Source organism: Lactuca sativa, chromosome 7 (assembly GCF_002870075.4).
Source record: "Lactuca sativa cultivar Salinas chromosome 7, Lsat_Salinas_v11, whole genome shotgun sequence".
Classification (NCBI taxonomy): domain Eukaryota; kingdom Viridiplantae; phylum Streptophyta; class Magnoliopsida; order Asterales; family Asteraceae; genus Lactuca; species Lactuca sativa.
In genome coordinates, this window is record NC_056629.2 from 160,436,994 (window position 1) to 160,509,082 (window position 72,089).

The window sequence follows — 72,089 nt, forward strand, 5'->3', positions numbered from 1 at the left end:
ATAAAGTGGACAAGATTCTAGCAGCTGTCACAACCCCTCAACTGCAACAAACTGAAGTTCTTGGGTCGCAGTCCATCGAAGAGCAGGTTGAACGTCTTGAAACAAGAGAAAGATTAGTTGCTGAACGGATTTCCTTGAAGGTGGAAATGGGCCTTCGAGCTCTTGACAACAACCGAACTACTAATCACAAAGAGTTCCTCGCAACTGTTGAACACCTGATTCAAGAAGTATCGGCAATCAAATCTGAACTCCAATCTACAATTGCGGATCAAGCAGTCCAATCAAAGAATCTTTTGAGGAAACTCACAACGCTTATGAATCCACAATTGAGATACTTCAATCCACCATCAACAACCTAAGGCTCTCCCTAACCGCAAGCTTCTATGGTCAAGAAATATTGAAGCTCATAAAATACATTCATCAACTCCTTTTCAACACCAAGATTCCAGACAATCAGCAACTCATTGATATTCTCAAATCCCAATTCAACAATGTCTTCTTGAATATTGATGGCCTCAGACAATGGTTTGAGGAGCAACACGTTACTTCCTCAAAAGGGGGAGTGAACATTCAAACCCGCAACAACATCGATCTCCTATAGCGGTCCCTATACCAAACTACGGTCCATCACACTTTGTTTCTCAAAAGCCAAGGATCAAAACTCATCAATCTCCTCCAATTACAACTGCAGATTAATCTCATCAGCCTCCTCATTCACCGCATGAAGAACAATAACACTCACCAATTCTAGAAATCTATCATTCCCCACCTCGTCAAGAAACTTCACCATATTTTAAACATCTGGAGCCAACCATGCCATCTGAACATTCCAGTGACTCCCCCATAACTACTGGAAAGAAGCAAAGGAACAAATACTAGAAAGCAACAAAATTTGCTGAAATGTTATGGAAAGAACATGGCTTTGATATGACGATGGATGAAACGCTGAGCAACGCATGGGTGAATCCTACAAGAACATAACTTGATGAAGACTACAGGCCAATCTTGACGTATGCTGAACCACCTTTGGATGGATATTGGGATATTCCAAATATCACCCAATGCTAAATTCTTCACTGTCTTTTTCCCAGTCGACCATAGTCTACCTGATCAACAAAGACTGCACCTTGAATTTGAATGACTTATTAGTTTTCACGCCAAGCATGGATCAACATTTGAAAGCATTTGGTCTCACAATAGACCCTCCGGAGTCACGAACTATAAGATCAGAAGATTCATGAAGTCGGACTTTATCCAGTACACACTGACAAGAAGAGGTGATGAGTATATCCAAACTCAAGCAGACTTTCCCTAGATGAATCCGGATGAAGTATTCTTAATTGCTAGGGTGTTTCAGATCAAGTCTGAAAAACATCCCAAAATGAAGATTGAGTATGAAAAAGCTTGTGAATACCTGAAATGCATAATTTGCGAGTTCACCGAGATTGATGTTGATATTCATCCAGCCCTTTCTCAAAATTTCAACCTCCCCGCACTTGATCCAGCTTATTTCTTCACTGAAGGATATCGAGATCGATCCTTAGGTGCAACCAACTTTCCAGAATTAGAAGTTGTGTTCAAAAAATCAACAGCAATGTAAAATACTTCATCCCCATGACATCCATGCACTGCCTAATCCGCATGAAAATGGAAGTCACCTTGACTTCGGTTCATAGGATGAAGCATACAACTGATGAAGTAAAATTTGAAATCACATGGAGGGTCACATGGCTGGGTGAAGTAAGAAAGTTTTGGTGGTTACTGATCAAGTTCCTGAAACTCAACAAATGAAGAAGTTAAGAGGTCACTTAGGGGGAATTGTTAAAACATGAAAGTGACCCTCCTTAGCTTATTAATCCGAAGTTTCCTGAGCTCCGCAATGATCACCTAACCGCAATCAGTCTCTATCATCCGCAGTGTCATCAGCAACAAAGACTTAGCATTTTAACTTTTTCTGTTTACATTGTATTGTCCAGTGTACCCTGCATGGACACTTCTATCATAATCTGTCTTTTTTTTTTTTTTATTTCTCATGTAATTTCTCAGAACTCTGTAAATAGAGTACTCCGCTTCTGAATGAAATACCCTCTTATCTCTATTCTCTATCTGAATTTCTCTCTACTTTTACCTTTTAAGATTTATGTGAACTCAAATTCATATATTAAGATCGAACTCTCAATCTCTCCTTCAGAGCAAGTCCTCGTGACTTCATTCACTTCAAGTTGATCACATATAATAACTTGGTTTGAATGCAAACCTTGTTAATAATCGACTTAGTGTTTACTTGATATAACTTGTTGTCATTTACAATTCCTTTACTTTTCATAATTACATTGCCGCATCTAACACCTCTAACTTATTATTGTTGAGCTTTATGATCCTTTGAGATTAACTTCATTCAACAATATATAAGTTGTACTAATGTTTGTTCAAAAGTTTTTCTCTCAACACATAACCATAAGATAACCAAGATAACATTATAAAGGGCCGACCTTGGTGCCTTAGACCCTTGAGTCTTGCGGACAAAACCCTAGTTGTTGGATGACGGATTGCCAAACTGTTAATATAAAAATAACACCCAATTAATAATTGGGTTCCAACACATAACCATAAGCCCATGCTTGAGGTAAAATAATACTTTACCCCTAACCTAGCTTGATTTAAGCCCAAGGCCCAAACTCACACTCCAAAAGCCCAAAAGTCAACCACTAAACCAAAGCCCAACATATGGCCCGATTTTCCAAATTGGGACCAAAACCCTTACATGGGCCTTACCTTCAAGCCATCCAAATATTCTAGTCCATATACTTGTTCTTGGATGGACCATCAATAGCCCAATAGAAAGGCCCAACTCAATGCCCAAGCAAAAGTAGGGTTTTCAAATAAAATGACGATAAGGGTTAAGTGTTCTTACTTAACCCATTAAGAACTTAATCTATCGAGTCCATCACTCTATTAGGTCCAAACATACAATGTGGTTGGGATTAATTTATAATTCCAATCCAATGGTCCAAACATGCGGGTCCCGACAATTCCAAATTAGCATATCCAAAATTAGGGTTTTCTAAACCCAAATTAGGTTTTCCAACCCAATCGTGTTCCAATTAGTCCATTTGTTATGTTTTTTGGTTAAATAATTGTTATTTAAGTCGGGCACCACCCACTACCATCTCGGGTAGTGGTGGTCAACGGCGACTCTCGGCGGCGGCCACCACCTCACGGTTGTGGTGACGGATTTTATTAATTATTCCGGCTAAAACACAATTGTACAACATAATATACAAACCAGCACACACACGAAATAACACACACACACACACACTCAGCCACCCTTGTGGCGACAGGCGGTGGTTGGAGGCGATGGCCACCACCTCACGGTGGTAGTGATGGCTTTTTCTTGTGATGTCCGGCTAAGCAATGGTACACTCGACACATATTTTCCCAGAATATGACACAACCACCCACTCGGTGGCGTATGGAGATGGCAGTAGCCTGAGATGGCGACAACAACAACGGTTAACGACGATAACCACCATGGTTAGTGGCCATGGTGGTTATTCTCGGGTTTTTCTGTCCAGCGAGGACCTATATTACGATCAACAACGCAAGACACACACATACTTGAAACACACACAACATCCTCCATCAGAGTGACGGATGTTGATCGGAGCAGAAGAAGGATTGCACAAGCGGCGGCGACGGACGAGCTAGGACGTGGCATCGACGAACCACAAGGAAACAGAAGAAGAAGATAACGGGGCAGGGGTGGCAGTGGACGTTCGCAGTTTCGTCGGCGGTCTTCAATGGCTCCTTCCAGGTGGTCCCCGTTATCGCCAGCAGTTGAGCTTAACGGTGCTTTGCCACTTCGACAACAGGGGGTAGCGGTGCCGGCGAGAGATAGCGGATGTGAGGATGACGGCTGGAAGATGCCACTAGGGTTAGGGTTGACACTTCCAGTCCCCTTCCATTCATAATCTTTTCAAAATAAATCCATTAATTACCATTCAGCCCTCAGTACTCCGAAATCCTTTCAATTTAAGTCCAATATTTACAAAACACCCCCTGACTTCTAAAAATCTTTACAAAACATATCCTGGAAATACACTTTAAACCCTGAAGATTCAAATCATATAATTTGGCTCCCCGAAACCATCAGCCCACTAAATATTATTGATTTTGGCTACAATAATATAAAATAATAATAAAAATTACAACTCAGTGTTTTAGATTTTATTATTTATTTAATTTCAAAAGGAATGTTACAACTCTCCCCCACTTAAATCAGATTTCATCATCGAAATCATTCCTTACCAACCCCGACACACCAAATAGCATGAGCAACATGGCCACAGTCTCGAGCATACCATAGCCTTCCCAAGGCAACCAAAACCAAACCACGTAGGGCTCTCTAATCTATAGATGAACGAACTCCTTGAAAAATGATCACATCTACTCAGTCTGAAATCTGTTGTATCAAGATCGTATATCTCCCTTACAGACCGGCCACACTGAATCATCGCCCAAATTTACTGCGCTTATCTCCCAACCGGCTACTCAACTTCTGATAACTCGTGGTTCCCACTAGAAAACAAAGTCACATACCAAATTTCCCTGCAATACACTTAGACTTGACAGGAAGCTCAAATAATTCTTCGAGTAGGAGACTTATCCCTGCAACGGTTAGACTCAAACGAGAGCTGCGCAACAGGGTCAAATCAACCACTCTGAGATTATTTAATCCAACTGTAAACAACTTAGCATATACCCTGAATATAAGCAACTCCACACATGAATCCTAAATCACTGAACCCACTTCGACTCTTCTTGATACCACTTGCTGCTTTTCAGAGGCAGTTGAGACCCCTCTGATCCCACCTTATCTGTGAACTACTCAAAACACCAGACACCTAACCGATTGTAGACCTAGAAACACATGCTTAGTAGTCCCACATGACTTCCGAAGGATACCTTGCCTAACAATAATGCCCTATCTATACCACCACACATGCTCCTTGAATCCTTTGATCCGTCCAATCATGATCGACTGACGACCTGTCGCCACTGAATCTGACGCAAAAAGGTGAATACTACCAAAATAACTTTAGTCTTACATCATACCCGGTCTCTTTCGACCTACCGTTTCCTGATTCCGATTATGTTGTGACCTAGTCACAACCTTACGAACTGGCTCACCCTGGCCTAACTCATCTAAACAAATCCGTGAATGTTACTGGTCATCCAACAGTGTCACAACACATCCCAAATCAACTGACTACTAGTGAATGCTACTGCTCCCCCATAGTCTTAAAACACTTTCAACTCACCACATTCGCAGCGATATGCCTTACCCTCAATCTATCAATTTAAATACACTGAGAGTCGAGCGCACACTCGACCGAACATCCGAACTGAACTCAATTCATGACTAGAACCCCAACCTAATTCCCCAAATTCTGCTATCAAGCACCAAGAAGACACGATTCACATGATGGGAAGTTTTACTGAACTCCAAACTCACACAACCCTCAAACCAGACAGCCACTTGGCCCGCCTTTCTCCCTGACGTAGATGCGAAACTTATCCCAATTTCAAGACCGCTCCCGCTTCTGCATTCCGGGATGATTCTACCCCACTTTGAATCGACTAAATTCTCAAAGCACACAAGAGTTGAAGGATTCCTATTCCTTCTTACCTTACAACAATTGACCCGCTGACTACCAACGCTTAACCTTGCTAGTGATCTATTACTAGCCAACTTAAAAGACCACACACTCACTGAAGACTAGATGAACCCTTGTCGAATCCCTGAAACAGTGATAATCTTAAACGCTTTGAGATGATTTTACACTTAAATCTTGAAACCCAAATGACAGATGCTCAGACCAAAACCTAGTAATTGACCACTTCCCTTGACGACCCCACATGACAACCTGAGCACAATGATTGAAACCATCGAATCTTGATGATTGTAGATAACCATCCTGTTGAATCCTGACCACAAACCTTCCACGTAATACCTATGAACTATCTCAACCATAAACCATGATGATATTGAACATTCCCCACCCGTAAATAGGGAAATGACCTTTCGTTAACCACCATTAATTCATGGCATGCAAATGGCATATGTCATCACTTGAAGATATAACCCAACACAAGCAGGGTAACAAACCCAGAGACACACTTGCCCAAACCTTGGAATAAAAAACTCAATCGTGCAGCTTCCCGCAAGTGCTGCACTGAATCCGGCCCTGCTGACCTCCCAAAAGTTGATCTGAAATCTTGGGTCTCTTTCGGGACCCCCAATATATACACCTGATCTGGTCCCCTCTTCCCAATGTGCTCCAAACTGATCTCCTACTCTTGGGCTCTAGAAATCATATCATTCAGTGTCTCGCACCCTGGCTTACTCACCAACTCAGTCATCCATAATTGAACTGTAGTAGCTAAAACAACCTCTACCTAAAACCGGGCTACAATCTATTCCCAAGACATAGTCTCCAATACCGAAAGCACAATAGATCGCACCATAAATCCTTGCCGCCCGATACAAGAGATCCAAGGCAAACTGGACCATAGCTCCTATGGGTAGAGACTGTGATCGCGTACGCCTCACAATATACTCATGCCACATCAACCCAACTGCGCTCACCAGCGCCGAAATACCGTCGCCAACCCCTGCTACCAACTGACCCTGGGGTCACAATCCTTCTCACTCCTTCGAACTCGAAAAACTGGAAGGGCACAATCGTTGCCCTCAAAAACAATATCCCAATCAATCAATCAACCATTCTACTTCCAGCTGCAAAACTCAATCTGGTCATAATCATCACTCCGTTCTTGAGTCTCGTGACTCACATCCCGACCTCAAGCAAAGCCCCCGAAGCCTCAAACCAATACTCACTAGGTCTGCACCAAACAACCAAAATTGATAACACCATTGGGCTCACACCAAATACCAGGACGATCCTCATGTCTGAGCAATCACAACCAAAGATTGACATGAATAAAACCACTTTCGCAAACCATGGCATCCAACCATGCTACCTTCCCTGACTAACCCATAGAATCCCCGAGATCTTCCTTGATTCGAGTATGGATCCTATACTTTTAGTAGTACGAGCCCAATACTACCTTCCACACCATCCATCCTTTCCTCAAGAATCATCTCGGGTCCTCTAAGTCCTAGTCATAAAATACTCCCATAACCTACCCAACAGTGAAACAACTACACCAAATGCAATAAAATCAGACATATCCTCCCATGAAATCCTCAATCTAAGACTTCCAGCACCTTGCGTGCATCTTCTCCCTATCCTCACTCTCTCGAGGGTGGATAATCCTTCCTAATGCTGACCCGCTATGAACTATGCTCAACCAACGAAACCACCGCTACCTCATCCAATAACGCTACTAGCCGGCTGACCCCGCACAACTCATCCATGAAACTTCCACCAAGCTATGTTAGTCATACATAATGATGGACCCTATAGACATTCAAATATCTGATACTACCCTAATCCCTTCATCAAACAAGAACGGGAAATAAGGCTAAACCAAACATTCTCAGGCTATATGATCTTAATTATGTACAACCATGATGCATACAATAAGCAACTACAATAATGATGTCAATTTCATATAAGAAAAATCCTAGGCTATCAGACATCATATAATCAGGGAATTCTATCATGCAATTCATGTAGATTGCTAGCCTATCACTAACATGTTGTTCTAACAAATCACAATATCAAATATATGTATGGTATTTTAGGGTCTACTTACTGGCTCTGACTGATCGTACACCATGTATCCTCCTTTAGTATTTTGAAAACCATTTGAAAATCTTTTCCTTAGTTTGAGATTGGATTCACATGAGTGTTCCTCGAATTCACTTAAATCAAGGCTCTGATACCAACTTGCAGCATCCGTAAAAATTCACAAAAATTTAAACTTTTCAAAATCAACCCAAGTTCATAAATTGTTTTCTAAATCATCCAAAACCAGTAATGTTCACAAATTGTTTTTAAAATAAATCAATATCAGAATTATCCTAGAAAATCACAATCATAAAACGAGGAAGTGTACGGTCATGCCTTCGCTTTCCCACGGTTATCGGAAGTACCTGAAACAATAATCCATAAATGTAAGCTCGAAGGCTTTGTGAGTTACCACCAAAATACGCTTACACAACAATACGCTTATAACAAAAAACAACATACTATGGGTCCAATCAATCATCGGGTTGGAATACCCTAGGCCCTCAACCATCGGGTTGGAATGCCAACGCATTATGGGTCCAATCAACCATCGGGTTGGAATACCCCAGACCCTCAACCATCAGGTTAGAATACCAACATACTACGGTTCCAATCAACCATCAGGTTGGAATCCCCTTGGCCCTCAACCATCGGATTGGAATGCCAACATACTACGGGTCTAATCATCCTCGGATGGAATACCCTCGGTCCACAACCATCGGGTTGGAATGCCCACATACTATGAGTCCATTCATCCTTAGGATGGAATACTCTCACTACCTATCAAACATGTGTACCTATATCAGATAATCATATAACAATCTATAGAGAAAAGATACTAGGGTCCAATCATCCTCGGTATGGAATACCATCAACTACCAATTAAACATGTGTACATATAATAGGTAATCACATAACAGTCTATAGACAGTGAAGCAGATCTAGCATATCACTAACCATAGCATCAACCTATCTACCCGGATACGATCTAATAGATCATGATAGTACACAAACATAAGATAACCAGGATAACAATCCAAAGGGCTGGCCTTGGAGCCTTAGACCCTTGAGTATAGTGAGGAGAACTCACCTCACATTGTTGAAGTCCCGCATACAAACCCTTAGTTGCGGGATGACAGAATCTCGAACTATCAACATCAAAACAACACCCAATTAATAATTGGGTTCTAAAACATAACCATAAGCCCGTGCTTGGGGTAAAATACTACTTTACCCCCAACCTAGCTTGATTCAAGCCCAAGGCCCAAACTCACACTCCAAAGGCCCAAAAATCAACCGTTGAACCAAAGCCAAACATTTGGCCCGATTTTCCAAATTAGGCCTAAACCCCTCACATGGGCCTTACCCTAAAGCCCATCCAAATATGTTAGTCCATATACTTGTTCTTGGATGGCCCATCAATAGCCCAATCACCAAAGCCCAACAGAAAGGCCCAACTCAAGGCCCAAGCAAAATTAGGGTTTTGACATAAAATTACGATTAGGGTTAAGTGTTCTTACTTAACCCATTAAGGACTTAATCCATTAAGTCCATCACTTTATTAAGTCAAACATACAATGTAGTCGGGATTAATTCATAATCCCAATCCAATGGTCCAAACATGCGGGTCCCGACAATTCCAAATTAACATATCCAAAATTAGGGTTTTCTACACCTAATTAGGGTTTCCAACCTAATCACGTTCCAATTAGTCCATTTGTTAAGTTTTTAGGTTAATAAAATGTTAATTATGTTAAGCATCACCCACTACCACCTTGGGTTGTGGTGGACAATGGCAGCTCATGGTGGCAGCCACCACCTCATGGTGGTGGTGACAGATTTCCTTAATTGTTCTGGCCAAAATGCAATTGTACAACATAATATACAAACAAACACACACACAAAATAACACACACATAACCACCTTTGTGGCTGCAAGCGGTGGTTGGAGGCAACAGCCACCACCTCATGGTGGTGGTGGTGCTTTTTCTCATGAAGTCTGGCTAAGAAACGATACACTCGATACATCTTTGCCCAAAATATGACACAGCCACCCACCTGGTGGCGTCTGGCGACGACAGTGGCCTGAGATGGCAGCAACAACAGCGGCTATCGGTGGCAGCCACCATGGTTGGTGGCCATGGTGGTTTTTCTCGGGTTTTTCAGCCCAGCGATCAACAACCCAAGAAACACACATACTTGCTACACACGGGCTGAAACACACACAACATCCTCCCTCGGGGTGGCGGATGTTGATCGGAGCAGAAGAAGGATTGCACAGGCAGCGGTGACGGACGAGCTGGGACGTGGCATCGGCAAACCACAACGAAACAAAAGAATAAGATAACGGGGAAGGGGTGGCAATGGACGTTCGCAACTTCATCGGCGGTCTTCAATGGCTCCTTCCCAGTGGTCCTCGTTGTTACTGGCAGTAGGAGCTCAGCGGTGCTTTGCGACTTCGTCAGTAGGCGGTAGCAGCGCCGACTGGAGTTAGCGGATGTGAGGATGACGGCTGGAAGATGCCACCACGGTTAGGGTTTACACACACACACACACACACACACACACACACACACACATATATATATATATATATATATATATATATATATATATATATATATGTGTGTGTGTGTGTGTGTATACGGAGGCTAAATGAGGGTTACAGGTTTAAACTCATATCCTATACAACGTCATACAAATTTGACACTTTCCAGTCCCTCCCACTCATAATCATTTCAAAATAAATCCATAAGTTACCATTCAGCCCCCAACACTCCAAAATCCTTTCAATTTAAGCCCAATATTTGCCAAACACCCCCTGACTTCTGAAAATCGTTACAAAATATATCCCGAAAATACACTTTAACCCTGAAGATCCAAATCATATCATTTGGCTCCCCAAAACCATCACCCTGCTAAATATTATTGATTTTGGTTATAATAATATAAAATAATAATAATAATTACATCTCAGGGTTTTAGAGTTTATTATTTATTAAATTTCAAACGGAATGTTACAACACTGACTTTATAGCAAGTTTCTAGATCCCATAGATAACTCGCTTCCAAAGAGTGGAATCTGCGCTCTTCAGCCACCATACCCATTTGAAAAAAAGAGCCAGATTGATGATCTTTAAAGCGCCAACTCCTAACCTTTGTTATCCTTACTAGCCTGGACCAAATTCCAATTAACACAACATATTTTGTTTTTTCCTCATTACCACCCCATAGAAATCGCATGCGGGTTTTCTCGATATCATTGATAATGGAAATTTGGGCCTTAAAAAGAGAAAAGTAGTAGATAGGTAAACTCCCCAAGACAAATTTAGCCAGCATTTGTCATCCCCCAAAGGAAAGAGACTTGGATTTCCAATTCGAGAGCCTGTTTTTGACCCGCTTAATTATAGATTTCTAATTATGTTTGAGGACCATATTTGCGCCTACTAGGACCCCAGGAAAATAAAAGGGAAAGAGGCAGCTTCGTAACCTAATATGGACGCACAATTAAGAACCTCAAATTCGCCCACACCGATTCAAAACACCCGGGATTTATGGAAGTTTACCTTTAAACCAGACGTCAGATGAAAACATCTGAGGATCCTCGCCATATTTTAGAAGTTGGAATTGGACCAATCTCCAAAAAAAGATTGCATCATCCGCATAAAAGAGATGAGAGATGAAGGTACCATTGTTTGGAATTTGAATACCACGAAAGATGGTGGATTGACAAGCTGATTTCATGGCGGAATTTAAACCCTCCATAGCCAGAAAAAATAGGAATGGGGAAAAAGAGTTTCCTTCATGGACCCTTTAGAAATTTTGAACTCATTGGTCAGGCAAACATTTATAATAATTAAGGCTCTAGAGGAAACAAGATAACCCTGGATCCAAAAACGCCACCGGTTTCCAAACCCCATTTGAGAAAGAAATCAAACCAATTAAGGAAATCATACGCTTTGTCGAAGTAAACTTTGAACAGAAAGGCTCTCTTCTGGTCCTTTTTAGCCTAAGAAAGGATCTCATTGACGATGAGGTGTTCATCCAGAATATTTTGATTTTCAAGGAAACCGGGTTATATATAATCGATAAAAATGCTAAGAACTCATTTTAACTCGATTAGCTAACACCTTGGTGTTGATCTTGTATAAGCACCCGATTAAACTGATACAGCAGTAACCATTAAAGGTGAGGGGATCTTTTAATTTAGGAATGAGAGTGATAAACGAAGAACTACAACCTCTTGCAAAACGACCACTGGCCTCAAAGTATTTGACGAATCTCATCACATCATCTTGCATAACATTACAATATTTATTTATGAATTGGAAGGTGAAAGCATCTAGGCCAGAAGCCGTATCACCTCCACAGTTCCAAATATCATTTTTAATTTCATCTAGGCTAAAATTACCTTTAAGGAAAGCACAATCCACATCAGAAAGGCACTTTAGATTTGGATTTTAGAATGAGGGTCTGACCGTGTGCAACTCTTTGAATTTGTTGATGAAAACATGAAGAGCTTCAAATTTAATAGACTCTATATCAGAAACCCAACTCCCATTCATCATAAGCTCGTGAATGGTATTCTTCATGTTTTTGACTTTTAGGAAATTATGATAGAAGATGATGTTTTCATCCCCATCAAGTGAGCCACTTAACTATCGATTTTTCTGAAGATCAAGCCTCAACATATTTTCAAGTTCAAAAAGTTTCTTTTTACCATCTCTGAGTTCACCCCTTTCCAACTATGAAAGGGTTCTAAATTTAGCAACCCTATCAAGATGCATAACTCTCGATTTGGTGTCGTAAATTGACTTATATTCCTTTTCAAATTCAACGTGCCTCCATTTAGTGATATCACGCCTATCACGTCATGAGGATCATGAGACTCGATTATTTTGTCCCTTGGTGGCTAACGACGTGAGCAATAGATGGTCATGTTGTGAGGGGCGGTTCACAGTTGACTTTCGTTGACTATTGATTTTTTTACCAGTTTGACCTTGGGTCAAACTTGAATGATTTGGGCTGTTAATTAAGATTATTCCATATGTTGTTGCTAGGGGGCTGGTGGGAGCAAGCAATGCTGAAAGGGAAGTGTGTCGCAGTGTTTCTGAGTTCTTCGTTTCGAGTGAGTTTTCCTCATTGTACCTATGAGTCGAAGGCACCAATGCTATCCCAGTAGTTCAGGTTATCGTTTAGTAGAGGGATGCCATGGTGACTGTACATGTTGACATTAGATAGACTGAGGAATATTGATCTAGGTTTCTTGTTTGTTCCTGGTTTAGTTGTAGCTCTAGAGTATAATCACCTATCCGGGTGTCTATCTGATGGGTTTGAGCCATAAGAACATTCCTATATGCACATACAAACCCTAATGCTTGGATCTAGGTTTCTCTAATTGAACATGCAATGTATCCAAGACTTTGATTGATAGATCTAGTGTAAACATTCAAATCATAACATATGAAAAACAGATCTAAAGGATTACCTTGAATTGCTTGCTTGAATCTTCTTGTCCTTGGAGCTTAGAGTCACAACTGTCACTCCTCTAATGGCTTACAAACACCAAATGGCAAGAGGATGACAAGAGAGAGAGAGAGAGAGAGAGAGGAGGGTGAGAAATCGGCCAGGGTTTCTTCAGATGCAAGAGTGCTGATTTCCTCAACCCTATGGGTGTATTTATACTAGTGAGCTTCCTAGGCTTTCAACCTTAAAAACCCTAATTGGATAACTTAGGCCCTAAGACATCCAATCTCCTTAATGATAAGCCTTTGAAAAATTCTAGGCTCTTCCAAACCCTAAAATCATCCACCCCTTATCCATAAGGAATCACAGCCCAAAATACAACTATCATACAACTGACAGTTTATGCCCCTTTATTCAATTAATCTCTTTAAGTCACCAAATAAATCCATAATTAATTTATGACTTATCTTAACCAAATAACAATATTATTATTCCTTATATTATTCTCATAATATATTAATAATATTTCTTCTCTCATTCAAAATCATCCTGTCAAGTTGCTATGGTGAAGGCAACCCAAAAGGACCATGCACAACCGGGTCAAACACTTGCCAAATATAGTTGCAGCCTTAGAGATTATTCCATTAGTCTCCCACTTGGATAAGTCTAGTAACTATATATACAAGCACAATCCGATTCGCAATCGTAGCTCTCAAAGATGCTGTCAAACTCTGATCTTATCAGTCATGTCCTTTAGATAAGGGATCGTATAGTCCTCTGTTCAGAATCACATAGACATAATCATTGTCCAGCATTTAGTTTCTCGATCTCAGATTTATTCGACATAGAACTTAATCGAACACATCAATTTAGTTCTGACCGGGCCCGACACATAAGTCAAATCAAATCATCGAGTGGCCGAGATATCACTTTTACCCTCTTAGGATAAAAGTAACAGATAAACTTCGACTTATATGCATTTACTTATTCACTAACCAATTATACACAACAATGCGTTTTATAACATCAATTTACTGATGCGGTTTCGCGTCATCAATGTACAACTAATTAACAATTAACAAACCATATAGCTAGGTTTTAAGACCATATGATATTATCATCTTGCGATCACTTAATATATATATATATATATATATATATATATATATATTAAAGTGATTCCAGCAAGTGCGGGTTTGTTCCAATGCTCAAAACTAGTTCGTAAGCACTCATGAACGTTGTAGCAACTCTTTGCTATGTCTAATACCATTTAGACAATCTACATACCAATTCATGACAATCTTTATTCATACCTACTTCCAACATATGAACGATTATGGACTGTTTGAATAATTCGATTATTCTAAATAAACTCAATCATTCAGGAAGTCAAAACATGCAAATTGAAACAATAGTTAAACAATTAACATATGACAGTAACTTTACTTATAAATAATACTCCTTTATTTAATCATCAAATGTCAATTACATTTATCTATTACAAGTTTCTAAAACTATCTAATCTAAACTGATATCATCATTCAGCCCAATACTCCTAGCATGCTGCAAATGCTTAACCTTAGTTAATCCCTTTGTAAGCGGATCTGCTGGGTTATCTTCTGATGATATCCTCTTGAGCACGAGGTGTCCTTCTTCTACTCGATGTCTAATAAAGTAGTATTTTCTGTCGATATGTCGAGATCTACCATGATCCCTTGGTTCCTTGGTCAAGGCAACTGCTCCTTCATTATCACAGAAAATTTCCAGAGGCTCCTTTATGGTAGACACAACTCCAAGATCACCAATGAAGTTCTTCAACCATATCGCCTCCTTCGACGCTTCGCTCGCTGCAATGTACTTTGATTCGCACGTTGAATCAGCTACGGTTTCCTGCTTGGAACTTTTCCAAGTTACTGCTCCTTCATTAAGGGTAAAGACCTAGCCCGACTGCGAACGGTAGTTGTCCCTGTCAGTCTGGAAGCTGGCGTCACTATACCCTCGCACCTTTAAGTCATCACTCCCCCCGAGGACTAAAAACCATTCCTTTGTCCTCCGAAGGTACTTAAGGATATTCTTGACTGCAATCCAATGGGCTCTGCCAGGGTTCCCTTGATATCTACTGACCATGCTCAAAGCAAAGGCTACATCAGGGCGAGTACAAGTCATAGCATACATGATTGAGCCAACTGCGGAAGCGTATGGTACTCGGCTCATTTCTGCTATCTCGGCTTTGGTACTCGGACTTTGAGTCTTACTCAACTTAGCATTATTTTGTATCGGTAATTCTCCCTTCTTCGAATTTTCCATACTAAAACGTTTTAGTACTTTTTCTAAGTAAGTGTTCTGACTAAGTCCTATTAGTCTCTTACTTCGTTCTCTCACTATCCTTATTCCCAAAATATAGGAAGCCTCTCCGAGGTCCTTCATAGCGAAGCACTTCCCGAGCCAGGACTTAACCTCCTGCAGTGTCGGGACGTGTTTCCTATGAGTAGTATGTCATCGACATACAAAATGAGGAAGCTAACTATACTCCCATTGGCTTTGACATATACACATGATTCATCTTCGCTTCGTACAAATCCAAACTCTTTGACTTTCTCATTGAAGCAAAGATTCCATCTGTGAGACGCTTGCTTAAGCCCAAAAATGGACTTCTCAAACTTGCACACTCTATTGGGATGCTTCGTATCGATAAAACCCTCTGGCTGAGCCATGTAAACATCCTCAGCTAACTTTCCATTAAGGAAAGCGGTCTTGACATCCATCTGCCATATCTCATAATCATGAAATGCAGCAATGGCTAGCATCACCCTAATAGACTTTATTTTCGCAAGTGGTGAGAAGGTCTCATCATAGTCAACTTCGGGAGTTTGAGTAAAGCCCTTCGCAACCAATCGTGCCTTATATGTGTGTACATTTCCATCCACATCGGTCTTCTTCTTGAAGATCCATTTGCACCCAACGGTCTTACGTCCAGGCACATTATCAACCAAATTCCAAACTTGGTTGTCATACATGGATTGAATCTCGCTGTCCATTGCCTCTTTCCATTTTGCAGACTCCGGGCCTTCCATGGCTTCCTTATAGCTCTTAGGTTCATCTAAATTTATTAGTGTACCATCACTAATATACGTGTCCCCTTCGGTAGTAATATGAAAACCATAAAACTGGGGTTGAAATCTAACTCTTTCGGAACGTCTAAGAGGTAAGGACTCGTCAATTGGTTCAACCGAAGTTTCCTCCTTAGGTTGAGCGCCAGCGGTGGAGGTTCCTTCATCACTCGATTCTTGAATCTCTTGAAGCTCGATCTGCCTCCCACTGTCTCCTTGGCTTATGAGTTCTCGCTCTTGGAAAACCCCTCTCCTCGCAACGAAGACTACGTTGTCATTCGGTCTATAAAAGAGATATCCAAAGGATTTCTGCGGGTATCCGATGAAAATACATCACTCGCTACGAGGTTCGAGCTTGTCGTGAGTATCTCGTCTTACGAAAGCCTCGCAACCCCAAACCTTGATATGTGCTAACGAGGGAGCTTTCGTTGTCCACATTTCGTGAGGTGTTTTGGCAACCTTCTTAGTAGGGACTCGGTTAAGGATATGCACGACAGTCTCTAAGGCATACCCCAGAATGAGATAGGTAGTGAAGCACGACTCATCATAGAACGAACCATGTCTAGAAAGGTTCAATTACGCCTTTCTGCCACACCATTCAACCACGGTGTCCTAGGTGGCGTCAATTGCGAAACTATTCCACATTCTTTGAGATAGTCGTGGAATTCAAAACTTAGGTACTCTCCTCCTCGATCAGATCGAAGCATCTTGATTTTCCTGCCCAATTGCTTCTCCACTTCATTTTTGAATTCTTTGAACTTTTCAAATGTTTCTGACTTGTGCTTGATTAAGTAAATATACCCATATCTACTATAATCATCGGTGAAAGTCACATAGAAGCGGTTTTCATCCTTTGTGGCGGATCTAAAGGGTCCACATAAATCGGTATGTATGAGATCCAACAAACCCTCACCCCTTTCACACGTACCAGTGAAGGGTGACTTGGTCACCTTTCCAAGCAAACAAGACTCACATGTGTCATCTTCCCTAAGGTCGAATGACTCTAACACTCCATCCTTTTAGAGTTGGGCTATGTGCTTCTTGTTGACATGTCCAAGACGACAATGCCACAAACATGTTTTATCCATACTATTGGAAGAATCCATGCATAAAACATCATTTCCTAGGTTATCTACAATCATAACAGTTTCATAAATTCCATTACACGGTATTGCTTCAATATATAAGATACCATTTAGATAAGCATAAATTGAACCATTCTCATTATTAAAAGAAAATCTAAATCCTTGTCTAAACAAACCATGAAATGAAATGATGTTTCTTGCCATATTTGGCGAGTAGCAACAATTATTCAAATCTAAACTTAATCCATTCCTAATCTATAAAGAATACACTCCAATCTTGGTCACAGGCGATGATCTTCTATTTCCCATGATTAGATTTATTCTTCCACGCTCCACATCCTTATTTTTTCTTAGTCCCTGCAATTCAGAACAAATGTGGTAACCACACCCGGTATCGAGGACCCAAGAAATAGCATGAGATGAATCATTATATTTAATTGTGTAAATACTTGAAAAGACGGCTTGATCTTTCCTTCCCTGATGGCTTGCAGGTATTCTGGGCAGCTTCTCTTCCAATGCCCTATTTTGTGGCAATGGTGGCACTCTGCCTCCTTCAAGTTAGGGTTGGGTTTAGTAGGATCAACCTTGGTCCCACTAGAAGAGGAACCATCTCGGGACTTTCCCTTGCGGTGGCTCTTAGACGGAACCTTCCTCTTCTTACCCCTTCCTTGCCCAATATCCAAAACAGGAGCAGCGGGTGGATTGGGAGTTGGTGCAACAGACTTGTCCTTATTGTTGCTCTCAGCAACCCTTAGGAGACCTTGGAGTTTAGTTAGGGTGACCGCTTCCTTGTTCATGTGGTAGGTCATCCTAAATTGGTTGTAAAACGGAGGCAAGGAATGAAGTACCATGTCGATAGCCAAATCTTCCCCAAAGTCGACATTCAACTTGCGAAGACAATCGACATACCTTTTCATCTTTTTCAAGTGTACGGTTAGAGAATCTCCATGTACCATTTTAGTAGTGATCATGTTAGTGAAGATTTCGTAACGTTTCTGCCTCGCATTTTGATGGTATCTCTCCAATAAGTCTTGGTGCATCTCGTACGGATACATGTCCTCATAGGACTTTTGGAATTCGGCGTTCATTGTGGCTATCATGATGCAATGAACCTTCGTTGCATCACATTCATGAGTCTCAAAAGCAGTCATTTCAGTCGGAGTAGCGACTTCTGGATTGATTTTCTCGAGCTTCTCGTCAAGGACATACTCCTTGTCCTCGTAGCGAGCAATCGTGTGAATGTATATTATCCATTCGCTAAAGTTCGTTCCATCGAAAGTCACCTTTTGGAAAAGGCTCGTTAGCGTGAATGAGCTAGCAGCAGCGTTGTTCGCGTTCGACATCTACAAAAGAAAGGACAAAGTTTGATTAGAATTTGAATACCTAATTATCACCCAATATGAAAAATTAGGGCTAGGATCCAACAACATTATTTATACATTAGAAAAGGGATGCCGTAATCCAACATGCAAATAATTTGAAGGTAAGTGAATGACGATTCATTAATTCTTCACCATGAAAACCTAACCTTATGTTCTAAATGAATTGATAATTCCTAGGTTTCGATGAGATTCATTGAACTTTTCAATGGCATGTTTAAATCTTGATATGCCCCTCTCGTTTGTGACTGGGATGCCGAGGATCACAAAGTGGGTGTGAATAACCATGCAAATCTACACGGTGCCTTCATTGTCACAATCACCTATTCGATGTGCCGGTAAACCACACACGCTCCACCGAACTATGATAAACAATGAATCACCCTTTGCCACCTTTACTTAGAACCAATTAGTGTGCCGGTAAACCACACACGCTCCACTAACTTCTTAGCAAGGGTGCAAAGTGTAATTTCCTGGGATTGCATCAATTCACTTTTCCTAAAGTAACTAGGATTGGGAATTTGAAAAACATGTAGTAACTTTGTATTTAATATTATACTTTTAATGAGGAGATAGAGTTGCCCTATCCTACCCGTTCGGCTAACGACCCACCACCGATCAAGCAAGCGGTGGGTGTGAGTGTACACCCATTAAGCGCCATTTTATAGGCCGCAATCTTATACCCACCTTATATACCGGCTTCGTGAATGAGGCCTACTAACGGTAAGACTAGCATTTTAATTATACATATACATACATATATATATATATATATATATATATATATATATATATATATATATATATATACATACATATATATATATATATATATATATATATATATATATTAATCTTATAATATTATATTAGTATAGGGTTGAATTTTAAACTTGTAAAATTTTAGAGTTTGAAATTTAAATTGTCTAAATTAAACTTTTAATCACAAAACATAAATTTCAAAACTTGAGGACAAGTTTTAAACTTTTCAAAACATAAGGGATAAAATAACAAATAATTTAAATTAACCATTTAATCACATAATTATCCATATTTGATTTATTTAATTGTTTCTTACAAAACAATTCACCAATTCAATTAAAATAATCAATCAATTATCACATAAGGAAATTATTACTCAATTAATTGGTAAATATCTTTTATTAGGTCAAGGATATACTTAAATATATGTTAAAATCGGATTTATATTGACCCATAAAGATAAAGGCAAGTTTCCTTAAGATAAACAGCAAGAAATTCTGAAACTAGCTCCTTCTGACGCTCGAACTCGCTGAGTACCATAATGGACTCGCCGAGTTGAGGCCTACTCGCCGAGTACACAATGGTACTTGCCGAGTTCGTCAGGTAGAAGGACAAAAAATGATTTTGCAATCAACAATCAAGCAACCAATGCATCAATTCAATAGAAACCAATCAAGGCTCTGATACCACTGATGGGTTTGAGCCATAAGATCATTCCTATGTGCACATACAAACCCTAATGCTTGGATCTAGGTTTCTTTAATTGAACATGCAATGTATCCAAGACTTTGATTGATAGATCTAGTGTAAACATTCAAATCATACCATATGAAAAACAGATCTAAAGGATTACCTTGAATTGCTTGCTTGAATCTTCTTGTCCTTAGAGCTTAGAGTCACAAATGTCACTCCTCTAATGGCTTACAAACACCAACTAGCAAGAGGATCATAAGAGAGAGAGAGAGAGAGAGAGAAGAGGGTGAGAAATCGGCCAGGGTTTCTTCAGAGGCAAGAGTTCCAATTTCCTCAACCCTATGGGTGTATTTATACTAGTGCGCTTCCTAGGGTTTCACCCTTAAAACCCTAATTGGATAACTTAGGCCCTAAGCAATCCAATCTCCTTAATGATAAGCCTTGGAAGAATTCTAGGCTCTTCCAAACCCTAAAATCGTCCACCCCTTATCCATAAGGAATCACAGCCCAAAATACAACTATCATACAATTGACAGTTTATGCCCATTTATTCAATTAATCTCTTTAAGTCACCAAATTAATCAATAATTAATTTATGACTTATATTAATCAAATAACAATATTATTATTCCTTATATTATTCTCATAATATATTAATAATATTTCTTCTCTCATTATAAATCATCCAGTCAAGTTGCTATGGTGAAGGCAACCCAAAAGGACCATGCATAACTGGGTTAAATACTTGCCAAATATAGTTGCAGCCTTAGACACTATTCAAACACTATCTCACCTCTGGGTATATATGGTTATGCATTCCTTGGAGTGTTGGTTATGTATCTTTGTGTATAGGATTTTGTTGTACTATAGTGATCTTAGACCTAGCAAAACATGACACGACACGAAAACCTGACATGAAATTAGCGGGTTAGGGTCAGAGATATCGACACATTTATGTAAATGGGTTGACATGAAACGACACGATAATTAACCGGGTAGGTTTAGGGTCAAGACTTTCAACTCGAAGATGACTCGTATATGACCCGTTTAGTTATATATTATTTCATATAAATTTCATATTTTTATAAATATATTATATGTTATAGACTTATAGTGGGGAAACTCAAGAATTAGAAGTAATATTCAAATTTTCAAAGTTACTTAATTTTAGTCATCCTCACCACCTATCCCTTTGCTCCCCAACTATAACTCTTTTCATTTTTCCTTCTAAAGTTACTATAAATTTTGTCATTCCATCTCATAACTCTAGTGTTTCACTTTTTCCTTTTTGCCTCCACAACTCCTACTTTCCAACCTTTAAAATATTTCAACCCGACATGACACTACATATTTACAGGGTCTAAACCTTAACCCGACACCCGACACAAAACCGGGACGAAAATAAACAGGTTGACACGACACGACACGATAATTAAACGGATCGGGTTAGGGTCAAGCCCTTTCAACCCGTTTAATGTCTTGACAAGACACGACACGTTTGCTAGGTCTAAGTGATTTGCTATATATATATATATATATATATATATATATATATATATATATATATATATATATATATATATATATATATATATATATATATGTATATATATATATATATATATATATATATATATATATATATATATATATATATATACTCCCTCCATTCCAAATTAATAGGTCATGTTTCCTTTTTTGTTTGTCCTAAAATAATTGTCCACTGCTAAAAATAAATGTAATTTTTACCAGAATATCCTTCATTATTAGTAAAAGTACAATGAAATTAAATGCAACTACCATATAATTAAATGCAACAAGAGGGTATAATTTTCATTTCATTTAATAAAGTTAATGGTAACTAATGTTTCCTTAATATGTGTGTTTTTTTGTCTATGGACAATAATTCTGGGACGGTGGGAGAATATATATATATATATATATATATATATATATATATATATATATATATATATATATATATATATATATATATATATATCCTTGTATGAAAGGATGCAGTAGTAGTAGTAGTGGTATGTTGGTTAGAATACCAATAGGTTGGTTATCGTCTAGTGGAGTGCTCGATGGGTTGTATGAAGTCATGTAGGATATCCTGAGAACTCTTAATCTAAGCTTTCTTGCATGTTCCGTGTTTGGTTGTCGTTACATAGTAGGATCATCTATTTGAGTGGCTATCTCACCTATGGGTACTTATAGCTATGCATTCCATGAAGGTTAGATGGTAGCGGAGAAGTGTGCTGTGAGGAGTCTAGTAGGTGGCACTCAATTGTATGATTGATAATTGCATGTATTATGTGCCTACTTGATCCTTGATTGTTATATGTCAACATATGGTAGCGAATGAGGTTGAGGTGGTCTTGTTGTGTGTTGTAGCTGAAGATACCAGGTACGGGCCGACTGAATGTCGTAGGCACGGACGCTCGGGAAGAGCGGTTAGGTTGAGGCATCAGGACGATATACCCAGAGTAATCCAATCCGATGATTGTGGACCCGATAAGCATGCTAGTATGTTTGCTATATGAGGTATTTTTTGGCAACTCACTAAGCTTTGTGCTTACCTAGGTGTTTTATGTTTTCAAGTTCTATCAGTTATCGAAGGAAGGCCAAGTTATGACAGTACACATTCATCAGCAGCACTAAAGATTTTGTGTTATTATATTACTATGATTTTTACAAATGAAATTTGGAATAAATGGTTCTCTTAATTCAGATTTTATAATATGGAGTTTTACCTGAATAAAACAAAAAATATTGGTTTTAAAAATTGGACGTTTCAAGTTGGTATCACAGCCCTGGTTTGAGGGATTTGGAGGAACACTTGTGTGAATCCGAACTTAAACTAGGATCCGAGAATTTTCATAAAACATTTTTGAAAATGAAATTTATAATAAAAGGGGTGGGTTAGGGCTATGGGCTCGGTCTCTTGTCATGTTCTTGTTTGATTGTTGGTTTAAGATTAGAAACGTGGACTTTTGACTTAACATTGGTTTTTACAGGAGGATGTGGTGTGTACAGTCAGCCGGAGCCCGAACGGGGGAATGGTTTGCAAAATACCCATTCTTGTTATTTCTTATGCCTTGTGGTATAGGGAATTGATTGATATATGCTATTTGATTTTATGAATACTAAGTTTATGTTGTGTTACGTCCCAAATATTTAAACCAAAATTTTCATTTTTATTTATTAAGGATTCAATTTCATCAGAGTATAATGTGGAAAACATGATTGCAAATGTGTATGAGTACATTCAAACATTGGGCTGCTCACGAACCACTAAAGTGCCTGAAAAACATTTATAATGATTGGGTAAGCACTAGGCTTAGTGAGTTCCCCCAATATACCTTATACCACAATACACACACATGCATACAGATAATATACATATTTTGGACTTACCGCCCACACGTTATTTTGTCTTCAAAACGAGTCTATGTGTACTTACGGCCTACATTCCATTTGGTTAACACGTATCAATGTGTACTTACGGCCAACATGCCATTTTGTTAACATGTGGGCGTGTAGGCTCCTGACCTCTTTTTCGTTCCACCATCATCCCCTAACTAAATCGTAATAACTTATACCGGTCGACTGGAATAGTTGAAGGACATTTTGTGAAATTATTTTTTTTTCAATTAATAATTACAAAATGAATTAAGAGCTACTAATCACAAATTTCGGTTTTGATTGCTCAATTAATCGTGCTCTTTAATTTGGCTACTACAATTTGGTGTTAAATACATTAGTTAAGTTTTGTACTATAAATACTACACCTTTGCAACTGATTGAGTTACACCAAATGAATCAGTCTTCTCTTTCTCTATTATGTTTTGACATCTTCTTCCATCTCTTGCTACAACAAAGGTACTTTCCGACCAAGTGATGGTTCAGGAAATCTTGAAGAATCGCTTTCCGTTGTTATATCTTGGAAAACAAATACTCATATAAGGCGAATCTGGTTTAAGAACACTATGTTAAACATATACCACAACAATTTTTTTGATCATTATTCATTCATGTAATTTCCTATTATATTTTTCTAAGAGATAGAAATATCGAAAAGTCTTAATTTCCAGGTTAAGTATTAGTGTCTACATGATTTGGATCTCATGGCCTAATTCTAACCCCTTTTAGGGTGGCAAAATGCAATCTTTCCAAACTAGTTTGCAAATTGACTGATTACAATCGTCAACTTTAAAAAACCATAGAAAATGTAGAAAAATCTTATGAATATGTGATTTATATCCTTTGGTAGTTTACAAGGAGTACTTTGTACCCATCCAGAAGCCCTTCTATGGAAATGCATTGAACATAGGTAGAAAAGGTCTAAAACAGACTGTTAGAGGAAGTATAACTAAAAGAAAATACTAAATAACTATTGTTTAGTATGGATTAAGAGTGTAAACCAGGAAATGACTAGTGGTAATTTGTGTAGGCTGATTATAACCTAGTTACCTCCTAATCCATGTTCCGGTAATGAGTGCAATTATTTTCAAATTAGGTGAGGTTCACTACTCTATCCATGATATTATGTGTTGAATGGTATGTGCTCGTCTGTGTGCGGTTTATGGCCTCGCAAGGGGAAAATTATATAGCTCCATTAGGGTAACAAATTATATCTAGATTAGGGGAAACCGCTTAATACCACCGATGAAAGATCTATACGCCTAAGAGTCATTATAGAAAGATAATTGCTAATGACATATGATCCTATGAGGTTACACATTATAACAAGTTACTACTTCTTGATTATTTATTAGAGTAATTTTATTATTAATAAATAATCAACACTTGAATTTAATTAGAAAATTATTATTTTGTGAAAATAATATTTTAACAACTAATTGGGAATATTTGTTTCTAGGAACTAGTAATTAAAGAGAACAAAATAGATAGTCGTAATTATATTTTATAAATTAATAAGTCATGTACAAATTTTTAGATCTTCTAGTTCGAATCAAATGTAACTAGATTTATTGTAGTTAAGAGCTTGAGTAAAGATCATACAAAGATCCCATCTCCCCTATCCTTACTTGTGAAGAAAGAGTGGGAGGTTGTGTGTTGACTTTATATTTAGCTCCATAATTCCTTACAAGACCATACTGATCCATTAAATAAGGTATGGATTTTCTTTCATGCATTAGGGTATATAAAGGATGCATAGGATGAAGAAAAGGGCTAGTTGTTTCATCTTTTTTCTTCTCTTATTTGGTTCTAAAACAAAAAACAAAAGTGTTCTCTCTCACTTATCTTTATCTTGTTATTTTTTGCATGATTCAAGGTCTCATAAGTTGTTTATCCATAAGACTAATTAAAGCTTAAGAGCAACTTAATACTAGTGAAGACTAGCATTTTGAAGTGGATTACTCTTGCTTGGTGGATACCTCTATAGATCTTTTATTTTGAAGACTTTGCCATCTTTATTAACTTCCAACCTCCTAAGAGGAATTAAAGTCTTCAAAGGTTGCATTGCTTTTTTTTTATTGTCGTTTTAATTTTTTCATGTTTTGCAAAATGATCATTGGTGTGTTAAAATGTTTTTAAGTTTATTCATAATTTTAAAGCTTTTGTTACCATTTATAGTGTTTTTAGAAACCGATTTTTAAATAAAACCCAATAACCTATAGATAAAAATGACTTTGGTGGTGAAGCCTTAATGATTACTTTTGACTGGATTATAAGACTACAAAAATACATAACCCCAAATAAAAGCTATGAAAATAAATTGAGAGTTGTAGGACAAAACCTAATATTGTTCTTTATTTTCAGAATATTTGTAAAGTTCTTTAGGTTAATTTTTTTTTTATTTTGTTAATTCGCAGTATATATATATATATATATATATATATATATATATATATATATATATATATATATATATATATATATATATATATATTATATTAGTGTATGTTATTGTTGTATACCCAATATTTTAATTATTAAGCTTGATACTTTTTTTTTTGATTTACCGGTGTTCAAATCTAAGCCTTAGTAAATTCTTCCTAGTATTCCTTTCTTTTCCTTCTTATGCATGTGGAGTTTATCATATTTTTATAATATAGGGTGCATCTGACTTTAGTAAATGTAGGTGACATCAAAATTAAACCATACACTTCTGTTAGAAGCATAATGTAAATCGAATGTGATGAATGATTTAAATGATAAAAATTATATTTATAAGAAATCCACAAGATTCTTAAGCGTGATCATAAAAAACTTGTAGTCATATAACTTTTTTCTGTTAGATCATAACAATTATTAACTATTAGACAAATAGTAGTCATATAACTATAACAATAAAATATGTATAGTTAGAGGCATATTATATTTGCATGGATATTGTATGCCTAAAGAGACACAAATACAAGTTAATCCTTTTTTATTATGATTCTTTTTTATATTTAATTACATGTTTATTCCATTATCATGACTGTTGGTTACATTAAGTCACACATAAGAAATTTTAGTGTCGCCTAACAATATTCATAGTAACATCTTGTAGTGACAAACTGCAGTTTATTTTATTATTACTATTATTTACTTTGTCACAAATAAAATATTAAATCATGTCAATAACCCTTTGGTCACTCAAATAAATTTTGGTCACTACATAACTAAGCTTTTCGTCACAGTTTTTTCATGTGACAAATTCCAATATCAAATTTAGTCACTTCAACTAAACTTGGTCTTTAAATATCACTTAATAACCTTCATAAGTTAATAACCTTTATAAGATAAAGGTACATATCAAATAGAAAACTAGTTATACATGATGACATTTGGTCATATTTGTCAATAGTGGCGGTACTTGTTACTATTCGTGTGTAAAAATGTTGCTAATTTGTGAATTCTGATTTGCAATGGTATGCATTTTGAGTAAAAAGTGACCAAATAATCTTCGAAATTAGTTTAGGATCTGTAGTGACGAAAAATATGAAAACGACACCATCCTATTTTTAGAAAACTGTCACAAAAAATTTATTTTTGTACTAGTGTGTATATATATATATATATATATATATATATATATATATATATATATATATATATATATATATATATATATATAAAGAGAGAGAGAGAGAGAGAGAGAGAGAGAGAAATGATGATGAGGATGATGATGATTATGGTTTCTTCATTAATGTTTAAATCTAGTTTCATCATGCAATATTGTTTATTCATTTTGAGAGTTGTATGTTGGTAATAAAGTTCATATTTAGATTCTCTTTCAGTCTGTCATTATCTTTGAGAAATTAGTGGTTCAATGTTTAAGAAAAATATATCTATTTTTGTCATGATGGTATATAGTTATGAATGACATTGGATTCTTGTTTTTCTTAGTTGATTTATTTTTTAACTTGGATATCATCTATTAAATCATTCCTTGGTTCTCTATTATTAACACAGTTATATCTCTTGTTTATTAAGGTAGAGTTCCGGTTAAATGAACCCTAATTTTCAAAACTCTATGTTTGTTTTTTTTTCATCTCATATACTCTTGATTTGCTCACACTAAACTTCTCTGTGAAGTAAGGTTCGTCTATTGAACAAACCCTAAATCATCAGTGTTCTATGTGTGTTCTAACGGATTTATAGGATTTTTTTTTTACCAACTATTACATAATGATACTTTTTCCTAGCCTAATTTAAGGTTCTGCTTTCAAAATTAGGATTTCGTATTTTTTATGAACCCTAGGTTGTTGGTAGTATCTTGTGTATATATTATTTTGTAACCGTTATAGTAGCTTTTGTATATTTTGTATACTACTAACCTCCTTGTTGAGCTTGACTTTTTTTTTCGGGATCTTTAAATATTGGGGTTCACCCTTAAATAGTTAATTACTCTATTGAGGGGATTTTTGTTCACTATGCCGAACTTCATGTTGCTTTGAAAATAATCTTCATAAGTGATCTTGTTGGTCTATAATTTATCTTGTTCTCTTTTAATTATTACAGTTGTTTATGCTTAGTTTATGTTCAAGGAAGCTACTATAAATCACACCATAAGCTTATTCACCCTCGCTTCTCTATCGTAAGGGTGGTGAAATGACATGCGTTACTTTCCAGTTACCTAGCCTAATGTAGAGGCTTCTTTTTTGTCTAAGATTGTAGTGCTCTTTTTTTTAATTGTTGATTATGTTATTAAGTTAATATCTATTAGTGTATGTTCAAATAATCTTTTACATATTTATGGGGTTTTAGGCCAGACGGAGTCGGGTGCGGGATGAGCCGCGGGAAGCTTTCTGTTCTGATGAACACCGGACCGGCGGTGCGGGAAGGAGGTGGGGGGTGGGGTTGCCGCATTCTCTCTCCGATGGGGATTGAATATAAATGTTTTTTTTTTTTTAATAACTGTTAAAAAACAATAAAATATGATCTTTTTTCTTTTTTTTTTTTTAATTTGCAACGGCTAAATAGTTTAAAATGTAATTTTTTTTACCATCTAGAATCTCTATAAATACTCATACTCATTTACCTTCAATCAAACCCTTTACAACCTTTATTTTCTTCAAAAAAAAAAATGAATCCCTACAATTAAACCCCAAACTCCGATAGAAGGGAAAAAACTCATGTTTCGAGTTTAAGCACCCCTACTTGAAACATTTTTGCTATCGATTCATCATCACAAGGAGTTTTTCATCCCCAACTTGATGCTCCCAATCAATCTCCACTACAATTTCAATATCAAAATATTAGACATTATTAACTGTTCCAAGTTCCAAATTTTACTTTGGAAATGTTTTCAAAACTTATTGTTTTTCCCAATCAACATTCGCCAAATCAACCATAAACCCAAACTCAACCCCACACCCAACAACAATTCCAACTTGTCGATGAGTTGGATGACTCGGAAGAAGAAGAGATGGTTCCCGAAACTGAACCCACAATGCTAAGGAAAACAAGCGCACAAGGGTGTCGCACAACTAGGAAGACAAAAGCAGATACCATGACTTCTACAAGAAGAGCTAGTTTTGGTAAAATATTGGGTTGACATTTCTAAGGATTCAAAGACGGGAAATGCACAACCGGGATATCATTTTTGGTTTTGCATTTTAGAACGGTTTCGGGAGGAGCAACGAAAAGATGGCGACTACCGTACGAAACACAAAATGAATTCGAAGTTTCAAGAAAAAAACACAGGGGGTTTCAAAAATAAAGGGGTTGTACAACAACCTAAAAACCCAACAAAAAAACAGCCAAGGAGACAAAGAAATACTTCAAGAAGCTTTGCAATTTTACCTTGAGGAAATCGGAAAACCATTCAAGTGGCACGATTGTTGGAAATTATTGATTTGAAGTCCTAGGTGGAAAAGATACGAGCAATATTTTATTTTTGAGGTACAACAATTAAAGCGAACGAAAACAGGCTCTAGTGGTTACACAACTTCTTCTGATGCTTAGGTCGGTCTAGATTTAAATCACGTTGACAAACTCGAGCTAGAAGAAATTGTCCGACCGATGGGTAGTGTGACATCCCCAAAATCACGGCCAGAAAAGACCGATTTTGTTTATGATTTATAAAAACCAGAGTACTTCATTTTATAAAAATGTTGCGGAATTTGTTACCAGAAAAACACGATATATACGTTATTAAAACATTTTCGAAGAAACGTATTTTATTCATTTTAAAACGTTTGGGATGTCATCGTTAATACAGAAACATAAGCATAAACAGAACTTACATTTATTTTTACACTAGTGATCTACATCTCTTTAAATCTCTCAGTGTAATGTGACTTCATATCAACACCTGTGATATAAATAAACTGAGTGGGTCAGGTTGGGAAACCTGGTGAGCACATAGGGTTTTCAAACCATAATAATATAATTATTATTTTTAAACATCAAACAATCAACCCAATTACCCATTCCCGTTATCCTCACATTACGTCCCTAAAACATCTAACACAAGGGACTTAGTCAAAGGACTATCATTGGGATGGAGTGTACCTGGTGAGCACACAGTTCACACAGTTCGAATGAACACACAGTTCAAATAAACACACGGTTCAAATAAACACGCAGTTTGAATAAACACTTACAGGTTGCGAGCCTGCTAGTGTTCCACTGGACTGTCTAGAATAGTCCGTGGTCGTCATCTATACTCCGCTAGATGACTAGATCATCAAGAATAGCTATAACGAGGCCTCTCATTATTTTATTTTGTCACACAGCAACTATTACATCTACCCATGTTTTACCCAACACATTTTGTAGATATCAAATACATATACAGTTTATGTAAGTCCCTAAAATGCCCGTGTATCAGTCAGATCCGTTTGATGGTGCGGAATCCCAATCAAACGGATGATGCAAAATAAAATAGAAGAGAAGAAGAAGAAGAATATGAATCTTGATTGTATTAATGATATGAATTGAATTCCTTACACAAGATTCACACACGATTTCTCTCTCTGGCCGTAAACTCTCTAGTTCATCAAATCTCATCAATCTTTACTCCTCACCCTAACACCTCTATTTATACATGTTGTATATGGGCCGGAAACATATGGGCCGTAAATGAGTTTACGGCCGTAAGGTGTTTACGGCCGTAAACTAGACCGAAAACTCCACAATTATTACATAAAAATACAATGTCCAGAAAAGTAAAGTATAAACCATATTTTTGACCCAACAATCTCCCCCTTGGTTTATAGCTTTCTTTTCTTAATGACCCAACAAGCTCCCCCTAAAAAGTAGTTGGCTCTTCTTGTCAATCTTCAATGGGAGCTTGGCTTCAGCTTTAACCTTCGATTTCTTCACAGCATCAAGATGAACATATGAATCTTCAATAATTGACTTCATCTTGAGCGGTTGGGTTTTTCTTCAGAATTTGGCATTGAACACACATTGGGTGAGGAGGCTTCTTGTACTGATTCTTGAAAAATAGCGCTTTCAGCTTGAGAATCTTCAGAGAGAACATCAGAGAGAACAAATCTTCTAGATCACTTCAGCAGGTTCATAGATAGCAGCAGACTGATTGAGGAGGCTTCAATGTAATCCGTCACATATTCTTCAATTGCAGCTTCACCTTGCTTCTGGGGTTGAAAGATTGAATTTGAAAGAATGATCTTCATTTCTTGCTCCTTCGAATGAGAATTCTTCGATGCTCACGGACGAAGCTTTTGCTCAGAAATCTTCAACACAAACTCCATGAGTCTTATCTATACCTGAAATCACTTTTCAAGACAAAAACAAAACTAAAAGAAAAATTAGCACACAAATTAAAATAGAAACAAAAATATTTTTGGATTTTTTTTTTATTTTTTTGAACAAGAAACAAAACAGAAATAACACTATTTTGGATTTTTAATTTTTGATTTTTTTTTATTTTATTTAATTTAATTTAATTTTTTTTTATTTTTAATTCTCCTCTAATATTTAAATTAGAAGAAACTATGGCAAATTTAAAAAAATAAAATGATATCTAACTTTAAGAGAGATTTGGGATCAAAGTTTTTAGATAGCCTTTATCCACTTATCGGTACCTTCCATATTCACATCTTTGTCTGGTCGATCGTCGGTATTGTTGTCCACTTAAACACAAAAAATTTGTGACTTATTTAGGACATACTACTTGTTACAAGACAAAGTGAACTTAAGTTCCTAAAAATTATATCTGATCCTAATTCCTTAGATACTATATCTTAAGGACCATTCATCTGACGACGACCAGGGATATTGTTGTCCACCTAAATTGAGCAGCGAGATCTACAGACAATCTGTATGAGTTCAATTTTAGGTGTACTGGAACGTGTTTCCCGCTTCCTGATATGCCCCAGCCATCAAGAACTTCCAGAGTACTCCTTACACCGGGTGAGCAGATAACCATTCAGAGAGAGAAGAGATTCAGAATTCTATTGCTAACTACTTCAGAGGGGTTGAGAAGAAGAAGGTTGCATATGTTGTGTACCAGGTCGGATTAGAAGTCGCGCAAAGGAGACAGCATATGGCTAACAGATGAGAAGTATTTCACACATACATTTCACACATATATATATCCTGCAGAGAAATAGAGTTGCATATGTTGTGTACCAGGTCGGATTGGAAGTCACGCAAAGGAGACAACATATGACTAACAGAAAGAAAGAAAGAAAATGATATTCTACAGACCTAATTTATCGGAATTTACCAGTCGCCCCATCCAACCGGAATTAAGGACAGAATCCGCACATCGAGGAAAAGTTAAGCCATGGTTCCAAGTACGGGTTCATTTAATGTGACGAGTAGATTCCCATATATATCTCCCTGCTCAACCTATCCGAGCGTCGTATTGTCAGGCCGAACGTATCTAACTAGGTCAAGATTTGTCAAGTCTATAAATTTCCTAAGTTCAAATCTCCCTAGTCAAGTCCATTTAAAAATTTTCGTGCCTACCGACGCATCAAGTCAGAGCATAGATCCTTCAACTTCGGGTACGTTACGTAGACTCAAATTGTCTGTTATCACTTGATAATATCACTTCCCAAAACATCTCCCTCAAACAAATTTCATTAACCAATATATATTTTTTTATTTTCTGATTTTCTAATGTTTTTGGATATTTTTTTTTATATTATTATTATTTTTTTTATTTATTTATTTTTTTAAATTAAAATTTTCTAATTTTTGTTTTGTTTTTATTTCTCCCCCTAAATTTGTGCATAGGAGAAAAACGAAAGTAAATGCGCAAATTTAAACTATCCTAAAACAAAAATTAGTCTTTAAAGCGAATCAGGTTAAGAAAAAAAAATTCAGGAGTTTAGAGAAGAAAACGCAAACCGTAATTCATCGATTGAATCTGCATTCAGAAGGTCTGAGAACAGCACGCATAATCTCAGAACAGATCTGAAAATTCTTCATGTCATTAAGCACTAACCCCATGTGATCTCTTCCTTTCTTCCTTGCCCGCAAAAGGACACATGCTCTCAAACAATGTTCTGAGTGTTGTACGGTTGGGAGATGTCCCCAATCATATGCCAGGAGCAGCCACTACCAACAAACCGAAGTCTGATGATATGCCTCCATAGCTGCTCCAGCACAGAGCGGGATCAGTTGGTCTTTGGAACCCAGTCCATTTTGAAACTGGGTCGACCTTTGTCATCAACACACAATACTTTCTCCCATGACATATCCTGCTTATCACAAACAGAAGATGTAGAAACATTAGAGTCGTTAGTTGATTTGGGAGATTTAGCCTTCGGAACCCATTTGTAGTTGGGTTTAACCCATTTCTTTTTCGATCCGATGGGTGGCTCAGCACTTGATTTGAAACTTGAAGCCGTCTGCCTAGATGACTTTGACCTAACCGGTCTTGGCTTCACAGGAGCATCTCTTGAACTGGGCTTCTTGGCCGGCATTCCCTTCTTGCCCTTGGGATTCAAATTCTTTGCCTTGTGGACTGGATGCTTGGCCTTGGGAGTTGAATTCTTGGCCTTCTTGGCATTCCAGTCGTCAATGTCTGATCGTGATCTCGAGGCGTATCTTTTGGTGTGTCTCCCTCTTGACGTGTTCTGCCAACCTTGTGCGTAGTAGGGAACATACGCGCGATTAGGACAATTTCTGGCAATGTGTCCAGGTGTTCCACAGTGAAAGCACGTCCTTTTCTTCACTGTGGAGTTGTCTCTTCCTGCCCCTGGTGGCATATCCTTGCCTTGTCTCTTGCTTTTCCCATATGTACACTTACAACAGGCACTTTGTTGCGCTGGAATTGAAGGCCTATGTTTCTCAACGGCAGGTTGAGCAGGAGCAGCAAATTTAGAGCTCAAGGGGTCGTTGGTTTGTTCAGAAGAACTCTCCTTGTTCTCATCCTCTGCTACTTTACCTGCACATGTAACAGAAACATCAATATTCTCAACATTAATAACCCCTCCTGACACAAATCCAACTGGTTTTCCGTATTTAAGATGTGCCTCCCTGTCAATTTCTACTTGTTTCATAGGGATGGATGTGTAGTTATGATTGTAAGGAGGAGGTACACTATCATACCCTAGACCCTTGCTTTGATTTTCTTTGAATTTTAACTGGGTCTCATATAAGGACTCGACTGTCTGACTTGACGCAGTATAATTTTTGAAACTGACATCAGTTTTTCCACACTTAATTTTTAAAGCGTCAAGTTCTTCAGTTACAGCAACAAGTTGACTCTTAACATAATCATAATTTTCACACTTGTTGCTGTACTCTTCCTGAAGTTTTCTAAAGTCCTTGGTTTTAGCTTCTAACTCAGCCTTCAGGGGTTTCTGTCCTTTCCTGAGTTGATATCCTTTATATCTCAGGTCCTCAACTTCCCCTTTTAATAAATCAATTTGTTCCTGAAGATATTTAATCGTATCTTCACATGATTGAGAACATGAAACTTCACATGAATGAGAACATGACACTTCATTGACCGGAAGGTTTATAGAACTCTTTAAATCGTCAAGCTCTTCAATTACTTCAGCAATACTAAGACGATTGAGATCTTTTGTCTTCTTGATGACAGCTACGTTCATATCCCACGATTTCGGAAGTGAATTCAACAGCTTTTTGTTGATCTCAGACTTAGTCAAGAAGATCCCGGCTATATTCATCTCAGTAGTAAGTGTAGTAAACCGCTGCAACTGAGTTTTGAGCGTTTCTCCAGGGACATAATCGAAAAAGTTGAAATTTTGTCTTAACATATCCTGACGACTTTCTTTCATGTTTTCAGACCCCTCGTAGACTTTAAAATCAATTAATTAAAAAAAAAAAAAAGGCAACGTCAAATTTAAAATGTTTTTTTTTATTATTATTATAAAAAAATTTACCTTAAAAATCAAATTTTAAAAAATTAAACTTGAAAAGTCAAACCGAAAAGCTAAATTTGAAATTTTAAAAGTTAAACGAAGAAGTCAAGGTTTAAAGTCAAAGGTCAAACTTGGATGTCAAAATCAAAACTTGAAATAAAAAGTCAAAAATAAAATTCAAAAAAATAAAATTAAATTTTATTTTATTTTATTTTATTTTATTTATTTATTTATTTATTTATTTTGAATGAAAAAGAAATTTAAAAATAAAAGAAATTGAGTTTTGGGGTTAAAAGTGTCAAAAATCAAAACTTGAAGTGAAAAAGACGCCTTATGAATTAAATTCCGAAGGTAAGAAACAAAGAGCCTTCTAGTTGAATTGGAAAGGCGTGGGTTCTCCTCCCAGGAGACCCGGGTTCGATCCTTGCAAGACGCGAAGCTGTTTCTATTTTTAAAGAGCTGCTGTAGTTCACTGCCTAGCCGAGCCGATGTCCGAGCCGAGCTGCCACGTCCGAGTCACAAGCCGCTTCCGAGCCGAGATCTCCGGAAACCCTAGCCGCAAACGGGAATGCGCCGCCGTCCGTAAACTCCGGCCGTAAACAGTTTCCGGCCGTAAGCTCCGGCCGTAAACAGTTTCCGGTTACGTGAAAATTCGACTTTGAAGCTCCACAACTCGATCAAAAACCTCTTTTTATGAAAAACACACAGAACAAACCCCCCTTATTTTTGCGAGATCCATCCAAAAACGCAAAAATATTTCGAAAATAAGATCAAATAATGCCCCAAACAGAGTTTACGACCCAAGAACTTGGTGTTTACGGCCGTAAGCTTGGACCGTAAACACAGAATATTCAGATTCCAAACGAATTGTAAAACCTTTTGACTGATACAACTTGGCTCTGATACCAATTGTAAGTCCCTAAAATGCCCGTGTATCAGTCAGATCCGTTTGATGGTGCGGAATCCCAATCAAACGGATGATGCAAAATAAAATAGAAGAGAAGAAGAAGAAGAATATGAATCTTGATTGTATTAATGATATGAATTGAATTCCTTACACAAGATTCACACACGATTTCTCTTTCTGGCCGTAAACTCTCTAGTTCATCAAATCTCATCAATCTTTACTCCTCACCCTAACACCTCTATTTATACATGTTGTATATGGGCCGGAAACATATGGGCCGTAAATGAGTTTACGGCCGTAAGGTGTTTACGGCCGTAAACTCGGCCGTAAACTAGACCGGAAACTCCACAATTATTACATAAAAATACAATGCCCAAAAAAGTAAAGTATAAACCATATTTTTGACCCAACAGTTTAAATCATTAAAAACATGTATAAAACGTTCATCCAGCATAGATAGCAAGTATACAGATAATATACACACACAACACGTAATTTGTATAAAATACTTTATATCTATGTGTAAGCTGAAAATAACTATGCACTCACTTGATTAGGTGGTGACTCAGCACTCGGACAGCGCTTCGATACTCTTAAAACGATATTCCTTTGATAAAACCTAGTATCGATACCACTAGGGTTTAGTTTAACGATAAGCACGACAAATTAATTAGTCCGAGTATTATTAAGCGTTAATAATACTCGATATAACTTATAATAATAGCCCAAATAATTATTTTAAGGACCTAATAACATTCCTATAATTATTTGAAAGCTATATTAAAAATTGCGTAAGCGTAGCACACTTACAGTGAATTTTATCGAAAACCAGAACTTAATTGGAGCAGCGTTTCGAAACCGAAAAACTCCTTTTTCTCGGGACTTCGGGAGCCTCGGGGCTTCCTTAGGGTGCTAAGGGGTTTTTCTAGGGTTTAGGGGGTTTAGATGAGGTAGAGAGAGAAACTACTGAGAGAAAGAAGTGAATTTGGAGTGAAAAACTCGGAATGGCTCGCATGCTATTTATAGCCCCAGCAGCCTCGAACTACGCGACGCGTCTAGCAGCTACGCTGGGCGTAGTCTCGGATAAGGGTGCCAGCTTCGCACCATCTGGCTCGCAACATCGGAAGAGATAAGGCGAGGGTACGCGGGGCGTACTGACCTCGGACGCGGGGCCTATGCGAAGGGCGATGTGTCAAGATCCGAAGCGCGTTCCTTCATCAGCGATGGGCGGCCCAGATGCAGCCACGTCATCAACCTCACAACAGACTTCGTAGATTCATGCTTCAACTTTAAAAATTTGTAACTTTCGCATACGAGCTCCGTTTTCGACGTCTTTTATATCCACGCGAAGGTGGGAACGTACTCTACAACTTTCGTTTAGACTTCGTCGGCTAATTTTGGCTCGATTTTAAATTTTATATTATTAACGGCCCGGGATAGGATTGGTCCGTTAAATCCTCATAACTTCTTCATCCGACATCCATTTTCGCCCATCTTTTTCTCGTTACGCTACTCTCAATGAGATCTTCGATTCTCGTTCAGGTCATGTCGGCTAAAAACCGCTCAATCTAATATTCGAATTTCGGGTTGTATACTACTAATCCGAAACTTCGAAAAATCATAAATTCTTCATACGAAGTCAGATTTGGGCGTTCTTTTTATCGATGTTATTAGTTTAACATATTCTAGGACTTTCGTTTAGATTGCTAAGGCTAAATCTCCCTCTATCGTAAATTCACTATTTACGCTTCCCGGTGGCGTGCCGGTTCCGTCGCGAAACTTCGACGGGTCATAACTTCTTCGTTATAACTCGGATTTCGGCGTTCTTTATATGTACGGAAACCTTGTGACATATTCTACAATTTGGTTAAGATTATTTATTCTAAATAATCTTTTGTCGAAAAGTCGTTTTCGACCCCTATTGCCTCTAAATTGACTAGCCCGGATCTACGGGCGTTATAATTATCTCCCCCTTAGTATGATTACGTCCCGGAATCAACAACGAAACACGGTCGTATAATGACTCCATAAGTCATCTCTTCATCCTAGGTAATCATTATAACTTCTGTATTCCTTCATGTCTATCTCTCAGACTTATTGACTGTAAGCAGTACTCGATCGTGCACCTGCTCTCTACCTCACGCTAGGCTCCCAATTATGACCTTCAAGTCACAATCTCAATCCTTACTGGATACGAACTTGAGATGATTTCTTTTACTACTACTATGGATCGATGTGTCATATTCTAATGACCTATCATCGTACGTTGCAACACTTAGACTTAGGTCTCTTAGAGTTAAACTCTAAAACAGACTATGCCTTCCTTCATGTTCTAATGTGATATAATCACACTTTAACATTAGGCATTTCTAGCTATCAACTTCTTTAACAGCGAGCGTGATATTTCTATTGATCGCTTTGATTCCAATCGTTTGGTTTAAGTCGGACGCTTCATCAAACTTGGTTCTCTGAACCACGTAACCTACTCATCGTAGTCGGACTCAATGGGATATGACCACTAGGGTCGGGATAACAACAATCTTCTTAGTCATTACCGAAACAATGGTAACGACATACTTGAATAAAACGAAATCAATTACTAGCTTCTTGGTACCCTTGTGACTTTCCCTGATCCAAGTGTGAGTCCCGTGCTTCCGGTAGTATAGGTCTCTACTACCATTCACACCTACTCATACTCATCCCAAGTATTGTCTCGCAGTTTCCCAAGTCACCATGCAGCAAATCATACAATCATTCAACACATCAGATAACAAAACGAAGGTTTTATATCATTTCTTGAAACGATTACATAGGTGTTCAAGTTCACCCTAGACTATGCCTCTACTAGGCTACATCATACGAAACTATGGCTACTACATAATCCAATCTGCGGGTAAGAAGTCCTCATTCTTGATTCCTCGCATGGTTCTCTGCTTCGTCGAGGATCATGTGAAATGCCCTTGGCCTTGGTGGCGTTTCTGGTCTTGCTGCTTTATTTTTCCTTGGGCATTCTCATGACATGTGCCCCTTGCCTCCACATCCGTAGCATACTTTGTCATCATGTGTGCAGTCCCTGGAATAGTGACCAGTCCTCCCACACTTGTAACAAGTCACTTCCTCGTTGCACTTCCCACCATGCTTCTTCTTGCATTTATCACACCATCTCGCTTCACCTCCATCTCCTCCTCCAAGCTTTGAGAATTTGCTTTCCTTGTTCGACCTCGAAGATCCTTCAAACTTCCGATTCTCTCCTGCCTTATCTTTTTCTAGACCCTTTTCTCTTATCTGGGCCTCTACGTTCTTAGCTGCCCTAACAGCTGCTTTCAAGGTAGTTGCCATTTTGACCATTGGGCCAAAGTCAGTGGGCAGTCCGTTAGCAAATCTATCAATCTTGGAGAGTTCAGTAGGCACCAAGTAGGGGAATAGCTTCATCCTCTCAGTGAATGCGGTGGCATACTCATGAATACTCATTTTCCCTTTCTTCAGGTTCTGAAACTCGTTGTTTAGGTCTATCAGATCTATCTCCGAGCAGTACCGCATTTTCAACTGTTCCAAAAACTCTTCCCACGACATCCTTAAGGCTTCTCCTCGTGGCATCGTATCTGCCAATAGCTTCCACCAGCTCAAGACTCCAGTTTTCAGCTGTCTTACTGCGAAGACAGTCTTCTGTTTCTCGTTACAGCTGCAGCTCTCAAACACCATCTCCATCTCAGAGATCCAATCCATAATCTCAACCGGCTTTGGGCTTCCTGAGAGGCTTAGTGGTTTCGCACCTAAGAAATTCTTGTACATCCGCCCATCCTTGTTGTTTCTCCCTTTTGGGCCATCCCTTTGCTCACCTTGAGTCCCTACTTGACTCACTTGGCGGCTATAGTTCCCTTCCTCAGATTGCTCGGGAACTGGCTCCGTCGGTTCAACACGTATGGTAGGTTCGTCCCTATTTTTGTGGAGCATCTGTCTCATTTCTTCCCTTTGTTCAGCTAGCATAGCCCGAATCATGGCTTGAACTCCAGCCAGTGTGACTGGCTCAGGCGTAACTTATTCTACAACAGGTATTTGCTGAACCACTGGGAGTTGGTTCATGTTCCCATTTGTGTTTACGTTTCGGCTACGGGTTCTTTCCATCTTGATCTATACACCGAATAAGGTGAATCTAGATCTTAATTTAGGATTGACGTCTTAAATCATCCTTACCACCCCAAAACGTTTATATGCTAGTTCTAATATCGTAGTTAAACGCTTAAAATCCTAAACACATCAGGTTTCCAGATCTGGTCGGCAACAGACCATAGATCCGAACAATTAACAACATATCATGCACGAAGCATTAGCACATAAAAGCATTTTAGTCACCATTCCTAAAATAAGCTAGTGCTCACACCTCACAATCATCGCTTAGCATTCTAAGTTTAAGTCTAGAAATAAATCCATATTCCTAGTTCGCTTAAACTAATGCTCTGATACCAACTGTGACATCCTCAAAATCACGGCCAGAAAAGACCGATTTTGTTTATGCTTTATAAAAATCAGAGTACTTCATTTTATAAAAATGTTGCGGAATTTGTTCCCAGAAAAACACGATACATACGTTATTAAAACATTTTCGAAGAAACGTATTTTATTCATTTTAAAATGTTTGGGATGTCATCGTTAATACAGAAACATAAGCATAAACAGAACTTACATTTATTTACACTAGTGATCTACATCTCTTTAAATCTCCCAATGTAATGTGACTTCATATCAACACATGTGATATAAATAAACTGAGTGGGTCAGGTTGGGAAACCTGGTGAGCACATAGGGTTTTCAACCCACAATAATATAATTATTATTTTTAAACATCAAACAATCAACTCAATTACCCATTCCCGTTATCCTCACATTACGTCCCTAAAACATCTAACACAAGGGACTTAGTCAAAGGACTATCATTGGGATGGAGTGTACCTGGTGAGCACACAGTTCACACAGTTCGAATGAACACACAGTTCGAATAAACACACAGTTCAGATAAACACACAGTTCAAATAAACACCTACAGCTTGCGAGCCTGCTAGTGTTCCACTGGACTGTCTAGAATAGTTCGTGGTCGTCATCTATACTCCGCTAGATGACTAGATCATCAAGAACAGCTATAACATGGCCTCTCATTATTTTATTTTGTCACACAGCAACTATTACATCTACCCATGTTTTACTCAAGACATTTTGTAGATATCAAACACATATACAGTTTAAATCATTAAAAACATGTATAAAACGCTCATCCAGCATAGATAGCAAGTATACAGATAATACACACACACAGCACGTAATTTGTATAAAATACTTCATATCTATGTGTAAGCTAAAAGTAACTATGCACTCACTTGATTAGGTGGTGACTCAGTACTCGAACAGCGCTTCGATACTCTCAAAACAATATTCCTTCAATAAAACCTAGTATCGATACTACTAGGGTTTAGTTTAACGATAACCACGACAAATTAATTACTCCGAGTATTATTAAGCGTTAATAATACTCGATATAACTCATAATAATAGCCCAAATAATTATTTTAAGGACCTAATAACATTCCTATAATTATTTGAAAGCTATATTAAAAATTGCGTAAGCGTAGCACACTTACAGCGAATTTTATCGAAAACCGGAACTTAATTGGAGCAGCGTTTCGAAACCGAAAAACTCCTTTTTCTCGGGACTCTGGGAGCCTTGGTGCTTCCTTAGGTTGCTAAGGAGTTTTTCTAGGGTTTAGGGGGGTTTAGATGAGCTAGAGAGAGAAACTAGTGAGAGAAAGAAGTGGATTTGGAGTGAAAAACTCGGAATGGCTCGCATGCTATTTATAGCCCCAGCAGCCTCGGACTACGCAGCGCGTCCAGCAGCTACGCTGGGCGTAGTCTCGGATAAGGGTGCCAGTTTCGCACCAGCTGGCTCGCAACATCGGAAGAGATAAGGCGAGGGTACGCGGGGCGTACTGACCTCGGACGCGGGGCATATGCGAAGGGCGATGTGTCAAGATACGAAGCGCGTTCCTTCATCAGCGATGGGCGGCCTAAATGCAGCCACGTCATCAACCTCGCAACAGACTTCGTAGATTCATGCTTCAACTTTAAAAATTCGTAACTTTCGCATACGCGCTCCGTTTTCGACGTTCTTTATATCCACGCGAAAGTGGGGACGTACTCTACAACTTTCGTTTAGACTTCGTAGGCTAATTTGGGCTCGATTTTAAATTTTATATTATTAACGGGCCGGGATAGGATTGGTCCGTTAAATCCTCATAACTTCTTCATCCGACATCCATTTTCGCCCATCTTTTTCTCATTACGCTACTGTCAACGAGATCTTCGATGCTCGTTCAGGTCATGTCGGCTAAAAAACGCTCAATCTAATATTCGAATTTCGGGCTGTATACTGCTAGTCCGAAACTTCGAAAAATCATAACTTCTTCATACGAAGTCAGATTTGGGCGTTCTTTTTATCAATGTTCTTAGTTTAACATATTCTAGGACTTTCGTTTAGATTGCTAAGGCTAAATCTCGCTCTATCGTAAATTCACTATTTACGCTTCCCGGTGGCGTGCCGGTTCCGTCGCGAAACTTCGACGGGTCATAACTTCTTCGTTATAACTCGGATTTCGGCGTTCTTTATATGTACGGAAACCTTGTGACATATTCTACAACTTGGTTAAGATTATTTATTCTAGTAATCTTTTGTCAAAAAGTCATTTTCGACCCCTATTGCCTCTAAATTGACTAGCCCGGATCTACGGGCGTTACAGGTAGGGACAAAGCAAACAGAAAGGGAAAAGGGGTTGCTTCGGGTGCATCGGATTTCAGCATGGATGTTAACAAAATGCGAAAATAACAACGTCGTTTGATCGATATAATCTTAATTTCGTTGAACGTTTGGTGTTCGACAAAGAAAAAGAAGAAGCGAGCAGAGAGACAAGAAACGGAGGATATAAAGTTTTTGATGGAAAACATTGACCATCTCTCGGGACTGGCTCTCGAGCTCGTGATGAAGAAGAGGAAAAAAATTATGAAAAATATTTTCCATAGGTTGTTATTGGTTTGTTTGACTTTTTGTTTGTGTTTTTTTTAATATTCTACTTTTTTATATCTTAGGTTTATTGTAATTTTTGTTTTAATTAATGAAATGCATTTTCTTTTTTAGTAAATATTTTGTTTATTATTAATTTAAAAATTATAAATCATAAAAATGAATTAATCTTATTTAAACAAATAAATAAATAAATAGTGAGGGAAGTTTCTCACCCATTCCTTGGGTTTAGGTGAGGGAAAGGAAAGTGAAAAAAAAAAAAGATGTTATGGTCCACAAAAAGTGAGGGGAGTTTCCCACCCACACCCTCCGGTCTTATATGCTACTCATGTTTACCATGGTGTGGTAATCGACAATCGTCAATAAGAGAAAAGAATAAACCTATAAAACCTAGGTAGTAGAGCAGGGCGATTCGAATTATATATATATATATATATATATATATATATATATATATATATATATATATATATATATATTGCATGTATGATTATAATGTAAAAGACAGTCGGACAAGAGTTTTTATCCTAAGCCCACAACCAAACAATGAACAGTAGTTAAGGCAAAAACAATAGTACTAAGTCTGTAAAACCATAATTTATATATATATATATATATATATATATATATATATATATATATATATATATATATATATATATATATATATATATATATGAATATGAATAAAGTTTGATAAAAAAACAGTAATTTATGTGGTTGAAAAACATTTTAAAATCATTTGATAAGTTTATAAAAGCATTAAATATCTTCAGATGACTTGTAACCGTATTTAAGTGTTAACACAACTACTTTGTGTTTTGCTTGTATTCTCATCCTAAAAGCATTTGAAAATGGTAAAACATAGGGGTATGAACTCACCTTAAGCAAGTGTATGCGTGGGGATACGGTGTAGCAGTAATGATTCTCACTTTAGAAGTCATATAAATTAAGTATCTTAATAATAATTATACCCGATAGAGAACACAAATTAATAGAATATCAAATTAAGTGATAAACAATCACTAGAATCATGTAAGAAATATTTACAAAAAGTGTTAGAATTATTCGAAAATAGGAGTTTTCGGTTGCATGAGGATATGAAGAGTGTTCTTGGTGTTCTTGGTGAGAAGAAGAAGATTGGGGTGTTTTCGGTTGGTAATATGAAGAACACTTAATGATTTCGGGAATATCCTATGAAGATTGAAGTGTTTTCGGATGATACTTGAGAGAAAAGATGGTGTTTTTGGTCCAACTTTTGAGAGAAAAAGGGAGATTTTTGGTTAAAAGGGGTGATAAGGAGGATATGTTTTTGGTCCACATATAAATATGGAAGAAAAACTGATGTGATGTTTACATTGAAAATCGCAAATTCACTTCGAAATGTGTGTCAAAGGATAGAATTTAAGGGTTTTCGGTGTACATGAATAGAATTTTAAGAGATTTCGGTCTCAGGTCCACCAAAAACGAAGAGTGGTTTGCGGTTAGAAGGGTGTTTGCGTTCCGAAGGGTGTTTGTGGTCGAGAACTTGTTTTCGGTGCAAGGGTTTGTGCCTTGACCGAAAATCTAGCTTTCGGTCCGAGGCTAGTGGCTTGCGAGACTTCTCTGATTTCAAAGAAAAGGCATTTTTGACATTGGGCTATTTGATTTCTTTAACAAAACACATAATTAAATATTTATAATAATTATTAAATCAAATGGTTTCTAATATTTTGGCTTTTGTTTGATTTCCGTTGACTTTTGTTAACTTTTTGGTTACACGAAATACGGGTTGTCACACTAGTCTTGCATACAGTTTGCCAGGATCCGCCTCCCAGTATTTGATACAAACTAGCACGGGTTATCCTCGGGTCTTCTTATAATACATAAACAAAAATGGGTTGGCATTGGTGCCTTCGACCCCTAGAACAATGATAAGACTCACTTCAAATGTAGAAGCGCACTGAAATAAATCCCTAATTGCTGCCCTGCCGGCTTCCCAAGCTAGCAATATGAACAATACACCCAAATAACAATTGGTTCCCAAGCTATAATCCATAATCCTTACTTGGGGTAAAATGACCATTTTTCCCTTACCCAACATGAACCAAAACTGAGGCCTAAATCCAAAAGATCCACAAAGGCCCACTAATGGCCCAGTTTTCCAAATTGGGCCCAACCCCATATGGGTCTTATCATAAGCCCATAATTTTCTTAATTACAATTCTGATTACCTCGAACACCCCATTAGGACAACTTGATCAAAGACAAAAGTCAAAAATTCAATGTCAACAAGCTAAGTTAACCCAACTCGTCGAGTTGTCCTTCAACTCGCCGAGTTCCTCTAACAACCACAAAGTCGGGGAAAAACTGAGCCAACTTGCGGAGTTTATCCATAAACTCATCGAGTTCGCCAGAAACCAACATCTTAATACATTAAGTCAACATTATCGACTCCAAGAACTCCACAACTCAGATCTCGACCAATATGAGATCTAGAAGGGTAAAGTTTTCAATTTTACGTTCCCATAGGAACCACCGAAATGGATCCAAGCCCAAACCCTAGACTTAAAAGAATGAGGGATTAACCATTAAGCACTTAATACTAAAAAACAAATCCCTAAATTGCATATCTAATACTCTAGAGCAGGAAGACCACATAAAGTTTCCAACTTTACACTCACATATGACTAGGAAAATGCTCAAAAAGGGCTTAATAAGGGACTTAAAAATGCATGAAGCCTTTAAATCCATAAAATTGGCACCTTTATGCCAAAAGAGGCCATGAAAACCCTAGATCTGAAAGAACAAGGCTATGGGACATCCTAATCCCAACATCCATCCAACCTATGACTCAAACATAACAATTCACCGAAAAAGAAAGATCTAAACATCTAGCCGTCAAGATAAAAACTTGATACCTCAAACTCCTTGCAAAAAGGATAATGATTCTGGATCCAAGGCCTCTCCTCCAAGTTAGAAACTTCACGATCTTCTTACTCATTCATAATGCACAAAATGGACACCAAACTTCCTTCCAAGTTTCAAATGCTTGACAATGGAGGCTACAACTCAATTTAGGGTTTTGCTAAAAATGGAGGTTGATAAAGAGGCTAGCCAAAGGAACTTAAAGCCTTTAAATAGGGTGTAACACCCAACAAATTAGGTTTTCCTTCCCAGCCACCAACTTGCCAAGTTGAGGCCCCTCAACTCGTCGTGTTCGCTTATTAAACCCTCGCGATTCTTCCATCTTGAACACGTCGATTTGGTCCCTCCAACTCGCCAAGTTCACCTTGAAACATGTTTATTCTCAACAATTTCTCTTCAATATTTTGGGTGTTATAGAAGGGGACTTTTTTATCTTGCCACATAAGCAAGATTTACATATGTCAAATGACTTAGTGTCATTTTCCCCTAAAAGTCCACTCTTTTGGAGTTAAGATATGTGCTTCTTGTTTATTTTTCTAAGATGACAATTCCATAGATATGTATGGTTCAAACCTTATTTGATCCTTTTGGTGTTAACATGATAAAAGGACTTATTGTTTGAAGTGTCATCCATTTTCAATTTATAAATTACATTTATTGGTCTATCCTCAAAATAGAATATTCCATACAAGAAGGAATAAATATTATCATCGACAAATTGAAAAATAAAATCAAATTTTCTTAAACGTGAAACTGATACAATATTTCTAGTGATAGAAGTAATCAATCACACATTCTTTAATGTTAAATACATACCAGATGGTAAATATAAATCAAAATGTCATATTGCTTGAACTGCAACGCGTACTCCATTGCCCACATGCAATACCATCTCATCTGCCTTGAGTTCCCTACTCTTTCGAAACCCCTGCAATGAATTACATACAGGAGTTCCACAACTAGTATCAACGACCCAAGTATTTGACAAAAAATAAATATTCCCATTTCAATCATGAAAATGGATATACCTGAAGTGCCTTCCCTGACCTTCTTGTTCTTCAAATCAAGGTACTTAGGATAGTTCCTTTTCCAATGCCGCATAAAACTACACTTAAAGCATGTATCATCTCTAGAACCCTTTTCCTTCTTCTTAGGTGCTGGGTTTTGAGGAGCTTTCTTACCTTTGCGCTTGCCAGCTTGTCGCTTCCCTTTGGAATTGTTGCCTTGATTCTTCTTCTTGACTTGTCCCTTCCGAATTAGGAGCACTTGAGGGTTTTCCTTAGGATGATTTTATTTACAGTTTTGAGCATCTCGTGCAACTCATAGATTGATTTATCACACCCATTCATGTTATAGTTTATGATGAAAGCATCATAGCACTTGGGCAATGAATTCAAAATTATGTATGTGGCCAAGTCCAGTGGACATGGAGAGATCAACCTCTCCAATTGATCTAGATGGCTTTTCAGCTTGAGAACATGAGTGATCACATTCCCAGTTTCTTCCATCTTGCAAGCATGAAGGGTTTGAACTATTTCAAATCTTTTAGTCCTAGCTTGCAAATCAAACATCTTCTTGAGATGTTCAATCATGTCAAAGGCAATGAAGAGTTCCAGATCCCGCTGAAGATCAGTAATCATGGTGGCAAACATAAGGCATGAAACATCAAGTGAATCATCCACATGCTTAAGTCAAGCATCATATGAAGCCTTTGGGACAGAAGGTGTTTCTTTCGGAACTTGTGATTCAAGGACATAGTCTTTCTTTTCTTGTTTTAAAACGATTTACAAATTTCTATGCCATTCCAAAAAAATTGGAGTGGCCCAGTTTTTCTTTTTCTACCATGGATTGAAGGTTCATGGGGTGATGATGTGTTATAGTAGTTGGTGGAGCTATCTACAAAGTTTTATTTTGTATTTGATTCTTCAAAAATAATACCATTTTGTTTCCAAAAACATTATATATTTAATGTCTAGGATCCAAGTTACAAATTAAATAAATGGTTAGGTGACATTTATCTCACTCACTCAATTTTAACTAGATAAATAGCTTTTATTAATTACATCATTTGTAATTCCTAGATTTATGAGACCCTTAACAATCAATTAGTGAATTTGACATGTTTGGTCTCATTTATGCCTTGGAACACTATTGCTTAGGTGACATTTATTACAAGAGGTTTCCAATCAAGCCATCATAAAAATCGCAAAAATATTTTGGCCACCAATAGATAACACAAGTGGTTAGCTGACCTTTATCCTACAAGCAATATACAAATTGTATGCAAATGTTTCTAAAGTTGGATGTCATAGAATTGCCTTTTTAAAAGTGATTTGAATGTTTAATTATTCAATTTAAAACATATGATATCATGATAATTGCATGCATCCAATTAATCATGCTATCAATTTTCAAGAAATCACATTTAAAGTTCAAATATAAAACTCGTTTTTTATATAATGACATATTCAATTTTAACAATAATATCACATATTAAGTTTGAGTTTGAGCCTTGTAGAACCTTTTAATATTGTTTAATAAAACTTCCTTGCGTTAAAAAATACTTGGAGTTTGTAGAAGTTTCAAAATCACAATTTTTAGACTATTATTTTACTATTTCAAAATTTGTCGTAATTAACGTTTTTAAATAAAATCGGTTTTTATGTTAAAGCATTCACTTGTTACATCTTATGTTCAACTTTTAAATTTGAAAATCAAACTCCATGTGATGTTTATTTTGACCAAAAAATAGTTTGAGTTTGTGAAAAACTAAATTATCAACCACATAAAATATTTACTTGAAAAATAAACAACACAAATATACATTTAACATAAACAAGCCTTGATTCACTTAACACTTTTGTGAGCCAACATAAAAGTGTTAAGTCCTTCCTAAGGGACAAAGGGACCAATTACTATAAGTTGTTCTTCATGTGATCTTCAAGCTCTCACTTGCAATAGCAACCAATTTTGTTGCAACTTTATAAGATTTTTCTAAAAATAATGAACTTTTATAAAATACCTTACATGATCGTAGCCTCCACTTGTAGTCTTCAAAAATGGTCTCCATCTTTATATTGTTACATTTTTCATAAAATAAATCTGGTCTAAAAATAATCTATTACATAGAAATGACAAGATTAAAAACAAACTACTTTCATTACACACTTTTATGAAAAAAAAAAAAAAAGAATATTACAAAACATTTTCAAAAAGAATCACACAAACAACAATACAAATGGTCCAAGCCTTGTTTATGCATTCTAAAATACATATAAACATAAAACAACTATTGTTTTTCTAAGACAACTTTAAATGACAAAAAATGCATGTAAGTTTTTGTCACAAAAAATAAAAATTAAAAAAAATTGTCAAAGAAAATATGTATGAACTTGTTTTTAAACAAAACCAAGCTATCCACATTCTCCAAAAACTAAGATTTCCACAAATTAAAAAATCTAAACAAACTTGCAAGGTGACTCTGATACCGGTTGTTGGATTTTAGTTCAAAACTTGTTTCAAAAACTCATAATATTAGCAATGGAAGTCTTGAAATTTTCGAACATAATAACAACTTACAACCCATCAAGGGTGTTCTTGGATGTAATGGAAAGATAAAAGCACAATCATATAAGGAAGAACTAACAACAACCTTTGATGAACTTTGGGTCCTCTAGGGGGGCTTGGAAGTTGAAGAAGATGGATGAAGTTTGAGGCATCAACAATTGATCAACTTGATGAGAATGATATTTCTTTGAAAGCTCTCAAGCTTGGAAACAAATACCTAAGTATTTGATCCAAGAGAGAGCAAGTAAGTAACAAATCGTCAAGAGTGCAAGACTAGATAAGAGAGGGAGAAGTTGAGAGATGCTCTTGGCTTTTTTCATGCAAGAGTGAGTGAGAATGAAAGGCTATTTCTCATCCCTTAAAGCATCAACATTGCACACAAGTCTTTAACCATTAAGACACATGCATCTACTAGCTAGATTGTCCTTTGGTGCTTGCAACCCATGCACATTTATTTTGATTAAACAATGCAAAAGACAATTTCTCCTAGCTCAAGCAATCTTCGTCCATAGAGGACAAAAAGACAAGAAATGTTTAATTTTTATAAACTCCAAGTTCAATAAATATAAACTTTTTGTTTAGGTAAAAGACACAAGGATTCAACTAGTCCAAAAGGTTGTGCATGACTTATTAATTCATACTATATAAAATAATATGTATTTGTTATTGTAAAATAATTATTTTCGTGAAATAAATATTTTCGCAAATTATTATAAGAGTTTATGAGTATTTATTAAAATCAATTTCTAATAAATAATCAAGTATATTAAGTTGTTGTTAGTGTGACCCTTAGTATCATATGTTAATTAGCAATATCATTCTAATATGACTCTTAAGCATATTAGATCTCTCAATTTGCATTCCTTAGTTTCATTAAAGAGTGAAAAAACATCAAATATTGCATGCACAAAATCACAATTAAACCACACAAAAGTCCTCACTTATAGCATGGACCTAACCCTCACATATTAGATACATTGATTAGTTCAAGAATTCTAGCATACAAGAATTTCCTAAGTTCATTTCCATCAGTAATAACACTACATGTCCATGTTACATTTACTCTTGACATTCAACTTCTAACTCCATATAACATCAATAAGAAAGAATACAAACATAAGTGTATGCTATCCTTCCAAACTAATTCTAAAACCACACAATAATTAACTCACCTCTTGTCCAAGTTTTGTGAAGCTATGTAAAGAGGGAAACCACCTTCTCACAAACACTCTAACGCCCCTAAAAGAATACCTAAACACCTTATCATAAACAACTCACACAAATCGATTTGGCTCTGTCCAAATGAGTCTAACGTTGTGACCAAGGGCGTGTCGCGTTATGAGCTCATTCTTCTTCACAATTCTGGTCTGATTAGTTCCTTCTTCACGTCGTGGCAATTAGGGTGTTCACATCATGAGTTCGAACAACTTTTAGGGTTCGAACAGTCAATTTCGCGTCATCGCGATGTGATAAAGGATTTGTTCACATCGTGAGTAAGTAAACAGTCGCAAATTCAATTGTTTTGGATCCAACCTCATGGCGTGACATGGTAGTGCTCACATTATGAGAACTAATAGTTACAGTTTCTTAATAATCGAGTGATCTGTTCCTTCTGCTCCAATTTGGTTCGTTCAAAGCCTCCGATGGGTTGTTCTTAACCCATAAAGACCCTTATTAGGTGAACTCAATGATAATGACATGAGTGGGACAATCAAACATAAAAAACAAAGAACTGTGCATCATTATGGCTTCTCCTTATGTGTAACTTGAATGACAACAAATGATAAACTTAAGATAGATGTATCACCTTCTAGAAATTCAGAAATGAACAAATGATTCCAAAGAAGAAACTCTATGAGTCCCACCACAAGTTCACCAAGTGCATCAAAGTTTCCACATTTCTTCTTCACTTCAACACATGTCCAATAGCAAGAAACCTATATCACTCTCTCAAGAAGATGAAAGCTTAGAAAAGGGTTTGTTGGCTGCAAATGAGAGATTAATCCTAAATTAGGGTTTAGTGTGGTATAAAATTGAGTCAATCTTTCATGTAGGCCCCTCAAAGTGTGTAAAAAGGACAATATAACCTATGTACATAATCAATGAATCATTTTCTACACTTTAATCCCCTTTAAGTTAACTTTAATCAATAGAAAAGTAACATAACATAAGAATGTAATGGCACTAACCTCAAAGGTGAAGTAAGAAAATTTGGGTCGTTACAATTGGTGCTACTCCAAACATATTCGGCCCAAAGTGGTAATTTCCGACATACCACAGGGACCATTCTTGCAAGTTTGTCTATAAGTTTTTTTTTTAATTAATTAACCATAGGGTTGTAAACGAACTGAATGAACATGAACCAACGTTTGTGCATGTTCGTTCGTTTAAATTAACAAACAAATAAACGAACATGAAGGGATAAAACGAATGGGTTTTCTTGGTCATGTTCATTTTTTTTACAAATTATATTGTTCATGTTCGTTCGTGAACATGCTAAACAAACATAAATGAAAAAAGATAAACAAACATAACCCATCATAAATAAACATATAATATATTAACTTAATCAAACAAAATTAAGCATATATGTACATAAAAGGAACTTATATGAACAAACACATACAAATGTAAATGAACAACACAAAAGAAAGTTCACGAACATTATTGAACGAACGAGACCATTGTTCATGTTCGTTCATTTAACTAAACGAGCAAGAATTTATGTTCATGTTCGTTCATTTATAAAATAAACGAACATAAACAAACTTTCCGCATAACAGTTCACAAACAGTTTGTTGAACGTTCAATTAGCTAGGGTCGGCCCAAGCCTAGGGCGAGCTGGGCCACGGCCCAGGGCAACAAATCTGAAGGGGGCATCAAATATTTTATAGGTATTTTGTTATTTTGGCCATATTTCATCCAATACCAACTCAAATCCATTTCTGAAAAGGTGCAGCCGAAAGCGCTTGTTAACATTGAGACCTAATTTGACGCTAGTTGGAATTTGATTTCGCATGCTTTCCACTTCTCGATCCAAGTACCAGCCACTAGCCCACGCCTAATAATTGAAGACGATGAAGACGAGGCGTCTGGATTTGTAGAAGGTGAAGGACTATTCAAAATAAAAATCTTGATCTAAATTCAAACCAACAGTTCTCTTCTCTCATACTCGCTTAGTCGCTCCTCCTAATTTTGCTTTTTTATAGAATCGTTTCTTCTATAATCCTATTATACTTCTGAAGGTTCAGATAATCATTCCCTCTTCTAATCGGTCATATTAATGTGAAGTTTCAAAGAGTAATTAAATGATTAGGCCCTCCTAATCGATCCATGTAAGTTTTTCCAAGTATTTTATATAGCCCTTAATCTAGGACTGCTATAAGTTTCCCTGATTTTATGAAAATTTAGTTTTCTTCTTCAACTTGCTGGTAAAGTGAAGCTGTCGATCAAAGTTGTCATCATCTTGATCCAGGGCTACTATAAGTTCCCTGATTTTTCGAGGTAATTTAATTTCTTAAATTTCTTGAAACTTATATAAGGTTTTATGCAATAAGATTTTCTTAAATTTCTGATGCAATTGTTTTTCTTATTTTTGATTAATCTAAGACAAAACTTCAAAAATGGTCCATGTGGTTTTCGAAAATATCAAGTTTAGTCCCTAAGTTCAAAAAACCTCACAGATGGTCCCTGTGGTTTCAAAACTTTTAACAAATGGTCCTTCTGCCTAACTCCGTTAGTTTTCTACCATTAAGTGAGGGGCATTTTCGTCATTTCAATACACAAGGACCATTTATGAGGTTTTTAATTACTTTTTTTTAAATAAATAAATAAATAATATTTAATATGAAAGGGGTCCCACCCCTCTCTCTCTCTCTCTCTCTCTCTCTCGGAATGCAGAAACAAAGCGTAAAAAAACCCAGCACTCTTTCTCCTTCCAGTCAGACCCACACATACCGGTGGTGAAGCACCACCATCGCCACTATAATTTTCAGACCACCAACCACCGCCATTGTTGCTCTGTCTCTCTCACAATTATACCTGATATAAGCCTCAACATCATCTGAAAGATGTCATACTCTTGCAAGATCTGCAACACCAAGAAGGTCGCCAAGGAGGTACGACGACAAAACCCACCACTGATCCATTACTCACTCGAGTCAACTCAGTCCCACCACCATTGCCGAAATTCGAAATAGAAATGCTCTTGATTTTCTGACCCCATATTGGTTCTCCTTTCTCCGAATCCTTCTTAGATTTCACGAACTGGGTCACGTCGAAACTCCCCGAAATCAAAATCTAAATTGGTAAGCCCAAATCAAAATCTAAAATTGAAACCTAGATTCAAGCTCTGTGTGTAATATTTGACATAATCGAAAGCATCATCTCCATTATTGCCTTCCTCTAAAAGCTCTGCATCTGCAAGCTTCGTCAATACAAGCTTACCAGGTTGGGATCTTCCTCCATCGATTTTAATAGGAACCAATCAATGGAGCAGTGGGAAATCTAGGGGAGAAGAAGGACTACAGACAAGAGAGAGGCAACTTAGGTAAAGTAAATGACGATCCATGGGTTTTTCAGTGGGTTCTAGTCGTGTTTCTGAAGGCTCTAGTGACTCTGATGATACTTGGTTGAGGTCTAAATTTAGGGTGATGGCTCCGGTGGTGGGATCGATTGCACGTATGGTTATGGGAGGTGGTTCAAGGCCAAAGTCAGGTGAATAACAAGATATGGATCTTGTTTGATACCAATCTTCTCTTTTTCTTGTTATACACAAGCTTTACAGTAAAGAAATGGTGGTCCAAATGGTTTAGCTTCTTTTCGATCGAGATATATATATATATATATATATATATATATATATATATATATATATATATATATATATATATATATATATATATATATATATAGAGAGAGAGAGAGAGAGAGAGAGGGGGAGAGAGTGTGTGTGTGTGTGTGCGACCTTTTGCATATTAAATATTATTTATTTATTTATTTTTAAAAAAGTAATTAAAAACCTCATAAATGGTCCCTCTATAATGAAATGACAAAAATGCCCCTGACTTAACGGCTAAATGGTAACAGAGTTAGCCGGAAGGACCAAATGTTAAAAGTTTTGAAACCACAGGGACCATCTGTGAGGTTTTTTGAACTTAGAGATTAAACTTGATATTTTCGACAACCACAGGGACGATTTTTGAAGTTTTGTCTTAATCTAATGTTTGCTAAATTCTAATTGAAAGTTTGATATACACATTCTGATTTTGAAAATCTATTATAAGATTCTGAATTTTATAATTATACATACTCTTATTTTGAAATTTTAATATTGAAATTGTGATATTGAGAATCTATAATGTGAAAATCTGATGTATTTGAAATTCTTAAGTGAATTAAGATGCTAAAATTCTTATTTTAAAAATCGTATCAAAAATTTTGATATTGAAATTCTATATTAGAATTCTGATATATGAAGATATGATATTGAAGTTCTATTATCTGAGTTCCAGTTCTGAAAATCTGATGTATATGAAAATCTAATAGGTTATTTAAATAATATGATGTATCAAATTTCTAAAAATATGATGTTAATGTAATTTCTGAAAATTTGAAATGTTAATTCTGAACTACTTTATGTTCTCTACAGATTGTGGTTATAGATAGTTAATTATAAGTTGTATTTTTCTTTGAAGTACCATGAATCAATAAAGATTCAACGGATTAGCAATTTCAAGTATCAAATGTTAATTTGTACAAAGTTTTTGATTAAAATAAAATAAGAGGTATTTGGCTTCCAAAAATACATGAAGACATTGTATTAAATTCAATGTTTGTTTGATTTTTTTTGTATAACCTTGATTTAATTTGGCCATAAATTTTATTTCATTTTTTCTATAATTTGTTTTTTATATAAAGGTATTGAAAATCAATGGACCGACCCTGGAATTAGTTTACAACCCTAGTAAATAACAGCCAAATATTCAATTTAATTTTGTTTATAAACATTCTACGAATAAAGATGATGGAGTTGACGTGGTTTTAATGTATGTCAATCTAAATTTATTAATCATATCAATATTGAAAAATAATTTATATAATATATATATATATATATATATATATATATATATATATATATATATATATATATATATATATATATATATATATATATACTAGTCGTCTACCCGCGCAAAGCGGCGGGCGGCGAATAATTTGATCTCTTTAGAGTTAAAACCATTTTGCGTTCACTTCGAGAAATGAATATTAAATGACATCTATTTTTCAAGAGCATTACCATACCATATAAAGGGGGTGTTTGGCTAAGCTTTTTTTAAAACAACTTATTAGGTTCCACATCACTATAAGTTAAAAAAGTGTTTGGATTAAAATAACTTATTTCGGTGGGGAACCTCGAATACGTCATTTTTTCATAAGTTACCATACACTTACTTATTAACTTATAAACTAATAAACCAATAAGCAATAAGATTTTTTGCCAAACACCCCCTAAATGGTTATTACTTCCATTTATACATACCCAAACCACTTGTACCGTTTATCGTCATTTTTTTCGTTTTCCTTAATTCCTTTATTAATTTAATGTCCTACTAAGTAAAATACTAAAATATATAAATAATAGTTTATAAAAATAAACCTTTAGAATATCAGGTGTTGTGATTCAAAAGTCAATAAATAGGCCTTTGAGAAGGCCAAAATACTCAGGTGTCAACTTGTTCATTGTGATTTTAAACCAAATTTGGTCACAAATTAAAACATTTTCAACGATGTTATGTAATTCAAGGATTCATATTGATTTAGGTTCTCGAAACCTTAAAATATTGAACAAAATCTATATAGAACCTTATAATAAGGATAATAATCACCATAATCAAAAAGTCCATGTGATTAAACTTGATATTATAAGGATCAATGATGAAAAAGGTTTCATTTTTAGACTAAACAAGATGAAAAATATACAAACTACCTTAATCATGTCAAATCTTGTGTTTAACCGTTCTTTATTGCAAAAGTAAGATGCCAAAATATACAAACTAATGATAATACAATGCTCTAACTGGCCCTCTTGGTTGAGTTTTTTGAAACCGCAAAGCCAACACATTAAAGAAACATAGTAAAACCCTTTTAGGAACAAATCTGATATAATAAAGCCTTCACTCAATATATTTATAAGATAAAAATACAAAAAGTTAAAAATGATGAAATCAATTACAACTAAGGATTAAAATTAAAACCTGTTAAGAAAGAACCATCTGCAGGAGAGATATTTGAATCAACATATATTTTCTGATGGTTTCAAATTTTGAATTATCCGAAATTCAGGGAAGAAGATAAAATTTGTTGAGAAATATAAGGATTCAAAACACATGTTAAAATTTAATATTATTTTATTGATGACTACTTGTACTATTAGCTTAATGATTTGAATGTCTTAAAAAAATATTATTATTATATTCAATCTATTTTTAGAAATAGTGAAATTTCTTTTATAAGATAGTAAAGATATATATATATATATATATATATATATATATATATATATATATATATATATATATATATATATATAGAGAGAGAGAGAGAGAGAGAGAGAGAGAGAGAGAGTTAGATTCAAAATTTTCTACTATCTATTGTGTGCATGTAGAATTGATTTTGAACCAATTATTTTTATTGTTTTAAGAAACTAATTAATAAATATTAAATGTTAATGATTTAATTAATATTCACTATATATTTATTATATAATATCCATTAATTAGTTTCTTAAAATAACTAAAATTATTCGTCCATAATCAATCTTAAATGCATACAATAGATAGTTAAAACACAATAATCTAACATATCTCTCTCTCTCTCTCTCTCTCTCTATATATATATATATATATATATATATATATATATATATATATATATATATATATATATATATATGTGTGTGTGTGTGTGTGTGTTATTTTTTAACATGCAACCAATATATAGAGTTGATTAAGATTATATGATTTTTAATATATGTCTATTTTAATATATAGATTAAAATGGTTATATAATTTTTGTTATTAATTTAATATAAAAATTATGATTTTCAAGTCAATAACAAAAATATAAGTATTTTTAATAACAAATATTTATAAATTTAGACTGCATAATTTACTTAACGTACCGACATTTATATTTTATATAAATGGATACGTGTTAGCATGAAAAACACAAAACATAACATTTCTAATGGTTTTGAAAATCTTGCTTTAATGATTTCTTATCCAGTAAACACTTTATTTGAAATATCTTGCAAAAAGATTCTCACCTTATTTGAAAAAAATATCGTTTGTTGATAATTCATTTAGGTTATAAGTATGTCTATTTTAAAAGGGTTTAATTAAGTATTTAATTATTAGTTAATTATTTATTGTTTGTATACATTAATGTTGCTTGTCGTATATTTGTTTAACATGGTTTATTTATATTGAGTGATGATTCTGAATTAATCTGTGATGATTATTTTCTATCTCATGTATAATATTAAAGTTTTTTAAAAAAAAAAAAAAACGAAAATGAATCAAGTTTTTTTTATCTCATGCTAATCAAGAAAGACACGAAATCCATAAAATAAAATTTCAAAATATAAAATTTCTTTTTAAATAATTCTAAAATATTTACTAGTATTTTTAAAATTATAAAATTAAATATCATCCTTACTTAGATTCTACTATTACAACCAGACCGACTACTACTTTTTTTTTTTTCAATTATTTATTTTGTTGACACTTGAAACTAGTCACCTTAGATATATAGGAGTTTGAATATGAGTTCACCACTTATCGACGATATTTATTTTTGATCTTATTCTTGTTTCAAAATTTCAATGCCGCAATTTAATACCATCAAATGAAATTTGTTAAAGTACCATCTTGCCCTCGTCGACCATTCACCATGATGATTGTTCACTTTCTTGATTATATTTAGTGGTCCCTAAGGCGTGGAGTGGACTCTCCACAAGGGAACTCAACTGAAGCTAACTGTAGTGGGAATCGACATTGACTTTGTTAAAAAAAACAAATACCAGGTGATAATGCAAGACAACCGAAAAGGACCTAACAAGCAAAAAAGGAGATCCATTTTCATTGAAACCCATGGCGCCACGTCGGAGAGTAAGGATGTTTTTAGTTGAACCGAATCGTTTTTCTGAAGGCTAATATTTAAGCTATCGTTTCACTAATGGTTTTCTTTTTTGGTTCAGGTATTCGGTAAACCAATTAACAGTATTAATTGTAAAATATATTTTAAAGATTATCAAATCTAATAATTAATTTTCAAAGTAAAAGTTCTCTAGACATAAGCATTCAGTTTGAGATGAATAATCAGCTAACCCTAATTGTACGGTATGAATTATCTATTAATCATGGTCTTTAGAAAAATAATAACTAAATATTATATTCATTCAAGTTTGTTACTTATTTGTATATCATTAAGGGTTCTAATGTGAACTATTGTAATATATATTGATGTAATACAAAACAAAACGCAAAAAACTCAAACATATAGGAACAGGATCGGACTGGTTAGTAACCAGTTTGATAGAAACCGGTTTACTAATAACCTGTGTTTTTTTTTTTTCTTTTCCTTTTTTTGCAATTGATTTTGGTTTTTATGCTTTTGACCGTTTGTGAATGCATTTGGGTTTTTTTATTGCGTAAAAATCACATGAAGCCAACAATTTTAAAGAAAAAAAAAACATAAAACAGTAGGGTTTTCTTTGTAAGCTTAATGCCTTGATGAAGGCTTAACATTTTTGGAGCAATTTCCTTAAAATTTTCATTTTTTTTTTCTTAGAAACATAAAAACATTAATCTAATACATCTTCAAACATAAAAATAAAAATTAAAAAATAAAAAACAAAAAATAAAAAACATGATCTTCGTCCTAGTGGTTGTTTTTTTTCCTTTTTCTTGGTTGTTACTTAGTGGTTGTTTGGTTTAGCCATGCTCTCCATGTTGCTTATTTCTAATTCATATTGAAGTTAGTGTATGGTAAGTGGTACCGACAATCGCACGCATTGATAATTCTTCTTCATGGATTTCTTGTTCAACCCTCAACAAATCGTCTTTAAGTGGTGAATCATTTTGTATTCGTTCCACCCCGTCCAACAGCTAGCTTTTCAGATAGTACGCCAAACATAACCTAAATAGTCTATCAAGCAGATGCACACTTCAACCGACAAATGATTGAGTCTTGATCTTCTACGTGATATAACACCGCCACTATTGTAGAAACTTGGATAGTTAATACATCACGGGCTTGCTACTAGGGGTGCTTGACCTAACTCGTTTGGTATTTTCATTTCTTAAAGTATTAGAGTCAAATTGATTCCTTATTATCATGAGTAGCCGATGCGGATGTCTCTAAATTTCGCATCATGTCATGAATGGTTGTCGAATCATATTTTGCTAAATAAACCTCAAACAAAATTTGAAGTGCTTTATTAAATTTTAATATTTCTTTTAAAGCATAATTTTTATCTTTATCCAATAAACTCAAATCGTAACAAATGTTATAAATTAAAGTTTCATACCCCCATCAAAATTTACAGCCAAATTCAATGTGGCGGCACAAGTTATAACCGTAGGCTTCGATTTTTTTTATAAACTTCTCTTCAAACCAATCTTTTAAACACACCACCCCTCATTTAAAACTCATTTATTTTCAACACATTAAAAAGACTTGAATTAAAACTAAACAACTTGTTGGATAATAAACTTTCGGCAAAAAAAGTAGTTGCAGTTTTAAATACTCCAAGCAGTTCGGAAACAAGTTTGAGTATGCCAACTCGACTCCGGATAAAGCGTAAACCGGTTACGTTTTGCAAGGTATTCATAAAACATTTTTAAAGTATACTTTTGATGTAAAACGCATTCAAACATTTTACAAGTGGAATTTCATTGAGTAGGTACGTCCCAATTCGAGTCATTCGCATCGGCGCAAAACTTCATACATTTTTTTTGGATCGAGTGTTAACTAAAAATATCACAAAGCATATTTTTGAAAGTTTCTCTTACAGGTACAATACATAATATCTTGTCTTGACAACCAAGTTATGTAACACATCGACTATAGAAAAAAAAACTTTGTCGCAAATCGATTTATTTTTTAGTTTTAGTCGTCCAATCGCGGTGGTGTTATTTGATGCATTATCAAACAATATAGAAAAACTTCTCCTTGTAGTTTATAAGTTTTGATCACATAATCTAGAATTTTATATAAGTTTTCATCGATATTCGGATATCCAAACAATTCAAACATAATCATTCGCTTTATCATTTGCCATGTATTGGAATTTACGCAATTAGCGGTAACGCAAAGGTATGTATCCGATGAATCATGTGGACCCGTTCAAACATCACAAGTTGAGTTTACGCTAGTTTCTATAGCTTGAAATCCAAACATCATTTCATTTTTTGCAAGTTTTCACATTTCTATACAATTTTGTCTAAGGGTGGAATGAGTTACATGGAAATATCAAGTTTGGAGAGTTGTTGGATGAGTTTTGACGATCGCAGATTGTCGAAGTGGTCAAAAGGCAAACTTTCTTGAATTATGAACTTCTCCATCCTATCACAAACACGAGCCCCTTCGTAATGCCACAATGTTCCACCATTTCCCATTGTTGCTTGATCATGATCTGGACCAAATTTCACCGCTTGACAATGCATATTTGAATTATTTTTCATAGTTGTGTTTCCCTTTTCATTAAAAACACCAATTTCTTGCATCATGCTTTGTTCGGACTCCTGGACATTACACACAAATAATAATTGTACCAAATATCTCGGTTTCTTTTCATCAATTTGATGGAAAAAACTGTAACATTGTTTGACGAGTCTCTAACACCAATAGAAATTTGTTATTGCCCACATCCATATGCCATTACTTGAGAGTGTTTTTGTGTTTCTAAAGTGTTTTTGAATTGTGTGATTAAACCTCAAGATCTAATATTGATAGTAAAAGAAAGTGATCCTTAGACTATCTGAGGTATATATGTTTCCGAGAAAAATGTTCATCCGACGTAAAAATATTTCCGAGCTGATTGGATTTCTAAAGATTGAGAGAATATCAGAAGTTATAGACTCGTATTGTTTTGTGCTGTTGTATTTGTCCATTTTACTATAATAGTTGTAGGAGACAAGAATAACTTCAATGCATTATTAGGCTGTTGATCTACAGTCCTTATTGTCTCATTTGTCCGTTATGCTCCTAGGTATAAGTAGGAGTATAACGTTGTATTCACACTTGTAGCACTCCAAAAATTATAAAAATTTAAAACTTTTAAAAACAACCATAAGCCATCATTGTTTACAAGCAGAGCCATTCTCTCAAAAGTATTATTCAAATTCAGAGTTTTCCCAAGACCCAATATCATAAAATAGGAAGATGTGCACGATCACGCCTCCACCTTTTCACGATCATCTGAAGTACCTGAAATAATAAATTAAAACTATAATCCAAGGCTTAGTGAGTTCCCCCAAATTACGATCACACACCTATATATAACATTGCATGTTGGGTCCAATCAATCATCAGACTGGAATACCCTTGGTCTAATCAGTCATCGGACTGGAATGCCATTGTACAGCAGGTTCACTCAGTCATCAGACTAGAATACCCTTGGTCTATTGACTCACACACATAGCACTAAAGCCTCAACCTCAACACAAAATGTCGACATATAATAGATAACAAACATATTAAACGGACATATAATCACACGGCCTGTAATCACAGGTAGTCCTATAGATCTACCAGTGTAACACAACTATCATATAATAGTACAATTCTACCACATACTCAGAATATCATCACTAAGTATATAGTAGGATTTCAATCCAATCAGTCGGCTTTGGTGCATTTGACCCACAAGTACAGTGAGAAAAACTCACATCTAGGTCTGAAAAGATCTCTGGCAGAACACTGCTTCCAAATGATAACTTGACTAGTCACATAAAAACCAAATAATGATCAATCTCAAATACCACTCAAATTACCTAAAATACCCTTGGGCCAAAATTGATCAAAGTTAAAGTCAATTCATACTCAAAAGTCCCATTGGGACCCAAAGTTAGAAAACTAGTGACCCAACAAGGCCTAAAAACCCAATCATCGCTTCTCACGTTGTGACTAAATTCGTGGTCACTTCATATGGGTCACTCGTTCCGATTCCAAAGACTCACTCCTAACTCGGACAATTCAGCAAGGGACGGCTTTTGCCTCCTCGCGTCGTGAGACCTCATGTCTCATGTCATGAGAATGGTTTGAAGCCTAAACCAATGATTTTAAGTTCTTAATTCGTTCAACCTTCAATTTTAAAATCTTACAAAAGCTTAAGGGGACCCTAATGGTCCATAAAAATACTTGCTTTATGGACATGCATGCACCATGCATGTCCGTACACCATTTTAGTTCTAAAGTAGAAATATGGCCTCAAGTTCTCATGCAAGCTTCTAATACTCTACCAAATTCTAGATCTGAAAGATATAAGACTCAAAAGACCAACTGAATCCATAAAGTTGCTAACTTTATGGATCTTCTTCACTCTAACAGGTTATAACATAAGGAAATGGGAACAAAAACGTAGATCTAGCCATGAAATGAAATAAAGCTTGAGTCTTGGTACTTACAATGATCCAAACAAGAGAAGAGTTGAAGATAATGATTCTTCATTGCAACTCCCTTCACAATGGTGCTTCTTTTCTTTCTTTCTTCTCCTTCAAACAAGCAAAACACTAAGGATCTCAAAGAGGGTCGAATTTAGGGTTTCTAGAAGGCTTAGAGGGTGAAAGAGGTTGAGGATGTGCAACCTTAGCCTATTATTCCTTTAAATACCCAAAATATTAGGGTTTTGAGTCATGAAGTCGTCCTCACGTCGTGAGACTAAAAAATGTGGTCAACTTAGTCAACTAATACTCACGACATGACCATCATATCCTACGCCGCGACCCCTCCAAAAGCTATAAATTCAAGGAATTATGTACCTCAAGGATCTAGATTTTACAATTATACCCCACTTGAATCAGACTTCATCCTCGAAGTCCATTATTGTGAAAAACTTAGGGTAAAATGCTCTCGCATCTCTGACTCGGGTTCCCACATCCATTCTGAACGCTTTTGTTGCTACCACTGCACCTTAACAAGATCCACCACCTTTTTTCGCAGAGTCTTCGACTTCCGATCCAAGATTTCCACTAGGCTCTCAATCTAATTCAGATGTTCATCAACTTGAACATCATTCAAAGGAACCACCACTAAATCATCACTCATACATTTTCGAAGCTAATACACATGGAAGGTGTTGTGGATCTGGCTAAGCTCCTCAGGAAAATCTAGTATGTACACTACCTTGCCAACCCTGGATATCACCCAAAATTGACCAATATATTGGGGCCCTAACTTTCCCCTATTCCTAAAGCATATTACATCTTTCTAAGGCGATACCTTCAGTAAGACCATGTCCCCAACTTGGAACTCCAAATCGGATCGACGCTTATCTGCATAACTTTTCTGCCGACTCTGAGTTGTCTAAAGTCTCTGTCTGATCTACTGGATGAGATTTATCATCTGAAGGACTACCTTAGTCCTTCCCATGACTCTATGACTATGTAACACTCGATTTCCAAGGTATTTATCATAAATTGATGGTTGCCTAAATATTTCGGTTGGGCTTTAAGTCGTTGGGCTTTATATTTCATTTTAGGCTTAGGAGGGATGTCGTGTGGGGGGCGTACCACCCTACGTACGCTGTGCATATTGAACTACTGATGGAGGTTGGACGTGGGTGCCACGCACGTACGCGTTGCGTATAAAGGAGTACACGTAGCGTATGTGTCTAGACCCAAACCCTACTTTTTCGGGTTTAATCACTACTTAAAGAACATTATGCCTTAAGGACCTTCTTTATCAGCCTCCCTCTAGTCTCTTATCAGCCTCCACAATACCCTAACCCCATTGTTGTTTGTTCTTGAGCTTCGAAGGTCCCTTGAGTGCATTTTTGGTGTTTTTGTCCCATTTTCAAGGAAGAGAAGGTTGGAGCAAGGTGGTAGTTCAAGGAAAAGCTAATAGATTTGAGTTGTCTACTTCATTTCAAGCTTGTACAAGGTGTAAAGTCTTAAACTTGATACTTCATAGCCTAGATCTCTTTTGGTTGCGTTTTGGACCCTATTGGTCCCATTAATGAGATCTTATGAGTTCATGTCGTTTTTGAAGCTTAGAGTTGCTACTCTTGGTATTATTTGGGTCCTAGTGTCATAAAGTTTCCATATTTGAGGCTTTGGATCATCCATGCATGAGTATTGGTCATTTTTATGGAAGTTGATTGTCATATTTCGATTTTGGTTTCATTTGGGGGCATGCCAGCCACCAAGTTGTCAACTTTATGGTTTAAGACACTTCATATGACTCAGATTTGTGATTGGAGCCATGGGTCTTAAGGATTTAAGTGCTTTATGGGTTTATGTCTTAATGAGTAAGTATGTTGGGCGTACAAGCTCGTATGTATAGCGTACATGCCATGCAGCCTGTACGCTTGGCGTACAGTTAAGTATGCCCTGCGTACTCAATGGATTTGGGCTTTGCATCGTTTGGGCCTCGGATTAGGCCACCTTCATGGACTTTGTGTCTTGGGCCTTAGTGGCCCATCTGGAATCGAACCTTTGGGCTAGGGAAACATTAATGGGTCTTAGGCTAAGCCCATGCAAAAGGATTGGGCCTAATTGGAAATTAGGCCATATGTTAGGCCTTATTGGATTGTTAGGTCTTAGGCCATTGGATTGTGATTTAGGGTTTCATTCTTGGACCAAGTTATGTTAGGGGTAAAGTAGTCTTTTAGGTATTTTTGGTTAAACAATGTAGATCCCAATGTTAATTAGCTTTTATTTGGTAATTGATAGCTCGGGGAGTTGTAGGACCAGCAGTCAGGGATCATTCGTTTCATTCAGCTTTTCGAGGTGAGTTTTCCTCATCGGGTTTAGTGGGTCTAAGGCACCAAGGCCGACCCTTGTTGATTATGTTGATATAATTGTTGTTTGTATGATACTTGTATGTGCTTGTATTTGTATGCTTATTGGATGGGGCATATATTACAAGTGTGGGCAGGGCCCGTATCTCATTATGAGGGGCCGTTATGCGAGTGTGGGCGATGCCCATATCTCTTTGGGCAGGGCCCGTTATGTGATATGTTGGTATGGTGGTATCTTGGGGAAACTCACTAAGCTTTGTGCTTACGGTTTTCAGTTTATGTTTCAAGTACTTTCGGTTCCAAGGGGAAGAGCCCAGGCTTACTGTATCGCACACACCATGGGGATTCCGCATCTGATATTTACTTTGATTTTGATACATTTGATACATTGATTTTTTTTAGATGTGTCGATGATGATTGAAAATACTATTTTATCTATTTATAAAAACAAAACTTTTGGGACCATATTTTTGGATGTTACAGACTAACCTCTCCCTAACACACTAGGTGCGACACTTCCTTCCATAGAGGAGCTCGAAAGGCGGAGTATCGATACTAGAGTGGTAGTTTTTTCTATAAGAAAACTCAGCTAAGTGAAGGTAGGAGTCCCAACTCCAACCTAAATCTATGACACAAGCTCTCAACATGTGCTCAAGTGTCTGGATGGTCCGCTCACTCTGACCGTCCGTCTGTGGATGATAAGTAGTGTTGAGATGTAACCTCATACCCAGTTCCTAGTGGAACTTCTGCCAGAAACGAGATGTGAACCTAACATCTCGATCAATTATAATTGAGACTGGAATACCATGTCGAGCAACGATCTCATGCACATACAAGTCGGCTAATTTCACGGACGACGATATCTCGCAAATAGCTAAGAAATGGGAACTCTTGGTCAATTGATCCACTATCATCCAAATCCTATCATGTCCCTTAGTCATCTGAGGTAACTTGGTGATGAAATCCATAGTAATATGTTCTCATTTTCACATGGGAACCTCCAGTTGCTGCAACTTGCCATGCGGTCTCTGATCTTCACCGTTAACCATCCGACATGTCAAGAACCTCCCAACATACCATGATATCTCCCTTTTTATGCACGACCACCAGTAGCTAAGCCTCAAATCCCAACACATATTAGTAGCTCTAGGGTGTATCGAAAATCTTGACTTGTTTACCCCTTCTTGCACAACCTGCTTGACTCCACCAAAATTCGGCACCCATACTCGACCATACCGGATCAACAACCCTTAGTTGTTGGTAGAGAACTAGTCGATCTCGCCTCTAATTCGCTCCTACTTCCAATTTCCTTTCTTGACTCCCTCAGCTTGAACCTCCCTGATCAATCCAGACAATGGCAAATCAATCAAAATCCTCATACATCGGCCCCCAATAGCAGAACTAGCTGTCTTGTGGCTCAAAGCATTAGCCACTACATTGGATTTCCTGGGATGTGTAAGATCCCAAAATTCAAGACCAAAAATTTCATTTTTAGTTAAGTTATTACAAAATCGACAGTATAAGAAAACATCCATAATAATATCCAATGTCAAAACCAAAGTGTCAATAATCAAAACATGTTATCATAAAACAATATCATAGTGTAATCCCAAAGATCTCATGTGCGGAAAACATAGTGTAATGCGTTGCGATCGAGTCGACTCCTTTCCTTTGAAAACGAATTACCTAAAACCAAAACTGCAAACCGTAAGCACGAAGCTTAGTGAGTTCCCACATCATACCACATACCATACAATAAACATACCGCCAGGAATATCTAGGTGCCCGACCTACCCTGCTGAGCATATCTTGGTGCTCAACCTACCCTTGTCAGGCATACAGGGGTGCCCGACCTACCCCTGTCAAGCATATCTGGGTGCTCCACTACGCTGCCAGGCATATCTGGGTGCCCGAACTACCCTCCAGATTATTTCAACTGATTACGGGGAGTATTCCACCCTACTACTACCACATAATAACATAGCATAACATACTGTCAGACATATTTGGGTTCCTGACCTAGTCTCCGATTTATTTCAACTGGCTACGGGGTCTAACCTACCCCTACCACTATCACATAATATCATAGCATACTAGCACATAAAGCATAACAGATAGTGGCATACTAGACAATAATCAAAAATACAATCATCTCAACTATAATCAACTACTAGTGGGACAACATTGGTGCCTTCGACCCACTTCTACTGGAAGGTAATTTACCTCACACTGCTGAAGTCTCGCGGACAAAACTCTAGCTGCTGGATGACAGATTCCCGAACTGTCAACATCAAATAGCACCCAATTAATAATTGGGTTCCAACATGTAACCATAAGTACCCCTAACTTAGCTTTATACAAGCCCACGGCCCAATCCAAAGGTCCAAAAGTCAAACTATGAACCAAAGCCCAACATATGGCCCAATTTTTCAAATTGGGCCCAAACCTTTACATGGTCTTACCCTAACGCCCAACTATTTATTCCAGTCCAAACATTTAGCATTCTAATGGTCTAATATCTCATAATCATCAAGGCCTAATTATGGCCCACCTATGGCTCAACTTTCCAAATTGGTCCCAAACCTTCACATAGGCCTTACCCTAAAGCCCGTTCAAATATTCTAGTCCATATACTTGTTCTTGGGTAGCCCATTAATAGCCTAATCACCAAAACCCAATAGTAAGGCCCAACTCAAGGCCTAAGCAAAATTAGGGTTTTCACAAAAAATGACAATTAGGGTTAAATATTTATTACTTAACCCATTAAGGACTTAAACCATTAAGTTCATCACTCTACTAGATAAATCATACAGTGTGATCGGGTGTAATTCATAATTCAATTCCAATGGCCCAAAATGCGGGTCCCGATAAGTCCAAACCAACAAATCCAAAATTAGAGTTTTCTAAACCCTAATTAGGGTTTCCAACCCAATCGCATGCCCATTAGCCAAATGATTAGATTTTTAGGTTAACTAATGTTTCATTAGGTCAACTAGGGTTTCCTTTGGCCAATTAGGGTTTGATTAGGTCGAGCACTGCCCACTTCCACCTCGGGCGATGGTGGTCGACGGCGGCACCCGACGGCAGCCACCACCTCACGGTGGTGGTTATGGTTCTAGTCTAATCATGTCCAAGCATCTCAAAAGTAATCTAAACACATACAAAGTACACCGCCACCCAAGATGGCGGTTGATGGCAGCAGCTACCACCCTACGGTGGTGGTTATGAATTTCCTTGATTATTGTAGTCACTAATTACAATTATACAACACAATATCCCAAGATAAATATATGTACACAGAATAAGATACACACACACAACCACCCTTGTGGTGGTCGGCGGTGGCACAAGGTGGCAGCTACCACCTCATGGTGGTGGTGGTGGCTTTTCTCGTGAATTCTGGCCAAAATCGGTCATACTACATTTCCCATAAAAAAACATGCACACCTACACCAAAAACGCACACACAATTACGATTGCAGCAGTGACACACACACATGCAAAGCACGAGCACCCACCACGCCGGACTTCGGTCTTCAAGGAGGAGAATGACGATGGAAGGGCGACGAACGGAGTTGTGGAATGTGCAACAGCAGCAGCAGCAACGATGGTGCCAACATGCGACGTTCAGCGATGGCAATGCAACCCACAGTGAACAAGACGACACAACGTACGTCTCGGAGGAGGGAAAGAAGGCAACGGCAGCCTCAGTACCGACCTTCAGGCACGTCTTTAGAGTCGCAAGGGGTCATCGGTGCTTCACTAGGGTGTCATAGAGGTGGTGACTATATGGGAGGGATAAGGGTGGCGGTGCCAGAATGCATGACCACGAAATCGTAATTACCACAACGATTCTGAAACACGGTATTCTCATGTCCTCCTCTCTACCCCTCACTTGATGATACCCTGACATTAAATCAATCTTGGAGAACCAAGATGCACCCTGTAACTGATCAAAGAGGTCAGCAATCCATGGAAGTGGATAAAGGTTCTTCACCGTTAACTTGTTCAACTCCTGGTAATCAATGCACATCCAATGCGAACCATCCTTCTCGTTGAACAATATTGGGGCTCCTCACGGCGAACTACTCGGTCTGATGAACTGCTTGCCTAACAGCTCCTGAAGTTGAGAGGACAACTCTTGCATCTCAGGAGGTGCCAATTGATATGATGCTTTGGCAATCGAAGTCGCACCTAGAACTAAATTAATATTGAACTCAACCTGCCTCTCGGGAGGCACACCGAGTAACTCTTCTAGAAACATATCAGCAAACTCTGTGACGACAGACACATTTGAAACTAAAGTATGCTCCCCTATCCGAGTATTAATCACATATGCAAGATAACCCAATCTTGGTACCCTCTCCATACATAACCAACTATCCCCCACTTGGGGTACGAACCACCACCTGCTAAGCCTTACAGTATATCATAGCACCAAACCTCTTCAACTTATCCATCCCCACTATCACACACACATCCCCCATGGGGATATGAATTAAATTAATCGGATAAGGTACCCCAAAAATCTGCAAAACATAACCCTAATAAACCCAGGATGTAGAAACCCCATTCTCATTGGCGATATAAACCCGCAATAGACACTCTAGGTATATCAAATTCCCTACTGAACGTTTGAGATACAAAATATCGACTCACACTCTAGTCAAATAGCACAAGAGCAGGCAAAGAGTTCACCAAGAAGGTACCTAACATTATCATAAACATAAGCATAACATAACATAACTTGAAAGAATATAACTCCTCAGCAGTGTGTTAGAAAGCATGACCTTGAGCTATTGGGGGCTCATCCTTACCCTGGAGCCCATTAGTGATCCTTAGAGTGGCTGGAGCTAGAGCCTATAACAAATTGGCTGCTAGCAATGGACAGTTGACCTTCACATGGCCAACCTGATCACAATGGTAACAAATCTTGGCCCTCGGTACTGGGGCCGGTTGGCGATAATCCCTCAAAAAGTACCCCCTCCTTGTCATATTTGTGTCATATAGCAGATGTTCGGAAAGTACCCTCGTAGACCTTGCCGCAATTGCCACCAGTGCGACCCCTTTGGCTCCCAGCTCTCGAATCAACGGGTTTGAACCACTTCACTGCTGACTGTGACTAGGCAGGGGCCTGCCTCAGCTCCCTATATTGGAGCTCCATCTGAATCACCTGCTTCTGCACGACATCCTTTAAATCAATGAGTGAACCACATCGTTGAGTGGACACAAAATGATGAATGTCCATCTTGAGCATGCTCAATTACCAGGGTATCTGGGCTTGCTCAGAAGCAGCAAACTCCGAATAGAAAAGATACTTCTTTGTAAGCATCTTGGTAATCTCAGTCACCATCTCCATCCCTTGCCTCAAATCCAACTATGCATATGCCAGTCTTTCCCTCTCCACCATAGGGACATACCTCGAGTGGAACATCTCAGCAAATTGCTCCTAGGTCATAGTATCCCCCTGCTCAAAAGTGTATGAACCAATAACCAACGTCCACCAATCCTTCGTAGCTAACTGAAAAAGGTTTAGGGCTTACTTGACCTTCTGGTCATCAGGACAAGATCATGTAAAGAAACAACCCTCCACATTAGATAACCATCTTATCGCAACAATCTGCTCCTAAACTCCATCAAACTCTAGGGGCTTTGTATTATTGAAGTCCCGATACTGGAAGGCTCTCCCCCCACCAATCCCTGCAGGAGCGACAACTGCAGTATTGGCAACCTCAGTAAGAGTAGCATATCGCTCATCAAAGAGATCGATCATAACGGTCTATATAGAACTAAACGTCTCTGGACAGTAGCAGCAATCATAGTGGTGATGACCTCCTGAATCTGGTCATCAGTTATCCTCAACACTTCCTGGTCGCTTGCTACAGATCCAGAACTTGATCCCCGCGTGAACACCATACTGAAAATAAACCAGAGCATATCATAATTCCACAGTTCTTATAATCATAACCATTCCCGACATACAAACCCTTGGGGTTTATGACTTCCTTGAGATGTGTACGGGTCATGTGCTTTCAGTAGTACGGGCCCATACTACCTTCCACACCTACATGTATTTGTCTCAATGATCATCACAACCGCCTAAAAAATACACAACTATGATACGCGTACATCATATCCTCACCCTCTCAAAAGTGGCTAAACATTCTCAGCTAATTGGCTACTCACACAAATACTCATTCATCCATGAAACTTCCACCAACCCTATAGTTCTCGTGTAGGCTAATCATACATAACACGAGATCCTGTAGACAGTCGAATACTTGATTCTACCATAATCCCTTCATCAATCAAGAATATGAAATAAGACGAGATCCATGAAACTTCCACCAACCCTATAGTTCTCGTGTAGGCTAAACATTCTCGGGCTATAGAATCATAGTTATGTACAACTCTGATGCATACACTAAGCCACTACTGTAATGATGTCAATTCCGTATAAGAAATAACCCTAGGCTATCAGACATCATGCATCAGGCAATTCTATCATGTGAATCCTGAAGATCCCTAGCATGTCACTATCATGATGTTCCACCATCATATCCTTCCTTTAGTCAATTTTGAAAACAAA